Raw genomic sequence first — 60,780 nt, forward strand, 5'->3', positions numbered from 1 at the left:
AAAGTGGAATCAGATGATGCTTTCCCGTCTGCTGAGCTACATGGTGATCCCCGTGAAATTTGGAATATTTTTATGTGTTCTCCTATGAGTCAGGAAGAGGAAAAGTTTAGGAATGACTTAAACACAGAGAATCCCTTTCTTGAAGGTTTCATCATCAAACTTTATAAACAGTACCCCATAATTTTGCATAATTTTAAGGTATCGACAGCGGTTGCTAACAAGCTGACAAAAGAGAAGAATAAAGTTCTCAATCATTCAAGTAAATATTTAGCTCATATTATAATTTTATGGCTTCACTTTTAAGGTTATCTCCTAGTTGTTTAAGCTTAAAGTTCGGTTGTCAGAGTTACAAATTGGTTGTTAAGGTTACGTCGTAGTTGTTAAGTATATAGATTTGTTGTTAACGTTGCAGGCTGACTGTTAAGGTTACCTAATTATTGTTAAGGTATATTAATTGTTTTATTCTTTTTACAGAATGATTAAAGTGTACAAATCCAAATGGTCATCTATTTGAGCTTCTTAACATCTTACGTGGTGGTCGACTTGATGATTTAGTAAAATTAAATTTATTCTTACTAACTATAGTCAAAATTTTATAATTATTGTTTATCATATTCTAAATTACTATTATTTATTTGTTCTTTGTCCTCTTTTAGGCTATTGAGTCGCTAATTGACACAATACGTGAATGGCAGAACATGCATCAGAACGAATCGTATCGCAAAAAATATAGGTTGGTCTCTATTTTCTTTTCAGTAAGTATTTATATCTTTGCAGAGATAGGTCTATTTCAATCTATGGTAAATATGTCTGACCAGTCTAATTCTTGATTACAACATACAATACATATAGAAAAATGGAGTACCTGACTACCAGGGTGCATATGAAATTTTCATCAAAAGTTTCATTGATAAAGTGATTAGTGACCTATTAGTTCCCATTGTACAAAATGATCATTAGCATCTCCTTGAGGTTGATGTAAAAAATGATGTTGCCAAACACTATAGCTCCTTGAAAGATCAACGTGGACATTGGCAATATGTACTCAACATCGTTAAAACCTTCAACTACATTAAAGTTGGCTTCGACGAGAAAAATTTGTATAGCTTATTCAATCCTATAGTAGTTCCATGAGAGAATTAAAAGGGATAATAAGTTTTCTAAAATTGTATCTTTTCACGTATGGTTGCTTATGACTACAATTTGTTGTTAATGTTGTAGTTTGGTTGTTAATGTTGCAGATTGGTTGATAAGCTTAGTGATTGGTTGTGAACGTTACAGATTGGTTGTTAACCTTAGGGATTGGTTATGAAATTTACAGATTGGTTGCTTAAGTCGGGGATTTGTTGTTAACATTAGGGATTTGTTGTTAAGATTACAGATATGTTGTTAACCTTAGGGTTTGGTTGTTATTGTTACTTATTGGTTGCTAGGGTTACAGATTAGTTGTTAACCCTAGGATTGGGATTACAGATTGGTTGTTAACCTTAGGGATTGGTCGTTATTTTCAGTTTTGTTGTTAAGGTTTCTATTTTATTAATGTAGGGAGTGATTTTTAATGGTGTATTTATTTATGTCTAGGTATGACTGTGGGATTTATGTCTACATGTTTATAAAAGCTATTATTAAAGGAAAAAACATTCTCCACCTCATACCCGAAGATCAATCTACATGGATCATACGAGCGAAGCTAGCATCTTATTTATTAATTGAGGGGAGAATGAAGAAAAAACTTCTCGATGAACTTGATGATGATGGAATTGAAAGAACAGATCCACGATATAAAGAAGCTCTGGATCATAGGCTTGATTGTTAATGTTGAAAATAATTTTAACTGGATCTTAAATCACTACTAATTATTGTAAATATTATGGATGTAAATATTAAATTGGTTATGGCATGTAAGTAAGTTTATGGGGAGTAATCCATTGATTGTTATGTTTACACGATATTTCAGAATACATATTAGTTGCTAAGGTTATGGCATAGTTATTAAGCTTATGACTTATTTATTAAGGTTATGGCTAAGTTGTTAATGTTAGGCTTAGTTATTGAGCTCATGTCTTAGTTGTTAAGCTTAACAACTTAACCGTAAGCTTAACGTTAGCTGTATGCTTAACAACTAAGTCATAACATTAACAACTATATAATACGCTTAACAACTAAGCTGTAATATTAACAACTTATCTGTAACCTTAACACCTAAGTGATAACATTAACAATTGTGTTGTAACATTAATAACTAAGCGATAACCTTAAGAACTATGCCATAACCTTAATAACTAAACAATAAGCTTAACAACTAATCTTAAAACATAGCCTAAAGTTCACAAGTTATGTTTAATGCATACTATTATTTCATGCATTCTTTGATCAAAATTATGCACAACATTATAACAGACAATCCAAAAGGGTATCATCCAATACATATTATTAGTTGCCAATATAAAATGCTAGCATTTAATACATATGACTAGCAACTAGATAGGCGCGTTACATGTTTGTCGATTGTGACATTGCATCTGGTATTGGGAGCACTTAATAGGACAGGTGTTCAGGGACCTGTTGTTTATTCGTCTGGTACATGGTCTTCCTCGTCTTTTTTTAGTAAGGGGAGGCTTTAACCGATGGTCTTCTGGCGGTACAACGTTCTTCCTATAATCTGGAATAGGAAAGAGGATGGGGTTCATAACTTGCTCTGAATACTTCAGCAGTCATAAATCAATTCCAATATTAATAAATATCTCATCTCATCCAAGTAATTAGAGCACAAGCGTGGCTTACAAGGAATAATGTGATATCCCAAGACCTTCATGAACATGTCCAATTCTTCAAATCTACATGGCAAGTTGTATTAGATTCAACATCCATAATATCTTCAGTCGAATGTTTAATATGTAAGCAACTTCCATGATGAATATTATCACTACTCAACACTATCTCCACTTCTGGACATAAGTATCTGGACCACTTCGCTGCCATAAGCCTTTTATCATGCATGAGCTCCATGATTTACTTTTCTATCGTCTCCACGAAATGTAAGATTCATAACATTCATGACTTTCTTATCCAATTGTTGAAGGACTCGGCAACATTTGAAGTAACATGGCCATACATGTAAATCACATGAAAAAACTCATAAATTTGTTAAATGAACTGTAACCTTAACAACTAAGCTGTAAACATAACAACTAAGCTGTAATCTTAATAAACAAACCTTAACCTTAAGAACCTATATGTAACCTTGACAACCAATCTGTAAATTTAACAACTACATATAACGTTAATAACTATGTTGCAACATTGACAACAAAACTGTAACCTTAACAATAAAACTATAACCTTAATAACTAAACTATAACCTTAAGAACTAAACTGTAAAAAATAGTAGCATGCCTTATACCAGGGAAATAAGCATTTTCCCATCTCTCTGGGGAGTAATTCATTGCAGTAACATAAGCCTTTACATCTATCAAGGCTAATCCTTTAAGGGTATCATTCTATTCGACAATTGTGTACTTATAAGCCACAGTTTGTAATAAAATCACCCAATTTTTGAGTGACATTTGCTTTGTGACCCAACTCCTTCATCTTTTTTTTTTGAAATTCTCAACTAGATGTAGAACACACCTTGAATAAAATGTATTTAATTTTAAAAGAATTCCTCGACTGCTATCCTAATAATACCCTTGTTAGCATTAGAAATCATGAACAGTTGATGTGGAGGATTGTAAGGATTTTTTCTATCATATAGTATAGACCACACTCCTTGTAAGAACCATTTCCAATTCTCCTCATTCTCCTGGCCACATACGCAATAAGTAAGAGGAAATATTCCTTGGTTGTCAACATATCCTATGGCACTAAGTAATATACCTCTGTAGCGGTCTTTAAGAAATATTCCATCCAGAAACAACAGAGGCTTACATCCAGTGAGTAACCCTTCAATACAAGCATTATAACTTATGAACAAATTCCTAAACGTGCCATTATTATCATCAATGACAACACAGCTTCCTAGATTAGTGGCTAGAACCATGGATTCATACCTGCATAAATATTATAAGTAATCATTAAGATTAAGATTAACCTCATTATTGTAACCTTAACATCAAAACTATAACATTAACAATTAAGATGCTTACAAAGGTTAACAATCAACTCCTAATATTAACAACTAATTGGTTCTAGCAATCATCTACAAAGGTTAACAACCAATGCATAAGCTTAACAACCAACGCATAAGGTTAACAATAAACTCATAATCTTAACAACCAATGCATAAGGTTAATAACCAACTAATAACTCTCATTAATTTTAACAACCAACCAATAAGATTAACAACCAACTCATAGCGTTAACAATTAACCCATAATCTTAACAACTAATAAGTAACAGAGGCATGATGACTAAGGTATAAATATTTAATAAGATAAGTTTTACCATCTTAGTGGATCATAAGCCTCATCAGCGTCACTGAATAGGTTCCATTGTGTCCTCTTTTTTCTTTGCCACACTTTGTTGTAATTAATCTTGATGCCATACTGTGAGAGCAAGTTGTTCATGATATCAATTAGCAGAAGATCTAGCCTAACCTTTATTTGGCTTGCAATGAACATGCGTAATGCCCTTGAGTTACCAACATTAGCTTCATGTTGACCATAGGTGTGAGTAGCGTAGAATTTCTTTATAGTCATAATTAAGGAATTTTAAAGTGGGGAAGCACAAAACATCCAAGGGCAATCCACCGTGTCCTTGAATCGGCAATGCACTCTTATACGTTTTTATTCATTATGGTAAAAATCATACTTTAACCTTTTTGCAATTGAATAGTATTAAAGTGTTGATCTAACTTTAAAAGCACTATCAAATTTTTGTCCTTCTGTACGTATGGTTATGTGTCACTCAGCTAGGATGTTAGTTTGTATTATGGTGCTCTCAATCACCAAAGTGCAACCATTCACCAACAACATACAAGTATACTCCTGCTTGCAACGCTCCAACCAGATTGGTAGCCAAGGTCAGCAAGGATCTCCCCTCAGCTAACTTGCCGAGTCAACATCCCCTTAGGACGACTCGAAAGGCGGAACTTGTAAACTCCCCTTTGTCGAAGGTGACTCTCCACGAGTCCACTCGATCATTTGCCAGACGCCTTACGAAGCCGACTCAAAAGGCGTTACTTTTCGGTGAAGCTAAAGGACAACCTCTTCCTCGAACTTATCCTCTCTGGCAATGTGTCAAGATCATATCAATGCTTGTCAAGCATCATCATACCTCTACCCCCGATAGTCTTCACGACTTATTAGGCCATGTTATTCTTTGTGCGCCACACATCACATGATGTCAGCGCCGATCACGCAGCTAGTCGCCAGCCGACACCTATAAAGCAAGTGCTGATGCAACCGCCAGCACACACTTCTTCACTGCCATCCTGTGCTCGGCCAAAATTATGGTTCTTCCCCTCATACCCACATGTATAAATAGAGATAATATTCTAACTTAGAGAGGGTTCGGATCTTTGGATCCAGACCCTCAACTCAGATCTAATTTCAGTCCAACATTAGACTCTGGGGATTCTCCACAAATTCCTTTGCATCTTACTGCTCACAAGAACTCTCACAGTTCTTCTCACCCTACTCAAGTTCACCAGCTGACTTGATCATCGGAGGTACCATGGGGGATCCAAGCCTCATTTTCTGAGTAGAATATTCGGGGAAGGAAATGACCGCGTCTATCATCATCATCTCGTCCCACCGTGGATGCTATCCGATTGTTTGAACTCCATCAGCATCAATAAATTAGCGCCCACCATAGGGCCCTTTCTCTTTTTCGAGAGAACATGTCTGGTTCTGAAGATAAGGCTAAGCAATCTTACCTTGGAGGACCCCATCAGAGCTACGCTACTCAAGCTCAGCTTGAAGCAACAGCTCAAAAGATTTCTCAATCTTTCTAAGAGTAATTCATTGCCTTCACCAGCGAGCTTCTCAGTCGGCTTCCACAGCCACAGCAAGCAATTTTTGCTATTCCCCCGCCTTATGTAGCACAACAAACAATCCCGACACAGACTCCTCATGCTGCTACCGATCAGCGGAAGGATCAAGTCGAACACGTGACCCCGCCACCTCATCGGTCAACTCGCCGACATCTCCTCCATCATCAGGAACTCACCGGTGAGAGTCCCAGCACAGGTAACCTTGGGCATCACACTAGGGGATCGGTCTCTAAGACTCTCCCCTACCATCGTTCCTCTCTAGCCCCCTCGGCAATCATAGGGGTCTTTGGATATGATCGAGTGTACAGACCGATCGTAGGCATCATCGGGGATAACACCCCTCTTTCAGATGACCTCATGAATGTCTCATGTGAGAAGTTCAAGATGCCTCACATGGAGAAATACAAAGGCGAGGGAGACCCCTCCGAGCATGTTCAGAATTACTATGATGTGATGAGCATGCTCCAAGCATCAGAAGTAGTCATCTGTCGATGCTTCCCAATCACTCTTTCAGGGAGTGCCAAACTCTGGTGGATCACTCTTGAGAAGAAGTCTATCAGTAGCTTCCAACATCTCAGATAAAAGTTCATCCACCACTTCCTAGCCGATACCAAGCAGAAGTTGCCCCCTTATGTATTGATCCAGATGAGGCAGGGGCCCAGAGAGAGCCTTCGAGCCTACTTTAAGAGGGTATAGGAGAGAAGGCTAGAGGTCAATGACCCAGGAAGTGCAGTTGCTAGGTCAGCACTCTTGACCAGCCTGGAGAACAATGAGTTGGACAACTGACTTGCCAAGAAGCCAATCGCTAACTATGAGCAGTTGATGGCCAAAGCTCACGGGTACATGGATATGGAAGATGCCCGAGCCTACAAGGTAGCAGTCAGGGCCACAGAGACCTCCACGGCCACAACTTCAGCGACAGCTCCGACGCCAACATTTGGTGCTTTCTTAGGCGCTAAACACAAGGCCACTCTTTCCCTTTTGTCGATCGATTCCCACATATGACCTCAGTAGGGCCTATAATCCCTTGGTGCCTTTTCAGGAATAAACCCAAAGCACTCACCATATGGTCGACTTTCACATTTACCACTCAACCACTATGGCAGGGCGAAAGACTCAGGCCCAATATAAGTCCTGAGCACCCAACCTCAGGATTGTTATTTACCATCTGGCCATTAGGGCGGCCCTCCTTAGGGAGAAAGACCTAGTCGACTTTAACAAGTTCTAAGCATAGCCCCAGGGTTGTAAAAGACCTAGTCAACTTCTGTAATGATCATGAACTTTCGATACTAGTTAAAATAATTTTTTGATATTTAAAATATTCAATTATTATTTTTAAAAGAATATCTTTATTTTTCTCGATTTTCTAAAATTTTCTATGATTTAAAGTCCAAATTATATAGATATATTTAAATGATTTTGATATTTATAAATTAACTTAGTATAGTAAAAATTTTTGGAATTAATCTGTTGTGTTATCGATACTATTACGTATCATTTTGAATAATACGTTGTATTATTTTTACTATTACGTATTATTTCATATAATACATTATATTATTATTATGTATTATTTTGTACAATTTGTTATATAATTACTATTATTTTATATTATCTGTTGTATTAGTATAACTGATATATTTTATTATATAGATAATTTTCCTATAATTATTTGATTTTAAATGTAAGTAATTATATTTTTTATTAATTATTCTCGTTTAATGGTATAATTTATTGTATTATTACTACTATTATGTATTATCTGTTGTATTAGTATAACTGGTATATTTTATTTTATAGATAATTTTCCCATAATTATTTGATTTAAAATGTAAGTAATTATATTTTTTATTAATTATATTCGTTTAATTACCTAACACTAACCCTAATTAAACTATATATATACCCCCCTCTCATGTGCACGAAACGCAACCGCCCCCGTATATTTTTCTCTCTCTCTCTCCCTCTCTCTCCTGCTTCGTCTCTCTCTCTCTCTCTCTCTCTCGTTTCTTCTCTAACCTAAGAACCCATCACCTTTTTTCTCTCTCTCTCTCTCTCTCTCGTCTCTCTCTCTCTTCTCTCTCTTCTCTCTCTGCTTCTCTCTTCCCCGTTGATCACCCAGCAGGCCACGCGCGAGCTACTGTTCGCCTCAGTCACCAATCCCTCGCCCACTTCCTTCAAAAACTGCTACCTTCCCCTCAGATCCTAGCCTACCACCACCTCGTCGCACCACCGTCGCCTGCCCCGCTCCTCCTTGCAGCCGCCTCTGCATCAACCTGAAGTTCGTCGCCTTGGCCGCCCGCTCGCTGCTCAGCCCGCCTAACAACCGCTGGCAGTTGCCCAAGCCCAGCCACGGCAGTCCTCCTCTGTTCTATTCACCAACCTGAGATCCTTCGTGTTACCCTCTTCTCTTCATCGTCGACCGCGCCCGCACCCAAAACCCCGTCGGCCGCCCTTAGGACCACCAGTTCACCCCCGATTCCCTCTCCTCCTTACAACCGTGCCCCTTGTCCTCACCATCTTCCCACACCACAGTACCGCAACCCATCCCATGCCGGCCACCCTCACCACTGCTTACGCTATCCACCACCGTCCACCTTCGCCCAAAAGCCACCTCTCTTCTCTACTCTCTTGCCCAGATCCACGTCGTCGTGGCGCCTTTATCGCCGCCACAGCTGCCAGCATCACCGCCCTCTAACCCCATAACCCGCCAGCCTCCCCCTGTCACCGCCCCATCTCCTGGCCAGTCCCCCACTCTCCCCGTTGAGCATCCCACAGCCCTCACCCCAACACTGCTTTCCGACACCCCGTACGTCACAGTCCCTCAACAGCCCTTCCGTTGCCTGCCCTCCAGCCAGCCCTAGCGACGCCCGCGCTCCCCTACGCCATATCCGATCCGCGCCGTCGATGTCGATTCATTCGACATATCCGAGGCAAGATCTCACCTCTCAATTAGAATTTTTATACCTATTATTAACTAAGTGCATAGAATAGATATGATATAACGTGTATATTGTGATTATTGGTGTGGATTCGTTTGATTAATAGTATTACAATATTTATATAACAATAATGAGATAATTTCTGCTGTAAATATATCTATGAATTAATGAACATGAAATGACAAGTTTATATATTATAAGTAGATTTTATGAGATATTATCGAGAAAAGAAATAAAATATATATACTTTATAAACATAGAAATATTACTGGTCATGCAGAAAAGAATTAACAAAAAATATATATACATATATATTTTTTTAAATATTATTTTAAAATAGTTATGATGAGAAATTATTTTTAAAGAAATTTATTTTGGAAAAAGAATATTTTTTTTGAATTAATTATGATCATATAACTGATAGTCGTAAAGCGCGACATTTCATGTGCAAAACGATCATGGTTTTCAGTTTCCTTTTATCCTATTATTATGTTAGAGATTACCTAATTGCTAATAGCTTGCATGAGAAGTTTGGATACCCCAGTAGTAAGATATTAATGAGATCTGATTACATGCGTATTCATGCTGTTGTAGACACTATTCATACTTTCCGTATTATTCGTAGTTACTATTCATTGTTTGCGGTGAAAGTTGATTTCTTCATTGTTTTTATTGCTACCGAATCTATTACAACTTTAGTCGTTACAATAAACTCGAATAAAATAAAAGTTGATCTTTTTATAAGATCTCCTTACACAATGAAAATAAAAAGTTTACAACTTTATCAAATAAACGCAGAGATCGTTTATCGGTCTTCTGCTTGCGTGGGATCTTTGTCTATGTCGGGGTTTATCCGTGGACCACCATCGATCAGATCTGATTGCTGAAAAATTAGGCAAGGCTTCGTCTATCCGTGAGGAGATCTAGAAACAGAAGCGCTTATCTCGATAACGGCGAGATAATTGCTCTTCTTAGAATTACCACAACGGGATAATACTAAGGATTGGATGCGGGTGATGTGGATCTGACGACTCTCGATCTCTTTGCGTTGAAGAACTCGATCCGATCTCTCCTCCTCCTCTCTGAAATCCGTACACCTTCAGTCTTCAATCGCGTTGAAGAACTCGATCCGATCTCTCCTCCTCCTCTCTGAAATCCGTACACCTTCAGTCTTCAATCCGGTAGGGCTTCGCCAATTCTTCAAAATTCCAGCTCTTCAAAAATGAGGGTCTGAGGCTTGTATTTATAGACCCGGGGGAGTTTGGAGCGGTTAAAACCACCTAAAGGCCCAAATATACGTTGGAGACACCCCAGGGTGTCTCCACTTGATCCGGGACACCCTAGGGTGTCTCCCCTTGATCCGAGACACCCTAGGGTGTCTCGGTCATGGCCGAGACACCCTAGGGTGTCTCGGCCTTGGACGAGACACCTTGGGGTGTCTCGCTTGGCCGAGACACCTCGAAGTGTTGAAACGCCACTTTTTTGTATGTTTGTTCGTTTCCGCCGTAACTTCTTCGTCCGAACTCGGATTTGAGTGGTTCGAAGTACGTTGGAAAGCCGACAAGGAGTTCTATCAGCTCCGATGGTTGGATCATCTGTAGAGTTAATGAGACACGAAGAGCATTGTTCCTTTTGTAAACATCGCGAGGCTCCCGATTAGCCCGTACCTTCGTTAGTTCACGTAGTTCGTCGATTTACTTCAAGCGTTCATCGACATCAATCAAACTCCTGTGAACCGGATAGTGACGTTCATCGTTGTTCCTTAACACTGAGCTGTTCGTGGAGACCTATAGGTAATTTTCGATGCCTACATTCATGTCGTACGATTTTTATTTTAATATATTTGATATACCATAATGTTGTTGTATAGAATTAGTTTTATTTATTATCTCTTTATTGTGATTGAGAATCCTTAGTAGTTCATGACTTAGTGGCCTCGTGCGTCATGAACAGACCTAGTGACATGTGTAGGTGTGTTGACTGAAATTAGGTGGTGAACCAGAGTTTTAATAGGGATTTTGATTGTTGACTTAGAAAGAACGAGAAGGTTAGGATGGGAAAGTCTTGGTTCACATGATCAAATGAGATTGTTGACTTATCTTCCAGACTCGCACCAGTGACCTGTTTTGTCCTGGGGTTGGTTTGTTGGAACAAGTGACCTGCTTCGCCACTTGGGTCATTGACCTGTTTCGTTACCTAAGCTTTGCCTGAGTTCAGACCAGGCCGAGGTCGGATTGCGTGTACTCCTCTAGTTGTCTATTTCGCGGGATTAGATGAGCGTAGGGGATTGTGAACAATCAGTCTTTCGGTAATGCGAACTTGGACCTATTTGAGAGGTGGACCAGTGAGTTTTAGGATGGTTAGTATTCGACCCAGTTACTATATGTATATAGTTGTATGTTATCATGTTTAGTAGATGATTACATCTTGATTTATTAGATTTCTAGTTGTATGTACCCTTATTTTTCCTATTATTATTTTTTTTTTGTCTTGGTCGTTCGATCGTTTCTATTTCTCTCTGTGGGATCTTGTTGTGTGCCATGCACGCTGATGTACACCTATTTTCTCTGGTGTACGTTAAATTTAGGAGTCAGACAGCCTCAGTTCGAAATCGTACAGGAGCCAGAGGATTCTCAGCATGAGTGTCTTACAGACGGAGTAGAAGAACAAGTTGAAGCTTAGCTATTTCCTTAGTTATTTGTTGGTCCTTAGTTTATTCTTTTACAGTATTTTCTATCTTTTCCGTTGAACGATGTATTTTATAGTTCTTCAGTATTCATTTGTTCAGTTTTGTATAAGGACATGTTGATCCGAATATTATGTATTGGATGATATTCACTTGTGATATGAATATTCTGTTCTGAGTTGTTTATTATATTCTCGCTATCTGTGATCGGGGACCTGTGCTTTTATATTTATTTCTTGATGCTTAGCGTATTAGGTTGAGGAGGAATATTTCTTTTTATTTATTCTTCTTAATCTAATACGTCACGGGTTTATTCACGTTCCGATTCTTCGGTATTTTGGGAAGCTGATATTACTGATATTACTGATATTTTAAGAATATAGGTGAAACTGATATTACTGTTCTAAAGAGGATTATATTGATTAGGTTGTAATTGAGAAGTTACATATGATTGAGCTGAATATTTTTTTTACTTATAGGATCAAATGATAAAGATGCGAGCAGATACCACTCAACCTGATGGAACTCGAACAATGACCGATGAGGAAATTTGTGTAAAAATTCTCAAAGTCAACTCATGCTACATTAAGGGCTGTGGTTTTGGCCCTAGACCATCACCATTAAGGTTCTCTCGTTCTTCGATGAGTGAAATGTCTGAAAAGAATAAAGAGTTGCAAGAACAGCTTCAAGAGACCCAACAACTTGTAAGAACTCAACAACAAAAGATCCATGCGCAAAATGAGGTAATCCAAAGATTGGAGGAGCAAGCAAAAAAGTTTGAGGAGTTTATGGCTAATTTTTTCAGGCAACATCCATCAGCTTAGTATTCTTAGTGAACTTAAACTTGGAGAAATGTTTCTTTGATCGTATTGTATTTGTTATTGCTTTAGACTAACATTGTTACTTATGGTAGAAACTTGCTTGCTTTATTTATTTTAATTGTTTTGATGTACTATGGTGACAATTAATGACAATTATTTATATTTTGAGCGTTTTTCTCATAATATCATAATTATTGATGAAATAAAATTTTCTCATTATAAGTTTTCTCGCTATATATTTAGGTCGATGGAAGTAAATTTCCTCGAAAAAGACAATACAACTTAAGGTGACGAAAATATGTTTCCTCGCAATAAGTTACATACTTACGTCTTCAAAAGTATATATCCTCGTTATAGAGTATATAACTTACGTCATCAAAAACATATTTTCTCGCTATAGCGGTACAACCTACAACGACGAAAGTAATATTCCTCTCTATAAGCTACATACTTACATCGTCAAAAGAATATTTCCTCGTTATAGAGTATACTGCTTACGTCGACAAAAACATATTGCCTCGCTATAGTGATACAACCTATAACGGCAAAAGTAATTTTCCTCGCTATAGACCATATTACCTATATCGACAAATATAAATTTCCTCGTAATTGAATTTCTTTGGCGAGGAATATAGGGTACAACCTACAACGACAAGTTTAAATTTTCTCTTCTTTGAGTCACTACAACAAAAAAGCTAATCGACGAGGAACAAGTTTGTCGCTGAAATTCGAAATTTCCTCGCCGTAGTGTGTTGGCGAGGAAAAAACTTTGGTCACCATTTCCTCGCGGTAGAGTGGTCAAGAAAAGTTTCTGCGAGGAATATTATAATTTCTCGCGAAATCCTTTTTGCGATGAATATATTCTTTTCTCGTTGTTACTCTTTAGCCTCGATATTTTTCCTCACCTAATCTCATATCTTTTTCATCGCTAAACTATAGTTTCCTCGCCAATGATACGTGAATAATATTTAATTTATATATAATAAAAGTTCTAAAAAACTATTTTCGTCGTTGCAAATATCTTTCGGCGATGAAACTGTTCCTCACCAAAGGTAAATCTTTAACGAGGAAATTGATTTTCTTTATTATATGTATCTTTTTCTCGTAGAAATAGTTCCTCAGTAAATGGACTCAAAGACGAGAAAATTTAAATTTGTCATTGTAGGTTGTACCCCATATTCCTCGCCAAAGAAATTCAATTACGAGAAAATTTACATTTGTCGATATAGGTTATATGGTCTATAACGAGGAAAATTACTTATAATGAGGAAATTTTAGTTCATCAATAATAATGCTATTAAGAGAAAAACGCTCAAAATATAAATAATTATCATCAATTATATATCACCACAGTACATCAAAACAATTAAAATAAATAAAGCAAATAAGTTTCTACCATAAGTAACAATGCTTGTCTAAAGCAATAACAAATGCAACATGATCAAAGAAACATTTCTCCAAGTTTAAGTTCACTAAGAATACTAAGCTGATGGATGTTGCCTAGAAAAATTAGCCATAAACTCCTCAAACTTTTTGGCTTGCTCCTCCAATCTTTGGATTACCTCATTTTGCGCATTGATCTTTTGTTGTTGAGTTCCTACAAGTTGTTGGGTCTCTTGAAGCTGCTCTTGCAACTCTTTATTCTTTTTAGACATTTTACTCATTAAAGAACGAGAGAACATTAATGGTGGTGGTCTAGGGCCAAAACCACAGCCCTTATAATGTAGCCTGATTTGACTTTGAGAACTTTTGCACAAATTTCCTTATCTGTCATTGTTCGAGTTCCATCAGGTTGAGTGGTATCTGCTCGCATCTTTATCATTTGATCCTATAAGTAAAAAATATATCCAGTTCAATCATATGTAACTTCTCAATTACAACCTAATCAATATAATCCTCTTTAGAACAGTAATATCAGTTTCACATATATTCTTAAAATATTATAAAAGCATTCATCATTAACACGTTACTTACCTATTTTTCCTTTGCTCCCAAGTCCCATCCTTTTTTGTGCTTCTATGCTATGTTTCAAAACGATCAATTGCACCTTGCATCTCTTTAGTCTGTGCTGTCTATTGCATTCAAACATATTTTCTTTTTCAACATATATATATGTACACAATTAAGTTCCAAAATTATAAGCAATAAAAAGTGTTTACAATTTGCTCTTGGTGTGACATAAATGATTTTAACCCAGCTGTGGTGATATGTCAACTTTGACCTATTAAGAACATTCTTCTCTGAGCGAATCTAAAATTATTAAGATATACAGTTAGAAAGAAGTAAATGAAAAAAAAAGTAATGCGTGGAGAAAAATAAAAAAAAGATATTGTACCTTAAACTTTTTACTAGAAAAATGAGTGCAAAGAAACTCTCATTCTTCCAGAGTCTTGACAGCTTCATGTTTGTTTTTAATTGCCTCCTCAATTGTTGAAAACTGCTCAAAATGTTTCTTCAACTTATAACGAAAATTACAATATACGGCCTGACATATTGTAATTACATATCCCTGGACCCGAGGGAGCGACATGTCAAATTCAAACTTATTCTGCACAAGTATAATTTCATGTCAAACTAAATATAACAAATCAAAGCAACCAATATAATGCCTTTAGCAAAACAAATCATATGTCAAACTAAATATAACAAATCAAAGCAACCAATATAATGCCTTTAGCAAAACAAATCATCACTAACATGCATTCTTTTGATATAACAAATCAAAGCAACCAATATAATGCCTTTAGCAAAACAAATCATCACTAACATGCATTCTTTTCATCAAGTTCTCCACATCTATTTTTTCAATCTTCTTCCATTTTTCCACATGCTTTTCAACTTTTGAGGAGCACTGCATCTTAATGGAGGACGGTGGTCCTGGCATGGCTGCATGATAAGGGCAATAAGTTCGGGAGATATAGAAAACTAAAAAAATAAAAGCCAAATAAAAGGATGGAAGACATAACTAAGGGTCAAACTGGTCTACTGAATTATATAGAGAACGTTTTTAAGGGAAAAAGGGATTAATGATGGTGGCGATGAATCTGTTTGAGGACCTCCCCTTCTACATTTGCTTTTAATCGCAACATATAAAAAGACAATATCTCCAAAAAAGAACATAAACACAACATATCAGCAACTTGATGAACATAATAAAAGAGAAACACATTCCCATTTTCAAGCAAAGAAGAGTCTATGATCCCAAGTTAGATATACTTCTCATTCTTCAAACACATGAACTTTAATGTACAAAAGGATAAATAAGATCCACTCTAAACATAGTCAGCAGTTTGAAAGAAACTATTAAACTGTTTAAATTACTAACCTCAGAATGCTCCAATCTTCATATTTTCATAATGAGCTCTTCATTTCGGTGAATCACTGCCTACACGAAGGAGGCTCAGACCGTTGCCTTTTAGGCTCTTGGTCCCAGAGCCTCAAAGAAACGCAGAGGTTTTCTTCCTCGTCATCTGAATTCTTCAATGTCGATAGATTCTTCAGCTCAGGGTTTTCTTCCACATGGTAGGCATGATAACGATAATATCTCAATAAAGATTATTTGAATAAGTTGTGTAACTATTGTTATTGATGTGTAGAAACTCTAGAAGTTCAGTTTTGCATAACATATTTTAGCATGATAATACCTTTCTGGTATTTATTGCTTGCTATCCAATAAATAACCAGACGTGATAATATTTTAGCTTTGCTCTCCAACAAAAGTAAAAACACAAGAAGAACAGTGGAAAAGATAACAAAAGAGCTGCTCACCATTCGGAAGTTCTCAAATGAGACACATCCATCTTTATTAGGTTCTAATAATAACAAAAGAGCTGCTCACCATTCGGAAGTTCTCAAATGAGACACATCCATCTTTATTAGGTTCTAATAACTTAAACTGAAACCTGAGATATGAAAGAGTTCTCAAATGAGACACATCCATCTTTATTAGGTTCTAATAACTTAAACTGAAACCTGAGATATGAAAGATCGTCTTCTGTTAGATCTTTGAATAGAGCCTGCATGCAGAGAATAGTAGGTCTGAAGAATCAGATAAAAGTCACTAAACACACAAGTAATAGGAAAGGTTATATACATGATGAATGACATATATTAAACAGTAAAAGTAATAAACATGTTTGACATGTTAAGCCAATAAGCATACACAAATATGACCTGATTGGTGTTTTAATATATGCAACGGTTACAAATTAGATAAAAGAATTTTCCTTGACGCATCAAAAAAAATTAAACAAATGACCAAATATCTCAAATGAACTCAATGATTAAAGAGGCATATAGTAACAAAGTAGTGCACATTAAAACCATAGCAGAGACTTCAAAAATAAACAGACTAATAGCAAAGACTAAGACCTCATCGATAAAGATGGACACATATTGTTTTTCAAACAACATTTGATCTGTGAGCATGCTGAATTCATTAGTATACAGATTTACATTGAAGGACAAACTATGTTGAAGAAAATAGAAAATAAATGGAAGCAAAAGATGACCTTGAATAGTAATCTGATCATGTCGTTTCCGGTGATTATCAGGTTCACTATAAATAGAAAACAAAGATTATGTTAAAGGTTAAAAAAGTGTAAATTACCTTCTACGATTTAAGAATGCACTGAGAACCGAGATGAAGGAAAAAACAAAAGTTACTCTATAGGATAGTAGTCCAACTCCATGGCATCAAGATTAAAAGTGCAGGGCAAGGTAAGAGATTCAAACGGGGCATGGACCGCTTCACCTGGTAGATTAACTTGCACAGATGTGAAAACTCTTCTTATATCATCCACCATTCTATTACAGTCCTAAATAAGGTACTTGACCTTCATTGAATATATCCGGACAAGACCATAAAGAAGGTGCCCTGATAATCTCAGAGCAATTGGAACTTAAGGGAACATGCATGATACATTCTATTGAAGAAAGATGAAAGCTGAGTTAAATGCTCCAAATTCAGCAAGATATAAGTGAAACACATACTTCCTAGTGTAGAATTGAATGATTACTTAAGCTTCTAGCTTCTACTCGTTCAAGTTCCTAATTTGGCATCATTCTAGGGTTATCATATTGAAACCCCTTCATTTCTATATCTTTACTAGGTGAATCTAAAAAAAATATTCAAATTATCTTATTAATATGTGAATAAATCAACCTTTAAAGATTGTGGAGAAATATGCAGAAGTTTACTACACTATGATCCGCACTAACATAATAAAGAAGATTAAAAAGCGAAGAAAATTAAAAACGCTAATTTCTTTTGACAAATATGGGCTTTACAACATCAAATTTTACTGAAACAAACAATCCAACCCAATTCTCTCCAAAAGATAATTCTCTTTAACCAATTCCTTGGGAAGAAACAAACTTTACTCCACGAAATTAATAAATCGAAACCTAACAATGACAAGAAACTTGAAATTCTAGAAAAATCATACATATTCTTCAATATATGGTTAGAATGAAGCTTTATACTTTACTGTTTGCATCCCGGAAAAACGGAAAAGGAGACATCTTTACTACGAGGAGATCAACAAAACAATACCCCCAATATCTCTTGTTGAAGATAAGCTTCAAACCATTATTCTTCACTGGAAAAAAAATTCATACAATCAGCCCAATTCTCCCCAGAAAAAAAATCTATCTTTAACTGATTCCATGCAAAAAAAAGAAAAAAACCAACAACTTACAATGGGAAACCCAAAAACCCTAGAAAAAGTGGGGTATGTGAAATCTTTACCGGAGATATCAAAACCCAATTCCTAAAAAATAAAATAAAAGTCTCGATAGCAACCCTAATCTATTGACGAACAAGGAAGAAATTTCCCCCGCGAAAATCAAGAAACTGAAACCTAACAACAAAACTAGTCGGAAAAAACCTAGAAAGCTGGGGGAAAGGAGGAATTTTTACCACAGAGATCAGATAAAAAAATCAAAAGAGGGAGGAGGGAAAGGGAGAATCAACGAACCAGCATAAAAGGCGACATCGATTTCGTTGAGCTGGTGTTTTTTGATCTTTCGCTCCAAGTGAGCAGCGATCCATACGATCCCTAGGGGGCTCTTTTTTGCGAGAAAGGTGTGAGAATAGAACATTCCCTTCCCTCAACATCTTCTTTGATTCCTAGGGTTTTGAGCTATGGGCTGAGGCAGTTAACAAATTAGGGTTTTTGAGAGAGAAAGAGAGAGAGAGAGAGAGAGAGAGAGGAGATTAGGGGAGAGAGGAGGTCGGGTGGGGGGAGGGGGGAATTTGGGAAGAGGCGGTGATTTTTTTTTTTTTTTTTGGGGGGGGGGGGGTAGGGGAATTTGGGAAAAGTGGGAATTTTTCGCGGGATGAAATTTGGGACGGCGGGAAGTGACAAGGTTAGGGTTTTTTATTTTATTTTAAATTTAAAAGCAACATAAACGGAAATTCTAGGTTTTGCGTATTTTTCCGTCAAACTAATAATGAGGAAATTATTATTTTCTTACTAATTGATTCTTTTAGCGAGGAAATGGTTCCTCATAAAATAAAAAAATTTAGTGAGAAAACCTTCAATTTGTCGTTAATGAATTTGACGGGTGTTGCATATTTTTCCACCAAATTAATAATGAGGAAACTATAATTTCCTTGCTAATATGTTCTTTTTGACGACAAAACGGTTCCTCGTAAAACAAAAACTTTTAGCGAGGTAACCTTGTAGGCGTCAAAAAATGCTGAAAGATATCCAAATACAGCTCAAGAGGAAATCATCCAAAAAGGCAGAAAAAACACAAGTCTTGACTGTCTCGCCGTGCGAGACAGACTTGACTGTCTCGCCGCGCGAGACAGTCTTTACTGTCTCGCCGTGCGAGACAGTCTTTACTGTCTCGCGGGCGAGACAGACTTTTACTGTCTCGCCCACGCGAGACAGTCTTTGCTGTCTCGCCGTGCGAGACAGAATTTACTGTCTTGCACGTGAGACAGTTTTCAGATGGTCAAAACTACCTTTGCAACTGCCCTACACGTGGCCACTAACTGTTCAAGAACGTGGGAAACGTCGTGGGCGAGAATCACGTGGATAACTGCCAAAATAACGGAGTTTGAAACGTGGGAAAGCAGTTACATCGAAAACTGCCAGAAATGTAGACAGTATTTTACTGTCTCGCTGGGCGAGACAGCAAATTTACTGTCTCGCTGGGCGAGACAGCAAACACTGTCTCGCCCGCCGAGACAGCAAATGCTGTCTCGCGAGCACTGTTCATCCAGAGGGTTATAAATACCCCCCGAAGGCCATTTTCACAGGGGCAGCCAGCAGAGATCAGAGGCTGATCATAGGGAGCATTTCAGAGCAATCCAGAGAGCAGAGGTGCTGATCTTACGGCCAATCCTTGATAATCAGGCTTTGACTTGATTTCAAGAAGAACGACTATCTTACATCGATAAGATATCGTTTCAATTTCTCACTTCGATAAACGAAGTCAGAATCATAAACCCCTCACGGTTCAATCAGAATCTGTGATTTGGTGGTCCACGAGTCAAAGCGCTCCCGGCACAGGCAAAGATCCCACGAAAGCAGTGATCCAAACAACGATCCTGCGTTTATTTTCTCAAGAGTTGTAATTTTCTTTTTGTTGTGTAAAAGAGTCTTATAAAAAGGCTGTTTTCTTTGAATTTATTGTAATCGACCGAAGATATAATGAATTCGACAACAAATTCGACTTTTGGCGAAAACAAACTGGCGACCACAGTGGGAGCCAACGGTCTCGCTGCCGAGACCGTCGTGTCGCAGCCAACCATCAAGATCCTGGTTGAATCAACAGTCGAGTACGAGTTCGACCAAGCGAAGTTCGAGGAGTATTTGTTATTCTCATCTGTAAAATCTTCTTTGCCTCGCAAATGCAGGAAGATTTCATCTTTGTCGAAGTTGTCAAACACTACAGATGAAGACTTTCGCTTAATTGTTGCTGAGAATTCTACTCGCAACCTCTCTGCTCATAATGACTCTTCGCCAAGTAAAGGGTCATTAAATCAAAGCCCACCTGCATTGACGAAAAGAGCTCGTCAAAGACAACGCCAACGCCGTGCTCGCCAAATAGCTAAGGCCTTGGAACAAACCGACGGAGTTCGTTATCTTGCGGACTTAGAGTCGAGGAGACATAGAGTGGTTCAGTTGTCTCAACGACCAATCACTCATATCTCTGCTAAGTTAGTGATGGAGGAATGGACTACAGTCAAAAGGGCTCGTTCAAACCTCAAAGAACGTATACAAAAACGTCGTGCAAAAGCTGCTAATGCCCATGCTCTCTCACAACAAAGACGAGAAAAGAGGAAGGAAATGGTGACCAAAGAATCACCAAAACTTCGTCAAGTTTGGATTCCAAAGTCTGGACTTATGCAAAATCAGCATTCGGAGCCCGTTAAGACCCCATACCCGCAAATGGGTGGTTTCAGACGTGCGACTCCCAACATAACCTTGGATCGCTCAAAAACAAAAATAAATTGTCCTGAGAATGCCAACAAGGTTTTATACCCCCAGAAGAAGACGCATTCACCAAATGATATCGTCATACCTGGGAGATCATACCAACAGACGATACGATTTTTTGGCAATCATACCGATGAATCGTATTATCAAGTTGAAGTTGTGAATAATTTTCGAAAGAGAGTTATTCGAGAGATAAACTCTCGTTGTTCCTGTGCGCGACTCGTTAAAACAGCATTATCAGAATGTGACTGTTTCAAACGAGAAGTCATCCCACGAAAAGTCTCTGTATTATCGAAACCTAAGCCGAGACATTTCCGCAAAAGAAGAGCAGCTGTCCAAAATGATGAATTCCCTGAAGTCACCATCAACGTGGCTGATAGAAGAAAGTCTAAACAGCATTCAAGTGACTCAAATCCCGACTTTTCCCCGAAAGGAAAAGTCAATCCATAGGCACAATCAACGCCGGTGTTGCTGATACTAAGGCTTTGAAACAAGCCAAGAAAAACACTGCTCGACGACGAAGAAGGTCCATCCGACGAGCACACCTCCGAGAAAATCAATCCCAAGTCCAACGCAAGGATTGCATCTCCGAAGATCTGCCTAAGCATTGCGTCCATACTCCAGAACGCATACTTCGAGGTAATGAATCTAATTACAAACCTCGGGTGATTCAACTTAAACGCGACCCTCAGTGGTGCGTTGTCCAATCAAAACACAGCCCTGTCAAGGGAAAACAAGCACCTCAAGAGTGCGTCCAAAACAAAACAAGACCCTAAGGGGTCTGTTCCGTCAACTAAACGCAGGCCAAGGCCTAGTGTTTATAAGTCAAAACGCGACCCTCGCACCTCGATTCCCGAATGCGATAGGGTCCGTCAAGTTCAACAAGAACCAATTTTGCCCATCCAAGGACAGGGGGTTTCATCCTCGATGAAGAATTGTCCTTGGGTCTCTGATTTGCGAGAGTTACTCTCCAGAGAAAAACCAATGCAACGAGCAGCTCATTCATGTCATTGTGAGCGGCTTATTTCAACGGTCCTCTCCGAATGTCATTGTTGTATGCCTGAACCTCGCAGGTCTGTATTCGACAGACTGTCTGACGTCGCAAGACCTACCAAACGACGACGTCATAAGAAGAAAGTTTCTGAAGCTGAATACCCTCAGGTTACCATCAACATGACCAGCAGAGGAAAAGCCCCGTGTCCCAGTTCCAATGAATCAGAAAGAAGCCATTCCCCGACCATTCGAGAAAATTGTGATGAGTTCGAAGGGGTATATCGACATACTCGGTCACGGACTGGAGCTATCCGCCCGGTTAATTACCAAAAGTTAGCCCAACGGATTACGACAAGTGATGAACATTCGGCAATAGCTGAATCTCAATCTTCAAGCTCTATCGGAGCACAGAAGGTTTCTGTTTACATGACGGGAAATCCTGAAGACATAGCCAAAAGAGTTGATGAACATCACGTCATGCTCCAGGCGCAACAGGAAACCCTTCTCCAGATGAAGGATATGTTGGCCCAACTTCTGGCTGAAAAAGGCCAAAGACCCGAGTCTTCCCGGAGGACTACGTCAAAAGGAAAGCAGAAGGCGCACGAACACTCAGATCGTGAGACTCACAACTTAGATTCTTCTTCTGACAATGAGAAGGAGATAGAAAAAGAACTGTATCCTCAGTCAACCAAAGTAGACGAGCTAGAAGCCCGCCTTAACGCAATGGCCAACAGGAGCGAGCTTCGCGAGGAAGGAGTGATACGACCCTACCCTGCAGAATGGGATACGGCTCCCTACCCACCAAAGTTTAAGGCTCCAACGCTACAACCTTTCGACGGTACAGTCTTCATTATTACAATGGACATGGGAAACTCTTTGAGGATCCAAAGTCAAGAAAATAGACAGTCTTCATCAAGAGACGTTGAAATTCTTTTCACATTCAAGTTTGAAGAGACGAATTATATTCGTCATCGTCAACCAAAACCCATCAAAGGAATTTCAAGAAAATCAATTAAAGAAGAATGCTTAAGTAAAGAAGACAGCGAGACTTACTTCGATGTCCAGGCGTTGGAGGCACCGACGACGGTCCGGAGGGGGACCCAAAAGCATCCCTCGACGGCGGTGGAAAATGCGCCTTCTGGTCGTCGTCACTCGAGCAAGATTTCTGGGAAGCCATAGCCAGAAGACAAGACAAAGAACTAACGAGAAGAAACTCGTTTGGGAGTTCAAGGAAGAAGCTTAAACGTTAAAGCCTCTTGACATGACTAATCAACCCTATTTATAAATAATTAATGACGGTGCAGAGTTCCAAGACTCCCGACGGGTGTGGTCTCTTCGTCATCATTGCAACCGCTTGAACTTCCGATTAGACGCAGGACAAATCCCTGCGTCCATAAAGCTAGACCAAACGCAACAATCTAGAGATGTGTTCTTCCAAAAATACGCAGCTCAATTCAAGAGTATAAACGCAGGGGGTACCCCTGTTCCCAGAATCAGATATTTCGGAAAATATGTGGCTTGAGTTTTAAAACTTTGGCGCAGTTTAAAACAAAATATCTGACAAAGTCTTCTCAGAATTTAAACCCTACTTTCCTCAAAGTTGCCCTGAACGCAACACTTCTACCTTATCGACTCTCGTCAATAGAGCGATAAGTCCTCAAAGTTGCCCTGAACGCAACACTTCTACCTTATCGACTCTCGTCAATAGAGCGATAAGTCCTCAAAGTTGCCCTGAACGCAACACTTCTACCTTATCGACTCTCGTCAATAGAGCGATAAGTCCTCAAAGTTGCCCTGAACGCAACACTTCTACCTTATCGACTCTCGTCAATAGAGCGATAAGTCCTCAAAGTTGCCCTGAACGCAACACTTCTACCTTATCGACTCTCGTCAATAGAGCGATAAGTCCTCAAAGTTGCCCTGAACGCAACACTTCTACCTTATCGACTCTCGTCAATAGAGCGATAAGTCCTCAAAGTTGCCCTGAACGCAACACTTCTACCTTATCGACTCTCGTCAATAGAGCGATAAGTCCTCAAAGTTGCCCTGAACGCAACACTTCTACCTTATCGACTCTCGTCAATAGAGCGATAAGTCCTCAAAGTTGCCCTGAACGCAACACTTCTACCTTATCGACTCTCGTCAATAGAGCGATAAGTCCTCAAAGTTGCCCTGAACGCAACACTTCTACCTTATCGACTCTCGTCAATAGAGCGATAAGTCCTCAAAGTTGCCCTGAACGCAACACTTCTACCTTATCGACTCTCGTCAATAGAGCGATAAGTCCTCAAAGTTGCCCTGAACGCAACACTTCTACCTTATCGACTCTCGTCAATAGAGCGATAAGTCCTCAAAGTTGCCCTGAACGCAACACTTCTACCTTATCGACTCTCGTCAATAGAGCGATAAGTCCTCAAAGTTGCCCTGAACGCAACACTTCTACCTTATCGACTCTCGTCAATAGAGCGATAAGTCCTCAAAGTTGCCCTGAACGCAACACTTCTACCTTATCGACTCTCGTCAATAGAGCGATAAGTCCTCAAAGTTGCCCTGAACGCAACACTTCTACCTTATCGACTCTCGTCAATAGAGCGATAAGTCCTCAAAGTTGCCCTGAACGCAACACTTCTACCTTATCGACTCTCGTCAATAGAGCGATAAGTCCTCAAAGTTGCCCTGAACGCAACACTTCTACCTTATCGACTCTCGTCAATAGAGCGATAAGTCCTCAAAGTTGCCCTGAACGCAACACTTCTACCTTATCGACTCTCGTCAATAGAGCGATAAGTCCTCAAAGTTGCCCTGAACGCAACACTTCTACCTTATCGACTCTCGTCAATAGAGCGATAAGTCCTCAAAGTTGCCCTGAACGCAACACTTCTACCTTATCGACTCTCGTCAATAGAGCGATAAGTCCTCAAAGTTGCCCTGAACGCAACACTTCTACCTTATCGACTCTCGTCAATAGAGCGATAAGTCCTCAAAGTTGCCCTGAACGCAACACTTCTACCTTATCGACTCTCGTCAATAGAGCGATAAGTCCTCAAAGTTGCCCTGAACGCAACACTTCTACCTTATCGACTCTCGTCAATAGAGCGATAAGTCCTCAAAGTTGCCCTGAACGCAACACTTCTACCTTATCGACTCTCGTCAATAGAGCGATAAGTCCTCAAAGTTGCCCTGAACGCAACACTTCTACCTTATCGACTCTCGTCAATAGAGCGATAAGTCCTCAAAGTTGCCCTGAACGCAACACTTCTACCTTATCGACTCTCGTCAATAGAGCGATAAGTCCTCAAAGTTGCCCTGAACGCAACACTTCTACCTTATCGACTCTCGTCAATAGAGCGATAAGTCCTCAAAGTGAGACAGCAAACACTGTCTCGCCCGCCGAGACAGCAAATGCTGTCTCGCGAGCACTGTTCATCCAGAGGGTTATAAATACCCCCCGAAGGCCATTTTCACAGGGGCAGCCAGCAGAGATCAGAGGCTGATCATAGGGAGCATTTCAGAGCAATCCAGAGAGCAGAGGTGCTGATCTTACGGCCAATCCTTGATAATCAGGCTTTGACTTGATTTCAAGAAGAACGACTATCTTACATCGATAAGATATCGTTTCAATTTCTCACTTCGATAAACGAAGTCAGAATCATAAACCCCTCACGGTTCAATCAGAATCTGTGATTTGGTGGTCCACGAGTCAAAGCGCTCCCGGCACAGGCAAAGATCCCACAAAAGCAGTGATCCAAACAACGATCCTGCGTTTATTTTCTCAAGAGTTGTAATTTTCTTTTTGTTGTGTAAAAGAGTCTTATAAAAAGGCTGTTTTCTTTGAATTTATTGTAATCGACCGAAGATATAATGAATTCGACAACGAAACCAACTTTTGGCGAAAACAAACCTTAAATTTGTTGCTATTGAAATTGGCGGGTTCTGCACATTTTCCCACCAAACTAATAATGAGAAAACTATTATTTCCTCGCTAATTGGTTTTTTTAATGAGGAAACGGTTCCTCGTAAAACAAAAAATTTAGCGGGAAATTATTTAATTTCTCGTCAATGAATTTGTCGGGTGTTGCAAATTTTTCCGCTAAATTAATAGTGAGAAAACTATAAATTCCTCGCTAATAGGTTCTTTTTAACGAGGAAACAGTTTCTCGTAAAAACAAAAACTTTTAGCGAGGAAGCCTTAAATTTGTCACCATTAAAATTGGCGGTTTTTTCCCGCCAAACTAATAATGAGGAAACTATTATTTCCTCGCTAATTGATTCTTTTGATAAGAAAACGTTTCCTCCCAGATTATGGATCTTCAGTGAGGAAATCATACTTTGTCGTTGTTACATTTGGCGGGTTTTCCTCTATTTTCCGCTAAAAGAGCAGCGATGAAATGATTATTTCCTCGTTAAATGTGCATTTCACGATGAAAAAGTTCATCACCAAAATCTCATATTTCCTCACCAATAAAATAACTAGTTAGGAGACCAAATTATGATAATCTTTAGTGAGGAACTAAAATTTTCTTCGTAGAAGGTGGTTTACTGTGAGGAAAATATATTCCTCGTAGAAGACCTACTGATATTTACTGATAAAATAATATTTTCCTCGTCGAAAGTGATATTTGTTGAGGAAAATAATTTTCTCGTAAAAAAGTTGGTCGCTAAAAGACCTGTCTGTTGTAGTGAGTCCCTTTACAGAGGAACTGTTTCCACAAGAAAAAGATACATATAATGAAGAAAATCAATTTTCTTGTTAAAGATTTACCTTTAATGAGGAACAGTTTCCTCGCTGAAAGATACTTACAACGACAAAAATAGATTTTTATAACTTTTATTATATATAAATTAAATATTATTCTCGTATCATTAGCGAGGAAACTGTAGTTTAGCGATGAAAAAGGTATGAGATTAGGTGAGGAAAAATATCGAGGCTAAAAAGTAACAACGAGAAAAGAATATATTCATCGTGAAAAGGATTTCATGAGAATTTATAATATTCCTCGCAGAAACTTTTCTTGACCACCCTACCGTGAGGAAATGGTGACCAAAGTTTTTTCCTCACCAACATACTATGGCGAGGAAATCTCGACTTTCAACGATAAACTTGTTCCTCGCGGATTAGCTTTTCTGTTGTAGTGATTATCACAAAAGAGCTATATCGATAAAGTACTCAAAAGGTTTGGCATGTAAGATTGCAGACCAGGTGACACCCTTGTTGCTAAAGGAGACAAATTCAGTCTCATTCAGTGTCCTAAAGGCAACCTTAAAATTCAAGAAATGCAGAAAATTTCCTATGCTTCAGCTGTAGGAAGTCTAATGTATGCTCAGGTGTGTACGCATCCGAATATTACGTACATTGTTAGTATGTTAGGCGGATACTTAATCAACCCTAGTATGGATCATTAGATAGCAGTCAAAAGTATTATGAGGTATCTTTAAAAAATAAAAGATTATATGCTCACATACAGAAAATCAGAACAGCTGGAGGTCATTGGGTACTCTGATTCTGATTTTGCTGGATGTCAAGATTGCAGAAAGTCTACATCAGGCTACATTTATATGTTAGCAGGAGGAGCTATATCATAAAAAAGTATCAAACAGACACTCGTAGCTTTCTCCACTATGGCAGTAGAATTTGTAGCTTGCTATGAGGCATCCAATCATAGAATATGGTTGTAAAATTTTGTCACTGGACTGCGCATTCTGCAAAAGGTTGAAAGACCACTAAAGTTTTTTTGTGATAATAAATCTACAGTGATATATTTCAATAACAACATGAGCTCAACTAAGTCAAAACATATTGACATTAAGTTTCTGGTTATGAAAGAAAGGGTACAGAGTGGACAGATATCCATAGAGTTGCACATTGGAAAAAACTCCATGATAGATGATCCTCTTACAAAAGGATTGTCATCTAAGGTCTTTCATGAGCATACTGCTGATCATATGAGTGTGGTATTATTTGAGGATATCATGATTTAGTGGGAGTATGTAATTTTGGTGCTTTATGTTTGGTTGTATTGTCTGATTAGATTAATGTATTCAGTTAAGACACTCTGTTACATTATATTTGGTTTTGACCTCACTAAAGTTTAAGGTAGGGCCAGTTGAAAATAGACATGTACTGATCATATTACATGTAATTTTCATGCTGCACATCCATGATTGATCTATGTCATTAGATTGTATTAGTATATGTGACCATTGATGAGTCGAGTCATGATAAATGTGACGAAGGCTGCTTTGATCCTATATTGATATAGTCAATGGGCGAGATTGTTTGAAAATACCTTTATTTATGATAGCAATTTTTTGAGCTCATAAGGTTATACACACTTTAAGAAAACATATGGTGCCCAAGTAGGAGATTATTGGATTTAAATCTAATTAAATCTATTTGTGGGCACATATGTTATATCAGTGTGTGTTGTTATCTTTGTAATTAACCCGTATAAAGTGATCAATCATGTAATTGGATTAATGAGTGTTTAAATATGTCATGGGCTAATTATGGAGATACCAGATCGTAATTCTAATTTAATGAGCGACTAAATTAGAAAACTGCAAGTCTATATAAAGGGGTTATGGTCCCTAATCTTATGGTTGAGTTCTCGTTCTCTTATCCCCATCTAAAGAGAAATATTAGGGAGAGAGCTTTCAAGATTAGAAGATCCAAAACCCTAATTCAGATTCGTGTAATGGATTCAGGTATTGCTTCCGCGCTCTTATTGTTTTAATCTCTTTGGATAAATCACGATTATTAGATCTATTTTAGATCGATCTTAAGTACCAACAATAACCCCTTTATTTACAAAGGAAATAGTGATTAAAATAAATCTGACTGCGTGAATCATTTTAATTTATCCTTCTTTATTCTAATAATGGGTTAACTACTTCTAATTATGCATCATATTCCATATTAGGACCTTAGGCTCAATGAATTAGGTGAGGTGTTAAGGAGAGTTAACCCCTCCTTAGCCCATCAAATGCACAATATTTGCAATCAGTTAAATCTCTCTTAATCAAACACAAGAATTATAAATGGATTAAGATAACCCTACAAATGTTAAAATTAATTAACCTCTACAAAAGAAAGGCTTACTTATCCATCACTTTTAGACCGGTTGCAATAAACCTTTTATCACTAGTAGAAAATCGACCAAACTAGACGGAAATTTCCGTCTAGGTTGATTGCAATTCCGTCTAGATTAGTTCATCTAGACGGAATTCCGTCTAGTTTGATTGGTTTATTTTGCTTCCGTCTATATTACTTCAAACTAGACGGAATTCCGTCTAGATTGATCAATCTAGACGGAAGTCAACCTAGAATTCCGTCTGGGTTGGCAACCCAGACGGAATTCCGTCTGGATTGCTAACCCAGACGAAATTTCTGTCTGGGTTGGTTTTTTACAACCTAGACGGAATTTCCGTCTAGATTGATTCAATCTAGACAGAATTCCGTCTAGATTGTTTTTTTTTCAGGAAAAAAAATTAATTAAAATTTGGATTTCCCTGTACAATTACATTAATATTTGAATACATCCAGAAAATATTGTACACGTCACATTCAACCATCCAATTGTACAAATCCAACCATCCACTTCAAAATATACATCAATCAGTTCCGTCTAAAACACATCCAACAACATATATACTAACAATGCACATAACTAAGATATGATACACGACATGAATAAATGTAGTGTTATAACAAATAAAACTGTTTATTGCATTAAAAATAAAAAAACCGCATCCATCGTCGTCGGCGGGGGGTATCTCTATCCCGATTACGAGAACGGGTGCTGCTCCCTCCAATATCTCCACTCTGAATGTTTAATTGAATAATCATTATGTGGTGTTTGATAACATATTAGATAAAAATGAATTTATAAATATAAGAAAAAATAAGGTACCTGAGCACTACTCTGTCTAGCGCCAGAATTATCGCCAATCGAGCTAATGATCCGTATGACACCACCATACGCGCTATAAGGAATAGCACCGCCTAAATATTGTATAACATACCCCATGAGATCGTCCATCGAGTTCGCCGTCAGCGCAACTCTAGTCATCTCATTAGTCACCTGAATATGCAGCTCCGGGTCAATTTTGTCAATCAGATACGCAGAGATACGTGCGACAAATGGCATAGCCTGGAAACTGCTTGTGGCTGCTCTCGTCGATGTAGATGGTGTGGAGGATGCTGTGGACGATCTGATGCTTATACCAGGTGAAGCTCCGACACCATGTAGAGGATATCTTCCTCTCCTATTATTAGGGAGAAATAAATATTAAACTTTGCTCTCAAATTCAATAATGGTAAACAAATATAAATAGTATGTAGTATTCAAATTGATTCGATTTTTCACCATCCTTACCTATTATGACCCATCAGGTTCTGTGTGAGATTGATGTTCTCCTCTGCAGAAAGCATGTGAGGGTCTGGCTCGGTTTGTTCCTCCTCCTGCGAAATGTAGACAGATGCAGCCTCCTTGGATGCGGTCTCAAATCCCTCCTAAAGCACAAATTTATAGTTAATTCAAGATAATGACCATATTATTTGTGTTCTCGTTTCCTCGTAATGTTAACAAAATAGAATTAATAATACTACTCAAGATATGTATAAATCTCACCACTAACTCGAGATTTTTTGTGATCTTATCCCGATTCCTCTCATCACCCCTATATTGTTCACGAAAAGTACCATATGCCGCTCTGGCCCTCAAGTGTATCGGCATTAATGATTTCCCCTGTCATATTATAAATTATGAGATTTCATAATCATACTAAACATTAAGATCTTTTAAATCTTTAAATGACATATACCGTATCTTGACAATAAACATCCTCCAGATTGGCGTAGGAGTGTGAGCCCAAGTGATGGTCATGCAGCTTCTTTCTTCTATTTTCTGACCCCTTCGTGGATTTATTCTTTAAAAAAAATTCTGTAAATATAAAATGAAATAATATCTTAAAATTATAAACTAAATTTCATGAAACTAACCTTGGCGGCATCGCTGTCCCAATACATGAGGAGAGCCGTGAAATGAATCTCGTCAACTCGGTCATCGAGGTTTAAAAACCTCTGCCAGTCCTCCTCATACCTGTCATAGGTTTCATGTTTGATCTCATGCCTCCATTGTTTGAGGACTGCTTCAACCTTGACATTAAACACATAATTCCAAGCCCCCTCAAAGTCCTCAAGGCAGAAGCAGTCCTGTAGATTTACATACACATTTAGTAAGGATAATTTAATATCAATTACTAATTATTAATAAATGAAAATCTAAAACAATATGCACTTACCATAAGCGCAGTCCATATCGCCTCGTATGCGGTCCATGGTAATTCTCGAAAATGAAAATAAGGGTTGATAATGGTCGCTCTACGCACGAGAACCCCAATATATGCATTCAATCGGGCCGACCAAGGACCAACGGGTAAATTAGAACTATTCCACCTAATAATGGCCCTCATTCCTCTTGGCGGTTGTTTAGACTTAGGCTTACCTCCGCCACGTCATCCCTCTATGCGATCTGACTTAGCACCTACAATAATAACAACATGATAATATATCATATAATATACAAATGTGAAAATTAAAAGTATTTATATAATTTACCATTCGCTATCTCTCTTTCTTTTGCTGCGAGTGCAACAGCTTTCCTAGTCTCCAACATAGGAAGCATTTCCTGATACCTTCTCGCAGCACGTGGGTGGTACTTCCTTGAGTCAGCCTTGGACTTATGAGAGTCCGGAGGTAAAGGTAAACTGAGAAAGTCCTGGGTCTTTGGCCGCAAGTCAGTATGGAATGTATATGATGGATATGTCGGGGTCCAAGTAGCACCTACATAAGAAAGAAGAATCATTAATATTAAATTTTAATTGAACATTATCAATTATTAAATATTTAATACCTGCGTCGGGGGATGGTTCTGGTGCTGCATCAGAGGGGCCGGGTGATGAATATCCAGCATCTACAACAAATGAACACTATGAGCTAGATAACTAAAAATTTATAAAACATGTTAAAGTATTAATTAATTTTTATACCTGCATCCGGAGATGGTAGTGGATCATCAGCACCACTACCTGGGGTGATACTCCGTGAGCGATCACCCTCCAGGTCAAAGAGCCTCCTCATCCTCCTCCTCATCTGCAAATATAATAAAGACAATCGTTAAGAAAAAATTGTATACATGCTCATGAGATATGTTGTTATGAAATGCATTATTGTTTTTATTATGATAAGATAAAAATCGATAATATGGTGTAACATATATAGTTCATACCTACATCCAGCGCCACATTCTGTGCGTAAGAGAATTCTTGCCAAACATCATCAGATGAACCGATTGGTTCACTATAATTATCTTCACTTTCTTCAATATTTTTTTCATTGTTATTAGGAAGAACAACAGATCTTGGCTCCTTGTACAAAACCACCCAATCAGACATGACATTCGGATCTTTCACATAGAAGCACTGATCAGCTTGTTCTGCGAAAATGAATTTCTCATCCGTATATACTTCTCGGTGAAGATTGACTAGTGTAAATCCATAATGATCCTTTTGCTTTTTTGCAGGACACCACCGAACCTTGAACATCGTGTAAGTACATTGTTTTGGTTTACCAAACCCGTAAATTACCTCAACGATATCTTCTAATTGGCCATAATATAATATGTCAGCTAGAATTGGATTCTGATCTCTTATACTTGAAAAACATTCTTGGGCAAACAAGCCCATGACCCCACTGTTCTGAGTTACGAGAGGGGGGGGGGGGTGGGGGGGGGGTGGCGGCTGATTTGCCCTGGACAAACTTAATAGTTTGCCCTAGGCAACCTAGACGAAAATCCGTCTAGGTTGCTTCAACCTAGACGGAAATCCGTTTGCCCTGGGCAAACTTAATAGTTTGCCCTAGGCAACCTAGACGGAATTCCATCTAGGTTGCTTCAACCTAGACGGAAATCCGTCTAGACGGAATTCCGTCTAGGTTGAGTTTTCCGTCTCGTTTGACAAACTAGACGAAATTTTCCGTCTAGTTTGATCCAAACTAGACGGAACAAACTAGACGGAAGTTTTCCGTCTAGTTTGCTCCAACCTAGACGGAAATTTTTTCCGTCTAGTTTGTTCCGTCTAGTTTGGTCGATTTTCTACTAGTGTATTTACAAAGAAAATAATGATTAAATTAAATCTAACTTCACGATATAATCAATTTAATTTATATATCCTCATTTGTTCTAATTAATGGGTTAATTACTTTAATCCTTGCTGTTGATTTCTCCACCTTAAACCATTTCATCATACAAAAACTCATACGAATAGTGTTTCGTTAATTAATGCTACAGCTGCATTCTTGTAACAGTCATACACGAACGAGAGAAGTTAACTCTAGAGCTGAAAAAATATCAAATATAAACATCAATTTGCATGTATACATCCCTATTTTTATAGCAACATATGCTTGAATATCTACTTAACGTACACCAAACAATCTCATGCAACAATTAACCAAAAACTTTACAACCCTAATCCTTACAAATATAAACATACATGTATATATCACCTACTTCATTCATTATGCTCCCTCTTATCTACAGACCTGAACATCATTGAGCTGCCTCCTCCACTATAACTCGAGCCCTGCAGTTCATTCCCCTGACCTCCTTGGCCTCCAACGTACGAACTAATCGCTGCGGCCACCACAGACTGAAAGCTAGGATCTGACGTTATCGCCTTAGCAATTATATCAGTTGACGACGAGGGATTATTATAAGCAGATCTTTGCCAATAGTTTTGCATTGGATGAGGGTACATGGTAGAAAATGAGTTTGATTGTGAGGTGAGGTCTAGTGTGATTGTGGGGTGAGAAGAGGAGTAGGAGGGGGGAGTACTCATGAATTGGTTTGAGAAGTAGAGTTGGCTTGATGAGGTGGCGGTAGGCCCAGGAGGGGTGGGGCCGGAGGTGAGGATGGAGGCAGCGGCCGAGGTTGTTGAGGCAATGGCGGTCTACAGACCTGAACATCATTGAGCTGCCTCCTCCACTATAACTCGAGCCCTGCAGTTCATTCCCCTGACCTCCTTGGCCTCCAACGTACGAACTAATCGCTGCGGCCACCACAGACTGAAAGCTAGGATCTGACGTTATCGCCTTAGCAATTATATCAGTTGACGACGAGGGATTATTATAAGCAGATCTTTGCCAATAGTTTTGCATTGGATGAGGGTACATGGTAGAAAATGAGTTTGATTGTGAGGTGAGGTCTAGTGTGATTGTGGGGTGAGAAGAGGAGTAGGAGGGGGGAGTACTCATGAATTGGTTTGAGAAGTAGAGTTGGCTTGATGAGGTGGCGGTAGGCCCAGGAGGGGTGGGGCCGGAGGTGAGGATGGAGGCAGCGGCCGAGGTTGTTGAGGCAATGGCGGTGGCGGCGAGAGGGAGAGGGTGGTTGTGGGTCCCTTCGTAGGTTGTGATTAGTATTGACATGTCGTCTATGCATCTTTGTACCTAAGAATTTGGCCAAAATATGATTAGTGAAAGAAATGTACCTACAGTGTAGACCAAGATAATGCTAGCTTTTTCTATATTTCCTTTTCAATCTCTTCCAATAGTGTTTAACTCATCGATCAGTTCATTCTTAATAAACATATTTAACCATTCATTATGGAGAAAAGGATTTATTCTAGTCCAATGTTAGTTGTGCACTATCGATCAACTAATTATGAAATTGTGTGTGAAGTGTTAGAATATAAAACTATAATTCTCAAACCTTATTATAATTTTAGATTTTTTATAAAATGGCTAGAGTGCTTTTCAGATGGTATCAGAGCCAATCATGGTTCGAATGTTGCCGGACACGAACTTACTATGGATTTTTTATAAAAAACTCTACTGCTACTTAAGATTGCAGGTTTCAGCCCATAAAAAAGCAAGTTCTCCCTGAGGGATTTTCACATGAGAAATAACTCTTTCAGAAGAATAAAGTTAGCATAGTTCCTAGTATATATATAAGTGTTAGTGTTTGGTCATCTTTATGTTGCTAATTAGTACAATCTTGTGAACAATTTATAATTAATTCAGATAAATATTGATCAGAATAAAATTGGGATATCAGTTATACTTAATTACCTCCTAGTGCACTGCCCGTTGTATATATGTAGATGTTCTACAGCAGAATATCTATATTTCTTATAATTATATTATCAATTTTAATAGCACTTACTAAATAATTATAGTACATATATGTAATAGTACTACACATAATAGCGCATTCTACACAAACATTTGCATGACTGTATCCCTTTAGTATGTAGGTAGTTATATGCTTGTTTGTTAATTTATGGATGACAAATCTGGGGACATAATTAATTGAGTTCAAATAGAACAATTTTCTGAGCAGTTGTTATTTACTAGAAAAATTAACACAGACATCAGATGGTATATATACATTTATATTTACCAGGTATAACATTCTAAGTTTTTCATATTCTAAAATTCCAAGTACTAGTGTGAACACCGTGTAAAGCACGACATATCTTTTTTTTCCCGCTACAGTAATCTCGGTTTTAAATGCTACAACATTTTTTGAATTTTTTTAGTTGCTACAGTATTTTTAAAGTTCAAAATGCTACAGTATCTATAGTTATAATGCTACAGTAAATAATAATGTAGTATTGTTGTGGCATAAATAGTGCTTCTTGAGGGTTCTCTTATTTGTATAGAGGAATAGATGTGTGAAGATCCATATGTCATAAATCATAATTAAGTTCGGTTGAATTTAAGTCAGAATGTACAACAGCAGTCATAATTACATCAGTACCTGCTTTCTCACTGGACATCCTGCTTTAACCGTGCAACGAAAATATGCTCGAGGACATGGATTTCCTTTCGACACCTTCTGCCCATATTTTCTCCATTGACACCCATCGTTCATCTTCAAATTACAAATTTAAAAGATACCATAAATCAACTAAAATCAAATTTTCGTTTTAATTAGTATTAATCATGCTATTGAATCAAAATGTGGTTTTTGTGTAGTTTTTTATTCCCTGGATATGCCTAGGGCTGTCATGTGTAATTAACGTTTCAACAGATTAACGGAAAAGTTTCATTTACCTTAAAAAAAGCCATGCATGCTATATATAGAAACAATCATGAATGCATGAGCTTTTGAAGAACTATGGAAGAAGCATTTATTCCCAAGAGCTATGCTAAACATTGACATAAGGAAAGCTTTGGATACAATCAGTTGGGATATCTCTAATGAGTTTACCAATTGGGTTATGATATGCATCTCTTATTCTAAATATTCTATTTTACTTAATGGTTCTATGCATGGATACTTCAAAGGTGAAAGAGGGTTGAGGCGGGGAGACCCCCTATTCCCATATCTGTTTATTATAGGCATGGAATTCCTCTCTAGGAACATGAATATGTTGAAGCAAGATAAGAAGTTCAAGTTTCATCCTAAGTGTGGAAAGCTCAAGATCACACATCTCACTTTTGTTGATGACCTTCTCCTGATATGTAAAGGGGATTTTTACTCAATTCAAAAGTTATATCAATGTGTCAAGGATTTTGGAGTCACTTCTGGCCTTGAAGCAAATCTCTCAAAATGTTCTATTTTCTATGGAGGAGTAGAGGACTCTGTTAAAAACTCAATTCATAGGTGTCTGGGTTTTCCTGAAGGAGTCTTACCTATAAGGTATCTTGGTGTTCCTCTAATATGCAAGAGATTGTCATATGTTGATTGCACTCTTCTTTTTCAGAAAAATCTCTAGTCAATTTCAAACATGGCTGAAGCACAGGCACTTATCATATGCTGGTAAACTTCATGTCATCAAGACTGTTATATTGGGTGTTCAAATTTTTTGGACTTCTAATTATATTTTACAAGCAAAGGTCCTGCAGAAGATTGATGATTTGTGTAGAGATTTCTTATGGGGCAAAGCAGATCAGGCTTTTAAATCCCCGCTGGTTGCTTGGGATAAAGTTTGTAAGGAGAAGAAATTTGGATGATTGGGGATATTCTCAGCAAATACATGGAACATAGCCTTTGCATTAAGAACCATATGGAACCATATGGTACATACATATAAATAAGGAGTTACTGTGGATAAAATGGATCCACTGCAACTATTTAAAAGATACATCAATTTGGCAAGTTACAATGAGAAAAGGAGATTCTTGGTTATGGAAACAACTGCTCAACTGGAATCTTTTGTTGGATTGGTTTGTTGATGTTTTGAAGCAAATTATCAGCTCTTGTCATAGGAATTCAAAAGCGTGCTTATCTGAGCTATATTCAAAAATTTCCCCATCAACTACTAAGGTACCATGGTTCACAACAATATGGGATAACTTGAGCTACCCAAAGCACTGTTTCATTCTGTGGCTAGCTTTTGCAAAACAGGCTTCTTACAAGAGATAGACTGCTCAAATGAGGAATCATCAACTCTGGTCTCTGTTGTTTATGTAATGATGCAGTTCTAGAATCCTGAAACCATCTTTTTTTCGAATGCAGCTTCACGAATGCGGTTTGGAATGGGATCATAGATTGGCTTCAATTCGGTTGGAAGGTATGTAACTGGAATCTTTTGTTGGATTGGTTCGTTTACAGGCTGAGAGGACGAGGATTTAAGCAAAGAGTGAAAAGAATGACATTTTCTTCTACCATCTACGGGTTGTGGAGGGAGCGCAACACTAGATTTTTCAAATCGAAATCCAGGAGCGTTGAGCAGATTATCAGAGAAATTAAAGTTGATATCATGACTATCATCTAAAATGGTTAATATCCAACAGAAAAAAAGAATGACTTATATCACTATAAAGCCATTGTATATACTTAGCTGGTCTTAGTTTTCTTTTTTCTGTTGATTTCTTGATTGATTTTTTAGTTCATATACTGAATATCTGATGTACATATACTTCCCATTTGATAAATGAATAAAATTCTTCATTGACCAAAAAAAAATCATGAATGCATGAGATTAGTATACATACTGTTGGTGCTTCACATCTTGCTCTCACTGAAACCCTAGCTCTCTTCGCATTGCTCTGTGGTGCAATCTGATCATCATTTTCACTTATCACATTCTTCAATTTTTCTTCTTCCTTTAGCTTATCAAAACTGCTACTATCCGGGCTCAAACTCGAAGCAGGCACAGACTCAGATTTATGCTGATATTCCAAGCCAAGAGTAAGGCCTTGGTTCATTTCGTATTCATTCTCTGAATATTCGATATCTTTCTTGTACTTCTTGATCTCGGTTGAGCTTGTGCTGAGGCTGAGTTTGACAAGTTCATGAGGCTCTTGTTCGACAGGGTTTTTAACTTGACTATTATCTTGTTGTACAATGTTGAAGCAGTGCATTTGGAGAGACTGATACTCCTTCATTATTCGTGCTAAGATTGTCTTCAACCGTTCGTTCTCTTCTTTTACTTCTCCTATCTTGATTCTGGTGGATGCAAGTTGATCCTCCTAATTAATGGCACACACATTAATATAATCATAGTAAGCTAATCTTTCATTTTGTTTAGTTCTTATAAGTCAAAATATATTTAAGGAGATTTGACTGTAAGGAAAGATTTTCGAAAGACATATTTGCATTTAATAGATGGAATTGTTATCAGGCATATTTTCAGATAAAACTTTTATCTCTCAAGCTTCTGTTCATGTATCAAGAATATTCGGTAGGTTGTCGAGGTCAAAAACTTACAAATCTAGAAATGTATTGTTCATTTGTTTAGATATTATTTACTGGAAATTACCAGCACAAGCTAAAATCATAACAATAAAATACTTACATCGACTGTCAAACTAATCAATCGAAGAAATACGTATGCATATCTATAAATGTCTGCAGCGATGTTGTTTTGATATAGTGACAATTGGATCGATTGTATTTTGATATAATTAATGAATTACACTATGTTGTGACAATTGGATCGATTGTATTTTGATATAGTTAATGAATAGCACCAAGTTTATAATTTACCAGTGGCTCATGGCATGAATCCTTTTGAAACTTTTTGTTTGATGTCATAGTTTCACCTCCAACCTGCAAGATTTACAATCAATTGATGAAATATATTAATTTCCATAAAAGTTAACCCACCAATGAAAATTTTAATTTAAACATTTAGAAATTAATACCCTGAAATTAATCCTAACAAGAAGTCTTCTGATCATTGATAATAATTTCATGATGATGATCAACTATACCAAAATGAGAGAGAGAGAGAGAGAGAGAGAGAGAGAGAGAGAGAGAGAGAGAGAGAGAGAGAGAGAGAGAGAGAGAGAGTGGTACCTCTTCATTTCCTCCACCCTTGTCATGATCACTAATCCTCGGTGTCTTCTCCATTACAAAGTACAAACAAATTAACCAAATCAATGTCTCCTCCTTATCTCGTTATTTATCTTTCGGCTTGCGGTCCTCCCTTAATTGTCTTATAAAGAGGAAACCCACCAACCTCTGACTTTGCCTTATCAAGGTTCAAAGCCAAAGACTTTATCTGATCTGTAATTTGCTTTAAACCACATAAACAATAAAAATGTCAACTAGCACGAAGTGACCAATTGCAGGAAGCAAAAGGAAAAGAGAAGGGGAAAAAAACGTGATTTCAACGTGTGAGACGTGCTTGTCTGGGTTGTGCATGTGTCATTGGCCATACTCTCCGGCACTGTACTTTGAACTTTACGGCCTTTTAATTTGATCCTAGTCAAACCCAAAAACCTATAAAGGGCATCCTATAGAATATATAGCCGATTAGCATGAATCATGATTCATAAATTATTATTGATTATCTTTACCGTAGTACTATATATTAGTACGTGCAGTCTGCACTTGTCTGTGTTGATAGGTAATCTTAATGAAATGATAGTTAATTATAATCTTAATGAAATGATAGTTAATGTGTACATCAAGATTTGTGCTAGATTAGATATCTCAATCCATTGTTAATCTATTTGATTTTCTATAGAGAACATCTATATGTTTTTCCTCAGTTACCTAGTAGATTCTGTTGGGATTATGTTTTTGATTCTTTGTGTAGAATGAAAAGCCTTCAACTTATTATGAAACCTCTTGGGCTTATATAGGCCCGTACAAACACAACTTACAAATAAACCCCTAAATGTTATCAATATGTCAACACTCCTCCTCAAGATGGGCGAAAGATATCTACTAAGCCCATCTTGTCACATCCTCTAATCATATCTAATGAGCTAAGTCCCTTAGTCAGACAGTCTGTTGTCTGGTCCTTAATTAGTTGGAACATGACTTAACTCCAGTAGTCCACTGTCCAACTTCTCTTTGATGAAGAATCTATCGATCTCGATGTGTTTAGTTCTATCATGCTGCACTGGGTTGTTGGCGATACTGATGGCTGACTTGTTATCACACCACAGCTTCATCTTGGCTCCTTGATCCAGCTTCAGTTCCACCAGCATATTCTTCAACCATAATAATTCCGTAACTCCCAAGGTCATAACTCTATACTCTACTTCAGCTGTTGATCTTGCCACCACTGACTGCTTTTTGCTCTTCCACGAGACCAAGTTGTCTCCTATAAAGATGCAGCATCCTGAGGTGGACCTCCTGTCATCAGCACAGTTAGCCCAATCAGAGTCACAGTAACCCTCAATGTTCACATGTTCATTCTTCCTGAATATCAGCCCTTTTCCGGGAGCACTCTTCAAATACCTTAGAATTTGGTACACTGCGCCCATATGACCCTTCCTCGGATCATGCATGTAGCGGCTCACCACGCTCACTGTAAAAGAGATATTGGGACGTGTATGACTCAAATAGATCAACCTTCTCACCAGCCTCTGGTATCTGTCACGATCAATTGGTTCTCCAGCCTTAGCGTCCAGCTTGAACTTCTGGTCGATCGGTGCAGTTACAGGCTTGCACCCTAACATCCCTGACCCTTTGAGAAGATCCAGTGCATACTTCCTTTGGGATAGGACAATCCATTCAGCTCCTCGAGCTATTTCTATTCCAATAAAGTATCGAAGCAAGCCAAGATCTTTCACCTTGAATTCTTTTTCCAGTCTTACTTTGAGTTGGGCAATCTCCTTCTCATCATCCACTGTAATAATCATATCATCCACATATACCGTAAGCATGGTAATATGGTCTCCACTCCTTCGAAAGAACACGGTATGATCGGCGTTAATCTGCTGGTACCCCATACCTATCATAGCCCTCCTGAATCTGTCAAACCAAGCACGAGGAGACTGCTTCAGCCCATAGAGAGACTTTTTCAATCTGCAGACCTAGCCCACTGTTTTCGTCGAAAGTTGCCTTCATCATTGATTTCATTAAAACTTCAAACGTTACAAATGAATTCGAACAACAAAGAAATAAAAATTATAACTTTCTTGAAAATAAACACAAGATCCGTTCGTCGTCTCTTGCTTGCGTGGGTCTTTAGCCTGTGACGGGGATGTTGATATCCGTGGACTACCTGGCAATCAGATCTGATCCAGAGCTTCGTCGATCCGCGAGGAGATCTAGAAACTTGAAGCGCCTATCTCGATAAAAGCGAGATATTTGCTCTTCTTAGTATTACCACAACGAGATAATACTAAGGATCGGGTACGGGTGATGTAGATCTGACGAAGAACTCTCTTGCGTTGAAGTGCTCGATCACTCTTCACTCCGGCAGGGCTTCGCCAATTCTCAAAAAATCCATATCTGAAAAAATAAGGCCTAAGGCTTGTATTTATAGGCATGAGGGGTTGCGGAGCGGTTAAAACCACTTAAAGGGGTCAAATTCACGCTGAGACACCCTAGGGGTATCTTGGCCTGGCCGAGACACCCTTGGGGTGTCTCGGCTAAACCGAGACACCCTTGGGGTGTATCGGCTTGGCCGAGACACCCTATTATCTGTAGAATGAATGAGACACGAAGGGCATTGTTCCCTTTGTAAACATTGCGGGGCTCCCGATTAGCCCGCACCTTCGTTATTCCGGAATTCTGTCAGCTCACGTAGTTCGTCGATTCACTTCAAACGTTCACCGACGTCAATCGAACTCCTGTGAACTGGATAGTGACGTTCATCGTCATTCCTTAACACTGAGCTGTTCATAGAGACCTATAGGTAATTTTCGATGCCTACAGATACCCCCTCCAAAGCGTTCCGGACTCGTTTCTTTTATAGAAGAGTCTGGAATACTTTGGATGTGATTGGTCCAACCTTCAGTCAGCGTAAAGGTTCTGTATTTATCTTCGATTCTTGACTCTTTCGACTTTCAGTCTACTCGATGTTTTGGTGAATAGGTGAAGTTCTTCCGGCGCTGCGTTTATCGTCTGGCCGTCGTCGAAGTCTCAAATCTATAACTGATGAGTTGAGTTTGGCTCGTGTTATTGAGTTGACTTTTTGATCATAACGCGTTGACTTTTTGATCGCAACGTGTTGACCGGCGTTGACCTAGGGTTACGCGTTGATCGGTGTTGATCCTAGGGTTTCAAACGTCGTACGTTGACACAGTTTGGTCGCAACGCGTTGACTGGCGTTGACCTAGGGTTACGCGTTGACCGACGTTGACCTTAGGGTTTCGAACGTCGAACGTTGACTTTTTGGTCGTAACGCGTTGACTGGTGTTGACCTAGGGTTACGCGTTGACCGGCGTTGACCCTAGGGTTTCGAACGTCGAACATTGACTTTTTGGTCGCAACACGTTGACTGGCGTTGACCTAGGGTTACGCGTTGACCGGTGTTGACCCTAGGGTTTCGAACGTCGTTCGTTGACACAGTTTATACTCGTCGTTGACTGGCGTTGACCTAGGGTTACGCGTTGACCAGCGTTGACCTTAGGGTTTTGAACCATCATGCGTTGAGATTGTTTAGATCCGTTCTGCACATAACGTTGTGCTAAAAGAGTTAACTCTTTTAGTGCTACGACATTGAATACGTAGACTTCGTCTTTCTCACGGGAATAGACTACCCGGCAACGCGTGTTAGGCGCTGACTTATCCTTACTTAGGATTCAGGATAAAAATCCCCAGACTCGGATTCTGGTGTCTTTTTCAATCGGTAAAAGACTAAACCGGCAACGCGTGTTAGGCGTTGGCTTATCCCTGCTTAGGCTTCGGGATAAAATTCCCCGTGCGTGTGAGGCACGGATTATGGTGTTATTAATAACAACCTGCCACAATGTTGAATATGTGGTCTTTTGTCCTTTTTACGGTCAAAGACTATCCGGCAATGCGTGTTAGACATAGACTTTGGGATTTTTGGCAAATCCCCAGCCATCAACGGGTTTGACGTGCCTTTACCGATTACCGTTTGAATCGGGCTAGCATGTGAATTATTAAAACTCGTTTCACATGTAACGTTGTGCTAAGAGAATTGCTTCTCTTAGACTTAATGCTATGATTTTGAATACATAGACTTCGCCATTTCTTACGAGAATATGGCATTCGGCAACGCGTATTAGGCGTTGACTCATCCCTACTTAGGATTCGGGATGAAAGTCCCCAGAATTGTACTCTGGTGTCTTTTTCAATCGGTGAAAGACTAAACCGGCAACGCGTGTTAGGCGTTGACTTATCCCTTCTTAGGATTCGGGATAAAATTCCCCGTACCTGTGAGGCACATATTTTGGGAGTTGAAAAAGGTGGTGTCTTCTCTTGGGGCAAAGACGAACCCGAAATGGGAGAGGAAGAATTTTATATTCTATCTCCCGACACTGAAGAAGAAGAATTTTATATTCTATCTTCAGCTGGAAAGGAGACTCGAGGTGGGATCTCCACCCCCAGAATCCGAAAAGATGAAACTAGGAGTGGGACCTCCACTCCGAGAATCGAAAAATTCGGATAATCCTAACTGTCAGAAGGTTTGATTACCGAACTAAAGGTGAATTTCTCGTTTATCGAGAGTGAATTGTGGTTTTGGTCTTTACTGTAGGAAGGTTTGACCAAGCAGGAGTTTGAGGTGATCCTAATTGTAGGAAGGTTTGATCACCCGATTTGAAAGTGGACCTCTCGTTCATGGAGGGAATCGAGAGGAGATTTTGGCTATGGTCCTAACTGTAGGAAGGTTTGACCTGGAAGCAAATGGAGTGGAATACAAGTAGCAGTAGAAATAATGGTTTGTACTGGCCACTCGATGAAGGGTTTTGACATTAAGTAACTAGGACTTAACACGTCAAGCTTTGGAAATTGTCATGAATTGGCGGACAGAAAATTTAGTGGACCCATCGTCAATTGACTTGATCATTGGGGGATTTTTTATGAGGAAAGATTAATCTGTCAAAAGGATCGAATCTCGTCTCAACAAGATAACTCATGAGAATTAGTGAATTTGATAACAATAATGGAAAACATTCCAACCTTTAGAGTTTAAATGTGGATGTTTTACTTATCACTTTTATAGTGATTGGGTTATCCCTAAGAATATCACCTGTGATATTCTTTCGGGAACTTCCCGATACATGAATAATCCACCCCCAGTTTTCCTTGTGGCACCGGGTCCGACATTGTACTCAGTTATATGACCGGGTTATCCTTAAGAATATTACATATAAAAATTCTCCAAGAACTTCCCGTGAAAGAAATGAAACAGTTTAGACTCATATACATGTTGGAGTATCAGGGAGCAGTTTAACCTCTTATACCGGTCGGAGGATTGAGAAGCAGTTTATACTCTTATACTCTTCGGAGTGTTAAGAAGCAGTTTATACTCTTATACTTGTCGGAGTCTTAAGAAGCAGTTTATACTCCAGTTTATACTCTTATACTTGTCAGAGTCTTAAGAAGCAGTTTATACTCTTATACTTGTCGGAGTCTTGCCGTTCTCAATTGGCTTACCCTAGCGTTATAACGCCGGCTTCAATCAGGATTTGGATGATGTTCTTTAAAGTAAAGCACGCCTTGGTGGGATGAAGGATCCTCCTGTGATATGCGCAGTACTTTGGATCCGCAGTATTGTCAGCTTCCTCCTGATTGACGATAGGTGGTAGCTTGATCTTGTTGTTTTTAAGGAGGGATTCGAAGATGGCTGGAACGTCTTCGTCCTTAAAGGAATACTCTTTTTGGAGTTTCGGTTCCGAAGTCTTTTGTTGCCTTCGGGATTGCTGTTGTGACCTTGATTGTTGAGGCGCCTTTTGTTGCTGCTGTTGCGGTTGCGCTTGCACCTCGAACGTTTGATTCGCGTCCACGGCATTTGCATGTGCTTTTCCTTTACCCTTAGGGACAAAGTTTGGTTGCGGAGCATTATTTGCTATTTGACCCCTTTCCGCCTTCTTCCTTTTAAGGAATCGTTCGGCTCGTTCTCCTCGCACCTTCAAATCCTTCCAGGTCTTTGGCGGTGCCATTCCCATAGCTTCGAGGATGTCCAATGAAAGGTTATTGTGACAAGTCTCGAGGATAAAGTCTTCACTGACCGGATCCCTGTAATTCATTGCTTTATTTCGGAACCTCTTCACGAAGTTTTCGACTGTCTTACCATTCTTTTGCTTCTCATCAAATAGAGTGCCGATTGAGACTTCGGTGTCGTCGTCGAAGAAGTTCGTTAGAAACATATCCTCCATGTCGTCCCAACTGCTGATACTCCCCGGCTTGAGGCGACGATACTAATCGAAGGCCGCTCCGCGAAGAGTGCCAACGAATGACCGCACCATTAAGGGTTCATTCCCGGAGATTATTCCTAAGTGAGACTTAAAATATATTAAGTGTTGGGTAGGGGAACCCTTTCCATCAAACGGCGTAAAGTTGATTAAATTGAACTTTGCCGGATATGGAATTGATTCCCACTCCCTTGGGTATGGACATGGTATGCCGGACCTCTTCACTTCTTGAGCATTCATCAACGCGTTGATTTTGCTCTCCAAATCCTTCATTTTCTTGTATTCACTCGCATCTGTCTTTGAGTGGCTTCTGGGAGAGGTAACGTGGTCCTCCTTCGCATTATCATCCGAGGGACCGCCTCCGTTATTGTTGTTGACAGGAGGGATAGTTATGTTGACATTATCCTCTTCCCGTTCATTCTCCTCTTGATTCGGATTATTGCGACGACTGGGTTCTCCTTGGTGAGTTGTCAGAGCCGCGATTTGCTGGTCATGCATCTCTCTCATCTGCTGCATGGCCATCTCCATCTCGAATTTGAAAGCTTCCTTCTGCTTAGTCAAGGCATCTTCAAGCATCTTGCTTACTTGTTCGGCACTAATCATAAGTGATTCATAAGGCTGTCCCGCACTAGACGCCGTGTCATCGGATGCTATAGCCGAGTAGGAGTCTGAACCAGCATCTGACACCTCCTCTTCCAAAGGAAGTCCCTTTTGCATCCTTTGGTAGTTCTTTCGCCTATTGATCCCTGACCGCAATCGAGTCATGCGCTGGGATGCTTCGGCAAGTTGATCTGAGCTAGAGTGTCAATACCGAGACTCTCTTTGGGGTTTTAGAACAGCAGCATTCTGACAACACCGCCTTGATGATGTTGGCACACGGACAGTGAGGTTCCGTGTCTCGAGCATCTCTCTTTCGAGACTTACTCGTATCCCCAGCTCTATAGTACAACTCATCAGTTTGATAACTGGAGCAACCCATAGAGTGTTGGCATGACTTCCCAGGTATAACACAATCATCATCAGACGAATGTGTTTCCCTCTGGGGATATGACGCTTTATTAGCGTTTTCAAAAGTCGCTCGTTCAAGTCTACGCTTTTGCGAGCGTGAAAACTTAACGGGCTCTTGAACTTCGACACGCAATCCAATGCGGTCGGTAACATGGGCTTTCCCTTTGTTATCTTTCTTGGGGGGATTAGCACGACCCCCAGTCTGGTTCGTTGTTTGGGGACCTTTCAACGGTCCCAATCGCTCCTTGACAGGTGCTTTACCTCGGTTTTCCGGTAAAGGACCGAGACGACCTTTCAAAGGAACCTTGGATCTAGAAAGACCCACGTTCTTACCTAGCTCCGCCGGAGGTGCGGGGGCAAGGGAAACGGGATCTGGATTTGATGAAGTTTGGGCGGCCATTCCGTCCACTTTTGCCTTTGGTGCCGGTTTTGTCTTTGGCACCCACATCTGCTTGTGTTTTGACGGCTTCTTGACTGTCTCTTCTTTCTGCATCTCTTCCGCTTTCTGCAGAAGGACTCGGGCATGCGCAAGCAATGCGCGGCGTTTCTTGATTCGCTCTTCGAGGGTTGAGCGAGTCCTCTTGACGCGAACCCATTCGTTCGTTTCTGTCTTGGAGGAGGAGTTGGTTGTGCGCCGTTGTTGCTCTTGGCGCTGTCTGGACTTTAGATCCTCATTGTAGCGGATCCCGTCCATCGATTCTGCGGCCTTGGCCAATTGTCGCGCAAGGCGTTGACGCCGTCTTTGACGTGCCCTCTTCGACAAGGTTGGAGCACCTTCAGCAGTTGACTTTGTGGCGGAAGGGAGATCTGGATCTGCAGCTTCGACCACGTTGGACGCCATAGGAGCGTCGCGGGGAGTAGGTGCAATAGCGGCGAGGGGATCTTGGATCTTCGATCCTGAGGGCCCGCGAGCACTCTTGGAAGAGGAAGTCTTCCTACGCCTATTTGGAGAGGCGGATCTGGAGGAGGAGGAAGAGAGGTACTCTTCAAACTTCTGTTGATCGAACTCGTATTCGATCTCTTCGTTCACCCGGATCTTGAAGGCCGGTTGCGTCACGACGGCCTCGGCAGCGAGGCCGTTGGCTCCCACTGTGGTCGCCAGCTTGTTTTCATCGAAAGTTGCCTTCATCATTGATTTCATTAAAACTTCAAACGTTACAAATGAATTCAAACAACAAAGAAATAAAAAAAATTTACAACTTTCTTGAAAATAAACACAAGATCCGTTAGTCGTCTCTTGCTTGCGTGGGTCTTTAGCCTGTGACAGGGACGTCGATATCCGTGGACTACCTGGCAATCAGATCTGATCCAGAGCTTCGTCGATCCGCGAGGAGATCTAGAAACTTAAAGCGCCTATCTCGGATAAAGCGATTCTTAGTATTACCACAACGGGATAATACTAAGGATCGGGTACGGGTGATGTAGATCTGACGAAGAACTCTCTTGCGTTGAAGTGCTCGATCACTCTTCACTCCGGCAGGGCTTCGCCAATTCTCAAAAAATCCAGATCTGAAAAAATAAGGCCTAAGGCTTGTATTTATAGGCATGAGGGGTTACGGAGCGGTTAAAACCACTTAAAGGGCCCAAATCCGCGCTGAGACACCCTAGGGGTGTCTTGGCTTGGCCGAGACACCCTTGGGGTGTCTTGACTTGGCCGAGACACCGTAGGTGCCTCAGTTCAGCTTTGACTGTTTTTCGCTGTAACTTCTTTGTCTGAACCCGGATCTGAGTGATTCCAAATGCGTTGGAAAGCCGACAAGGAGTTCTATCAGCTCCAATAGTTGGATTATCTGTAGAATGAATGAGACACGAAGGGCATTGTTCCCTTTGTAAACATTGCGGGGCTCCCGATTAGCCCGCACCTTCGTTATTCCGGAATTCTGTCAGCTCACGTAGTTCGTCGATTCACTTCAAATGTTCACCAACGTCAATCGAACTCCTGTGAACCGGATAGTGATGTTTATCATTATTCCTTAACACTGAGCTGTTCATAGAGACCTATAGGTAATTTTCGATGCCTACACCCACTGTCTGATCTGTGTCGAATCCTAGTGGTATCTCCATGTATACCTCTTCCACTAGATCTACATGAAGAAATGCATTTTTCACATCTAGTTGGTGTAGTTTCCATCCACCATTTACTGCCAGAGAGATCAAGGTCCTAACAGTGCTCATCTTCGCTACCGGTGCAAAGGTCTCATCATAGTCGATGTCATATATCTGACTGTACCCTTTTGCCACCAGACGAGCCTTGTAGCGCTCAACATGTCCATCTGGATTCTACTTAATAGTGAAGACTCACTTGCATCCAACTGCTCTCTTCCTTTCTGGTAGTTTTACTAACTCCCAAGTGTGGTTCTTCTCAAGAACCTCTAGCTTCTCGTGTATAGCCACTTTCCACTTTGGGTCCTTCTTAGCAACCTGCCAGTTGTTTGGTACAATAATACAGTCCAATGATACAATGAATGCTCCATGTGCAGGGTGGATGTTAGAATATGATATAAACTGGGTAAGATCCTAACCATATCTATCGGGAGGATTTCCCACGTGGCGTTGGCAAGAGACTTGGCACCAGTGGTACTGTAGGTACTGTTCCCGTAATTTGCTTCCCCTTCCTACTATAGGTAAGTAGCTCCCCCTGAGTCGTGGGCCTAACACCTCTTGTCTCATTCTCCTCTTCTTCTTCCTTCTCCTGCTCCTCCTCAACCAATTTTTCCCCCCAAGGAATCGATACAGAAATTGATTTCTCCATATTGTTCACCGACCTCTCACCATTCTCCCCCTCTCGCCTCATACTTTCAGTATCGGGCGAGTTACTAACGGATGAAGTTACCTTCCGGGTGTAATATGGCTCGAGTTCTCGAAAGTGCACATTCATGCTCACAAACAGCCTCTTCTCTATCGGGCTCCAGCAAACATATCCCTTCTAAGTAGCAGAATATCCCATAAAGATGCACTTCACCGCTCTAGAGGCAAGCTTTCTGATGGATGGCCTGTTGTCCTTCACAAAATACACACAGCCAAACACCTTCAGTGAAAGAATCCCACCATTATCTCCCTTCAACGTCTCACACGGAGTCTTCCAATCAAGCACTCTCGAGGGTATTCTGTTAATCAGCACTGATGCGATCAACATTGCTTGCCCCCATAATGTTTCTGGGACATTCATAGAGATCATCATGCTTCTAAAAACCTCTAAAAGATATATGTTCTTCCTTTCCGTTTTCCCATTCTGAGTTGGTATGTATCTGTTCTTCCTTTCCGTTTTCCCATTCTGAGTTGGACATGTAGTCTAGTGCTATATTCTCTGAGCTGACAAGTATTCTCCAAGCGCTTTGTTGGTATACTCTGTCCCATTATCAGACCTCAATACCTTCACCGCAGCTCCGTATTGAGTCTGAACATACCTATGAAAGTTTTGGAAGCAACCAAACACTTCACTTTTATTTTTCATCAAGTATAACAAAGTAACACGTGAAAAGCAACTAAGTAACAAAATACTTGTATCCATTCATAGAACTTGTGGAACAAGGCCCCCAAACATCTGAATGTATCAGGTCAAATGCATGAGAACTCCTATGACCAGAACTAACATAAGAGCTTCTAGTAAGCTTTCCAAACTCACATGCATCGCACACAATTTTCTGTTTATTTGCTTTCTCAAATAAAGATGGATACAACCTACTTAAAACACTAAAGGATGAGTGTTCCAAACGCTGGTGATGAAGCATCAACTCACTCTCAGCACTCATCTCAGATACTCCTGCTCTCTCTATGATTGATACCAACACTGAATCTAGCCTTTCACGATCCAAGTACCACAGTCCACTACTCCATGTGTCAGTCCTAAGTCTTCGTCATGTCCCCTTCTCCTGGAAGATCACCTTGGGAATGTCAAAAGAAATAATGCATTTTAGTTGGAGTATGATAGCACTAATGGATAAAAGATTGACTGGAAAGGAAGGAGCATGCAAAACATTAGACAAAGTTACAGAACCTGTATAATTAACTATACCCTTACCAACCACTGGCTGAAATGTACCATCAGCTGTTTGGATACTATCAACTGATGCTAGGTGAGTATATGATGAGAACTCACTCGCATTACCTATCATATGTCGAGACACATCGGAGTCGACTATCCATTCTGATGATCTATCAGGAGATATAAAAGCAAGAGCATGTATGTCATCAGTACCTTTGGTCGGATAAGCATAAGTAGCAGTGTTGCCTCTGACGAAGAATGAAGTGGATGCCTCCTCAGTCCCACTCCTCATGTCTCCATCTCCTGCTACTCTCTGCTTCTTCCTGAGTATCTCCAGGAGAGCATGATCCTCCTCAGTAAAGACCACCTCAGCTGCTTCCTCTCCCTCTGCGACCATCAGATTTGTCCGGTTGTCTGCTCCTCTTCCACCTCGTCGACCCCACGGCCACGACCACGACCTCCAAATTTTCCACGTTCACTCGAATCTCCTTCCTTGGGTGGCTTGGTACAAACATGCCTTAGATGACCTACTTCACCGCAGTTATAACACTATCGAGTCTCCCCTTTGGGTCCAGTGTTTCAAAAGTTGGAGGCCGCTAGTGCTGACTTCACCACAGGAAGTTTACATGTCCCCGCCTGCAGCCTAATACGAGTCTCCTCCTGGATCATGGCTAAGACTACCTCCTCAAGTGTGGGAATCTTTGGCTGAGCTAGCAGCAATGCAATCCTCTAAGCAAACTCTGATGTCAGCCCCTTGAGAAACATCATAGTCCTCTCCTGTAGAAAGGCCTCTCGCTCCTTACACGCTGGGTCTTTGCAGCTCGCCCAAGGTGAGAAGTGATCATAATCTAGCTACAGGCGCTCCAACTCTGTGGCATACTCCTATACAGTCCTCTCTCCCTGAACTGTGGCGTCGATCTCTCCTTTGATCTGGAATACCCTCAAGTTATTCCCTACCCCATCATAGGTCCTTCTCAACTTCTCCCAGACATCCTTCACCTTCTCAATGTCATCCACTGTGATGGCGATCCTAGACCAATAAGTTGAGGAGCCATATATATACCAACATATGAGTGGACTTCCACTCATCTCTTCCTGCCGAGCCCTCAGTCGACTCTGTCTTCTCTCCTGTCAAGTACCCCTCCAGGTTCCTCCCTGCAAGGGTGTATCTCACCCGCCGTGATCAGCTCAGGTAAGTAGTTGGTCCATCAAGCTTCAGATCGATGGATGGAAGTTCTAACTGTTGGCCTTCTTGTTTTGATGATGTTTAACAAACAATTTACTACTAATGTTGTTTGTCTAGTATTTGTGTTTTCTTATTTATGATAGACAAACAACGTTGTTGGAGGATGGATGGAATAGAGCTTCAACGATGATATCCAAAGGAGGTTGGCGGAATGTCGGTGAAGCCTTGCTATTCAAAGTTCAAGATCCAAGTTAAAGCTTCATCCGCAAGATTACCTAGAAGAGCTTATTGAAGATCAAGATCTAGCTTGGGTAATTTAGTTTAGGATTTATATTATGTGTGTTATATACTCTAAGCTCAATTATCTATACACACACATTTATTGGTTTCTTCGTATATATATAGTTATATATATATATATACATAAGTTTTGGTTTCTATGCATATATATAGTTATATATATACATACATATGTTTTGAGTTTTTATGGTTATATATATGAAATTCTATATTTCATATTTTCTATTATGTTTTTGAAAACATTGCATAGAATATGCAATTTTGTGAAAATATTGTATTCTTAGTTTATAGACTTCAATATCAGTTTATACATGTTTTACTAAGTCTACAAAAACATTTCACAAAGTTTCAAAAGTTGGTTTATGTCAAAACATCAAAATTCAAGTATCTCATATTTTCATGTTTTGGACTAGTTTGTAAAATGATGATATTTTTCATTTGGGAAGTCCTTTTTGATAACCAGTCATTGTAGCATGTTTATTATCATGTCTACAATCATTCCCCAAAGTTTTACATTTTTTGGAATTTATTTGATATTTTTAAACAGTGTTTTAAAATCAGCTTTGTTTTTCTGGGATGTCAGTTTTCGGTCGACCGGTACGGTCGACCGGTCAATTGACCATTCGTCAGTATTTTTCCAGAGAGTCATCGGTCGACCGGTCCGGTCGACCGAAAAGCTCCATCGGTCGACCGCACCGGTCGACCGGATAAGTGTTTGCTTGATTTCTTGTTTTCGACCTGGATAACGGTCGACCGAACTTTCCATCGGTCGACCGAATTTTTCCATCGGTCGACCGACAGAATTTCCGGTCGACCGACGATGGTCCAGAACGTTTTCTTCGTGTTTTTGCTCTCATCGGTCGACCGACGGGATTTTCGGTCGACCGACAATATGACCGTTGGCTACTAACGGCTATTTCTGAGCTGTTTCTCTGGGGGCTGTTTTGTCATTTGTTTTGGGGGTTTTTGCTGAGATTTCTAGTGGGTATATATACCCCATTGCTGATATCTTTTCTAAAAAGCCAAGAGAGTTTGAAAACAAGTTTAAGAAAGTTTTTAATCAAGGGTTTATGTTTGGTTTAAGTGTGTTTATAAGCTTTTAAGCATTTGAGTGTTTCGATTTTGTGAATCAAATTCCACAAGAGCTTGAGGAGATTATCTATTGAAGTTTGAGCTTCCAACTATCATCCCTCCATCTCTTGTTATCAAATTGAGAAGTTTTCTAAACTCAAACTCTAGCTTTACATTTATATACTTGTTTGATTATCATTGTTCTTAAGCTAGATTTTATATTTGAGTTTAGTTTGATTTTGATTTATATCTCTTTGTTCACACACAACCTATTGAGCTTATTGTATTTACATTCATAGTATAATTTAGGGTTGTGGGTTTGTGACATTGAGAGTGAGCTTAATTGAGTTCTCATCTTGTTAGAGAGAACAATCATTTGTTATATTGTGCTTATTGTGAGAATCACTTTGTAATACACTTGTACACCGAGTGAGGAGTGTGTGGTGAGAGTCGGGGATCGTCCCAAGAGGAGTGGCGTCGGTTGACGTGCCTAGGGAGAGGTTGTAACCGAGCACTTGAGGGAGACACGGCTAGGTCCAACACTTAGTGGGTGTAGAGTGTGATTGCAAGAGTGTGAGTTGTAGAGTTTTCGGTTAGCTAGAAAACCGAGTGTGTAGAAGAAGTTCCGGCTTCCAAACCGGATTGTGTTAGTGGATTTCTCCCCGGGAGTGGGGAGCGGAGACGTAGGACGGAAGGTCCGAACTCCGTGATCATATCTTGTGTTTGAGTGTGCTTTGGCGTTTATTTATACTTGTGTTTATAATTCTTGTCGCCATTGTCATTAGCTCATTATTTATATGATCCACTATCTAGTTCACATTGTTTACCCCTTGTGTTAGTTTATATATCCTTGCATATATATATATTTCATCATATAGGATATATCTCATTGTTTACATTGCTTATCCTAGCTCATAATTCTTGTGGTATTTCAAACTTGCTAGGATAACTTGTTAATTAATTTTAATTGGCATTTAATCGGATTAGATTAGCATAAGACCCTAATCACCCCCCCTCTAGGGTCTAACAATTGGTATCAGAGCTTGGTGCTCTTTGATTTAAGGTCTAACCGCCTTGAGTTAAAGATCCAAGTTATCTTATTTGTGCTAATCTAGTTATGATTACATTAGTCTTGCTTGCATATTTTCACATATATATCTTGAATATGAATGTATTTTGTTTAGGCTATAAATCCAATGTTGCTCCTAAATTCATTAATTTTTCCTATGCACAATGGGCTTCTAGATTTAAACTATTTGTTGAATCTAGAAATATCGACTTATGGGAAGTTATTGATTGTGCTTATATTGTGCCCACTTTGGAGAAATCTAAGTGGAGCAATCATGATAATAAAATGTTTAATATGAACAAGCTTTTGTTAGAATATTTGCTTAATGCCTTTGACTCATCATTTTCTAACAAATTTGTTCATTTTGATAGTGCTTACAATTTATGGAAATTCATAGAAGCACATCAAGGCAACTTGGAGGAAATCCGACGTAGTTTGGAGGATTGTTCTTCAAGTGAGTGTGGAGCATCATCATGCACACGGCCACTAGGCGATAGCCCTAGTGTGGTAAGCGATTCGGAATCCGATAGTGATATATCCATCAATGAACTCGCTTGTGCATATGATAGATTATCTCATGCCTATACAAAATTGCAAAACAATTTTATTGATCTTAAAAGCAAGCATATTAGTTTAAAATCCGATCATGAGTCGCTAGCTTCCAAACTTGATATTGTTGTTAAAGAGAATGCTATTTTAAAAGAAAACAATGAGTTATTAAGTTTGGAAAATAATAACATGTCTTCATCTATTGCTAGCTTAACTCATGCTAATAATAATGCCATGATAGAAGTAGAAACTATTAGAAATAAGTTTAATTCTTTTAGAAATGATCATGTTTCATCTACTTCTATTTCCAATGCTTGTATGCATAATGATGAATTGAATCTTGTGAAAAACCGAATATCATCTTTAGATTCAACCCTTAAAACATGCATTGTAGATAATAAGAAACTTATGGACTTGGGTGCAAAGTCTAGTACTACAACTTCTAAACCCGTACACTTTGCACACTTGTATAGTAAAACTTATAAATGCTCCATTTGTGGTCGAAAAGGTCATGTAGCTAAGTTTTGCTATGATGCACAAAAACATAAGAATATTAATTCTTCTTGTGCATCTCATAAGGCTTCTTCTTCATCACATGTACACACACATGCACCCATTGTTCATCATAAGCATGCTAATGTGTATCATTGTGATTTTTGTGGTAGAGTTGGTCACTTAGCCAAGTTTTGTTTTGATTTGCGAAAAGTTTCTAAATCGCAAAATATTTCAAGTAGACCAACATTATTTCAAAATGTTTCTCATTTGCAAAATAATCTTAAAAGACCATCTTTATTTGCAAATGTTCCTCGTGCACATCCACATGGTCAACATAACCAAATGCATCCTCTTCATTGCACTTATTGCAATCGAATGGGTCATTTGCATAATTATTGCTATGACCGGACCCGTGCACTAAATGCGCCCAAATGGGTTCATAACCCTAGGGCTTTGAGCTTGAATGATAGGGGTCATGTCCCTAAATCGTTTGGTACCAAGAGTTCTTGGGTACCAAAAGAAATTTGATTTTAAACAAAGAATTTTAGTATTTTTATTTTTCTTTGTCTTGGTTTTGAAAATTATGTTTTAAGATCTTTTGGTTATGAAAACAATTTTTCTTTTATCAAATCTTTTGTTTTCATAATTATTAGTCTTGATTTTGATGAGAGGTTTGTATTTATATAACCCTCCGGATTTATTGGGTGTTTATTCCCAAATCATGTTTACCGGATACTAGAATGATTATATGGGTTGAAACAAGCTTAAGAGCTTGATATATTGTTGCCTCTCTTGAAATTCTTTTATCAAAGATTTTGTTTTGAAGTATTACTTTGAATTCATTATATTTCACTTATATGATGATATTTATGTGTTTGTGCTTATGGATCATCTATTCGTGCATTATAATGTATTCTATGTTCATTTACTTCATGCATATACTTCTTTTTGTAAATTGTTTGTCATCATCAAAAAGGGGGAGATTGTTGGCCTTCTTGTTTTGATGATGTTTAACAAACAATTTACTACTAATGTTGTTTGTCTAGTGTTTGTGTATTCCTATGTTTTGTAGACAAACAACGTTGTTGGAGGATGGATGGATTGCGCCATAATGATCATATCTAATGGAGGTTGGCGGAATGTCGGATTGAAGCCTATACAACAATTCAAGTTAAAGATCAAGTTCAAGCTTCATCCGCAAAGATTACCAAGTCAAGCATATTGAAGACCAATCAAGCTTGGGTAATTTAGTTTAGGAGTTTATATTATGTGTGTTATATACTCTAAGCTCAATTATCTATACACACACATTTATTATTGGTTTCTTCGTATATATATATATATATAGTCATATATATATGTATAAGTTTTGGTTTCTATGCATATATATAGTTATATATATACATACATATGTTTTGAGTTTTTATGGTTATATATATGAAATTCTATATTTCATATTTTCTATTATGTTTTTGAAAACATTGCATAGAATATGCAATTTTGTGAAAATATTGTATTCTTAGTTTGTAGACTTCAATATCAGTTTATACATGTTTTACTAAGTCTACAAAAACATTTCACAAAGTTTCAAAAGTTGGTTTATGTCAAAACATCAAAATTCAAGTATCTCATATTTTCATGTTTTGGACTATTTTGTAAAATGATGATATTTTTCATTTGGGAAGTCCTTTTTCGAAACCAGTCGTTGTAGCATGTTTATTATCATGTCTATAATCATTCCCCAAAGTTTTACATTTTTTGGAATTTGTTTGATATTTTTAAACAGTGTTTTAAAATCAGCTCTAAAACCGATTTTTCTTGAATGTCAGTTTTCGGTCGACCGGTACGGTCGACCGGTCAATTGACCATTTCTCAGAAGTTTTCCAGAGAGTCGTCGGTCGACCGGTCCGGTCGACCGAGAGCTCAAATCGGTCGACCGACAGAATTTCCGGTCGACCGACGATGGTCCAGAAAGTTTTCTTCGTGTTTTTGCTCTCATCGGTCGACCGACGGGATTTTCGGTCGACCGACAATGTGACCGTTGGACTTCCAACGGCTATTTCTGAACTGACTTTTCTGGGGCTTTTTGGTCTTTCTGTTTTGGGGCTTTGGCTGATATTTCAAGTGGGTATAAATACCCCATTGCTGTTTTCTTTCAATCTAGCTAAGAGAGTTTTAAAACAAGTTTAAGAAAGTTTTTAATCAAGGGTTTAAGTTTTGTTTAAAAGAGTTTAAGAGTTTGTTTGAGTTTAGTTTGTGAAGCAAATTTCACAAGAGCAAAGAGGAGATCATTCTTTGGTGTTTGGGCATTCAACTCATCTCTCTCTCACTCTTGATCTATAGAGAAGTTTTCCTTAAACTCAATTCTAGCTATTTATTGTTTTGATCTTAATTTCCATAAGCTAGATTTATATATTGAGTTTAATTGTTTTATTGATACTCTTTGTTCACACACAACCTTTTGAGCTTATTGTATTTACATTCATAGTATAATTTGGGGTTGTGGGTTTGTGACTAAGAGTTGTGCTTAATTGAGTTCTCACCTTGTTTAGAGAACAATCAATTGATTTATCTTGTGCTTAATTGTGAGGATACACTTTGTAATACACTTGTACACCAAGAGAGAAGTGTGTGGCGAGAGTCGGGGATCGTCCCAAGAGGAGTGGGGTAGGTGACGAGAGGTTGTAATTCCTAACACTTGAGGGAGACACGTCTAGTTCCAACACTTAGTGGGTGTAGAGTGTGATTGCAAGAGTGTTGATTGTAAAGTTTTCGGTTAGCTAGAAAACCGAGTGTGAGGTGTAAACGTTGTTCGGGTGAACGTAGAAAACCCGGTTGTGATAGTGGAGATCTCCTCGAGGTGAGGAGCGGGGACGTAGGTCGTGGGGACCGGACCTCGTAAACATATCGTTTGTTTGTGATTGCATTGGCGTTCTTATTCTTGTTATCATATCTTATATCGCCTTTGTGTATTGCTCATCATATTACCCTATCACTTGTGTAGATTGTTTATTTTACCCTTGTGTTAGTTCATATATCCTTGCTCATATATTTGTAATATCTCATTGATAGGATATATTTATTTGTTCATATTGCTTATCCTAGCTTACGTATCTTGTTGTATTTTATACTTGCTAGGATAACTTGTTAATATATTTTAATTGGCATTTAATCGGATTAGATTAGCATAAGACCCTAATCACCCCCCCTCTAGGGTCTAACACTAACTTCGCTGGTGGCCTTGTCATGCTCTCATCAGCTGACAACTTCATCAACTGCATCAAATTTAAGACCTCCGCAGGGTTTAACTTCTTGATGATCTCCTCTATCGATTAGGCTCTAGATCAAACCCTTGTTGTGCGCAATAAAAATTTTGGTAGCACTTCTGCTGCACAACAAGAGTAAGATCTCAACTAAATTCTTGTTTCTCAAAGAAAACAAGAATCGAAAGTGATATATCTCAATACCGTAAGATATACACTCTTCCTCTCATCAGTTCTAAGACTGAAATGTCGAGGGAATCTAACAAGCTACACATCCTCTCATCAGTTCTATGACTGATATGTCGAGGGAATCTAACAAGCTACACATCATCGGCGGTGGCGACTAAGCGAGCAGCAGTGACGCGCGTGGGAAAAAAGGGAGGGTCTTTCATAGGGCCGGGCAACGGCTAGAGCGGCTGTAGGGTGGCGCGTTTAGGGCAACAGCGGATTGCAGCGGGGCTGACGAGGGGCGTTGGCAGCTGGCAGTGCGCTGGCAGTTAGCGTTTGGGGTTGCTGAGGGCGGCGCGCTGTGCTGCGGCGGGGCGAGCGGCGTTGTTGTGGCTTGCCATGAGGCCGCGGTTAGGCCAGCGCCGTTTAGCAGCGAGAGCGACGGCATGGTCGCACGCCAGCGGGGGCCTTGCCAGATGGTCGTTCGCGAGGGGTTTGCAGTGTTTGGCTAGCAGCTTTGACAGCCAGATGTCCGGTGCAGCCAGCTAGCGGCAGCAGCGCGGTGGGCGCGTGGCGCGCAGAGTCACAAGAAGAAGAAAAAGGAGGGGGGGGAGGGCGGCGGCTAGGGTTAGGGTTAGGGCTCTGATACCATGTAGAATAAAAATCCTTCAACTTATTATGAAACCTCTTGGGCTTATATAGGCCCCTACAAACACAACTTACAAATAAACCCCTAAATGTTATCAATATGTCAACCCTTTGCATATCTTCATAAGAATTAGATAGGGTTAGAGATCTATCATGATTAGGAGATTGAGTCTCATCATGATTAAGAGTTTGAATTATATTCTAATTAGGAAGTTTGGGTAGAGATGGAGTTTTGGTTTTCCTATATATATTCTTCTATTGTTGGAGGAAAAACCAAGCAGAAGAGAGAAGAGAGAGCCAATATTCTTATAATCTAGGGTTAGCAAAGGGTGTAGCCTAATTCAAGAATATTGTGTGAGAGGCGAGGGTTTTGTAGTCTTTGTCTGTGCAAAAGATTACATCATTGGAGATGGGTTTCGCAGTCTTTGTCCGTTTAAAAGATTGTAAGGAGAGGGCTTTGGAGATAATATGAGAGTTGATTATGTATGTGAGGTTGAGAGATTGAGAGACGAGAGTTGAGTGGTTCCTCTTGTAATTCCCCCTGATACATAGTGGATTTCTCGTATGGTTGCACGTGGACGTAGGTCGAAGTTGGTCGACCAAACCATGTAAATCTTGGTATTCTTTCTTCTTAATTGTGGTTATATATCTTGTTGATTGTGGGTTGGCTTCCGAGTTGTGAAGATCGTAGTCCGTGGGGAAACTAAAATTCCCCAACAGATTCTAGGTTGTGGGTCCCATTTCATTCCTTCAATGTATGTACCCTACAATTTCAAATCAATGATGTCCAAGGGGCAATTGTCATCATGATCTATATTTTGTTTCTACGAATGATTGTATATTATTAAGATCATTATTTAGATGAAGACTGAAGGATGATGAAGGTGCAGTCTATTATTAGTATTATCCTATGATGACAAATTAGAGAATTCTCTCGACATTTTCAGAGGAAGCTGGCTATATATTAATATCGTTATCATAATGGTGAACTATCCAGCGAACTTTGCGTGTTGAGCAACATTAATTATCCAATAGTTCGTATTAAGCAAATAAAATTATATAATCTTTAGAGTTGAAATACCCTTTGTTAGGTGCCTACACTTTATAGTCAAGACTTTCAGCGGCTGCAGCAGCAATCAAATGTAGAATCTAGACTTTGCTCTGCTCAGCATATATTAGATTGAGCTTATGGACTTTTTCATTGGTAGAGCTGGAATATGCTAAAACTTATTATTATTATTATTGTTGTTGTTATTTTGGGTCTGTTAAATTTGGATGATTTAGTGTGTCATCCCCACCCATGAAATTCTGTGCTAAAAAATTAGTTTTTTTTATTTATAAACCCAAAGGACCATAGTTATTTATTTCTCCAACCAACCATTCACGTTTAAACACATTATTAGGAAGACCTATCACTAGTAGAAAACAGAGCATTGGCTACGGGGAAATTCGTCGCGAATGCAGTCAAATCCATCACATATACACTTTCACGATGACCAATAGTCTGTCGCCAATAAGATTGTCACCAATGAACATTGACGACAGGACATCATTGGCGACGGACAACTATTGGCGA

The 60,780-nt window shown here is 39.2% G+C and overlaps 5 protein-coding genes across 10 annotated transcripts; all 5 read right to left on the reverse strand.

Moving 5' to 3' along the window:
* Positions 13,808–18,666, reverse strand: LOC109822957 (cohesin subunit rad21-like). Of its 5 annotated transcripts, XR_002242327.1 has the most exons (10): positions 18,420–18,666; positions 16,953–16,999; positions 16,414–16,457; positions 16,280–16,343; positions 15,767–15,953; positions 15,209–15,327; positions 14,777–14,989; positions 14,601–14,691; positions 14,416–14,513; positions 13,808–14,269 (listed from the first exon to the last, which is right to left on the reverse strand). XR_002242327.1 is itself a non-coding variant. In XM_020389233.1 (4 exons), the coding sequence occupies exons 1-4, from the start codon at positions 18,541–18,543 to the stop codon at positions 16,402–16,404; spliced, it is 315 nt and encodes a 104-aa protein (XP_020244822.1). In that variant the 5' UTR covers positions 18,544–18,666; the 3' UTR covers positions 16,369–16,401. The 5 variants fall into 5 exon arrangements, 1 of the variants encoding a protein (XP_020244822.1); XR_002242325.1 differs by having other exon boundaries at positions 14,416–14,691; XR_002242326.1 differs by lacking the exon at positions 16,953–16,999 and having other exon boundaries at positions 14,416–14,691.
* On the reverse strand, positions 29,617–30,318 carry LOC109820825. The gene is made up of 3 exons (XM_020387018.1): positions 30,263–30,318; positions 29,798–30,152; positions 29,617–29,709 (listed from the first exon to the last, which is right to left on the reverse strand). Exons 1-3 carry the CDS (start codon positions 30,316–30,318, stop codon positions 29,617–29,619), a joined length of 504 nt encoding a protein of 167 aa, XP_020242607.1.
* Positions 31,476–32,311, reverse strand: LOC109820453. 2 transcript variants are annotated; one of them, XM_020386596.1, is made up of 4 exons: positions 32,177–32,311; positions 31,938–32,040; positions 31,802–31,861; positions 31,476–31,731 (listed from the first exon to the last, which is right to left on the reverse strand). In XM_020386596.1, the coding sequence occupies exons 2-4, from the start codon at positions 32,038–32,040 to the stop codon at positions 31,484–31,486; spliced, it is 411 nt and encodes a 136-aa protein (XP_020242185.1). In that variant the 5' UTR covers positions 32,177–32,311; the 3' UTR covers positions 31,476–31,483. The 2 variants fall into 2 exon arrangements, with proteins under 2 accessions (XP_020242185.1, XP_020242186.1); XM_020386597.1 differs by lacking the exon at positions 32,177–32,311 and having other exon boundaries at positions 31,938–32,138.
* LOC109820826 (probable WRKY transcription factor 61) lies at positions 33,337–39,272 on the reverse strand. Its single transcript, XM_020387019.1, has 6 exons — positions 39,194–39,272; positions 38,882–38,944; positions 37,888–38,364; positions 35,705–35,818; positions 33,905–34,392; positions 33,337–33,852 (listed from the first exon to the last, which is right to left on the reverse strand). Exons 1-6 carry the CDS (start codon positions 39,245–39,247, stop codon positions 33,459–33,461), a joined length of 1,590 nt encoding a protein of 529 aa, XP_020242608.1. The 5' UTR covers positions 39,248–39,272; the 3' UTR covers positions 33,337–33,458.
* On the reverse strand, positions 39,300–41,082 carry LOC109820827 (uncharacterized mitochondrial protein AtMg00810-like). The gene is made up of 3 exons (XM_020387020.1): positions 41,008–41,082; positions 40,330–40,965; positions 39,300–39,413 (listed from the first exon to the last, which is right to left on the reverse strand). The coding sequence occupies exons 1-3, from the start codon at positions 41,080–41,082 to the stop codon at positions 39,300–39,302; spliced, it is 825 nt and encodes a 274-aa protein (XP_020242609.1).

Source organism: Asparagus officinalis, chromosome 8, assembly GCF_001876935.1.
Source record: "Asparagus officinalis chromosome 8, Aspof.V1, whole genome shotgun sequence".
In the NCBI taxonomy this organism is placed as follows: Eukaryota; Viridiplantae; Streptophyta; class Magnoliopsida; order Asparagales; family Asparagaceae; genus Asparagus; species Asparagus officinalis.

Bases quoted from the DNA above. Each gene is read 5' to 3' on its own strand.
- LOC109822957 (XM_020389233.1), bottom strand. From the start codon at position 18,543: ATGTTCTATTCTCACACCTTTCTCGCAAAAAAGAGCCCCCTAGGGATC. The intron at 17,195-18,419 runs GTTCGTTGATTC...TTAATCTACCAG, and splicing joins CGATGTCGCCTTTTATGCTG to GTGAAGCGGTCCATGCCCCG. The intron at 16,458-16,952 runs GTCATCTTTTGC...CTCTGCATGCAG, and splicing joins TGATCAGATTACTATTCAAG to GCTCTATTCAAAGATCTAAC.
- LOC109820825 (XM_020387018.1), bottom strand. From the start codon at position 30,318: ATGCTTTCTGCAGAGGAGAACATCAATCTCACACAGAACCTGATGGGT. The intron at 30,153-30,262 runs GTAAGGATGGTG...CCCTAATAATAG, and splicing joins AACCTGATGGGTCATAATAG to GAGAGGAAGATATCCTCTAC. The intron at 29,710-29,797 runs GTACCTTATTTT...TTAAACATTCAG, and splicing joins CTAGACAGAGTAGTGCTCAG to AGTGGAGATATTGGAGGGAG.
- LOC109820453 (XM_020386596.1), bottom strand. From the start codon at position 32,040: ATGAGGAGGAGGATGAGGAGGCTCTTTGACCTGGAGGGTGATCGCTCA. The intron at 31,862-31,937 runs GTATAAAAATTA...CATTTGTTGTAG, and splicing joins ACTACCATCTCCGGATGCAG to ATGCTGGATATTCATCACCC. The intron at 31,732-31,801 runs GTATTAAATATT...TTTCTTATGTAG, and splicing joins AGAACCATCCCCCGACGCAG to GTGCTACTTGGACCCCGACA.
- LOC109820826 (XM_020387019.1), bottom strand. From the start codon at position 39,247: ATGGAGAAGACACCGAGGATTAGTGATCATGACAAGGGTGGAGGAAAT. The intron at 38,365-38,881 runs GTAAATTATAAA...GCCATTAATTAG, and splicing joins ATTCATGCCATGAGCCACTG to GAGGATCAACTTGCATCCAC. The intron at 33,853-33,904 runs GTCTGTAGACCG...CTCCATCCTCAC, and splicing joins GGCAGCTCAATGATGTTCAG to CTCCGGCCCCACCCCTCCTG.
- LOC109820827 (XM_020387020.1), bottom strand. From the start codon at position 41,082: ATGGGGTACCAGCAGATTAACGCCGATCATACCGTGTTCTTTCGAAGG. The intron at 40,966-41,007 runs GTATATGTGGAT...GATGATGAGAAG, and splicing joins ACCATATTACCATGCTTACG to GAGATTGCCCAACTCAAAGT. The intron at 39,414-40,329 runs GTGGAACTGAAG...TGTGGTTTAAAG, and splicing joins TATGGTTGAAGAATATGCTG to CAAATTACAGATCAGATAAA.